This window comes from Rhinolophus sinicus, linkage group LG11, assembly GCF_036562045.2.
Source record: "Rhinolophus sinicus isolate RSC01 linkage group LG11, ASM3656204v1, whole genome shotgun sequence".
In the NCBI taxonomy this organism is placed as follows: Eukaryota; Metazoa; Chordata; class Mammalia; order Chiroptera; family Rhinolophidae; genus Rhinolophus; species Rhinolophus sinicus.
In genome coordinates, this window is record NC_133760.1 from 2,187,148 (window position 1) to 2,246,976 (window position 59,829).

The 59,829-nt window shown below is 47.9% G+C and overlaps 1 protein-coding gene across 11 annotated transcripts; it reads left to right on the forward strand.

Annotated features, from left to right (window-relative positions):
* Positions 1-1,594: 1,594 nt before the first annotated feature.
* Positions 1,595-16,321, forward strand: ZNF444 (zinc finger protein 444). 11 transcript variants are annotated; one of them, XM_074315417.1, is made up of 6 exons: positions 1,595-2,064; positions 3,682-3,820; positions 5,479-5,663; positions 5,880-6,224; positions 10,015-10,099; positions 15,184-16,321. In XM_074315417.1, the coding sequence occupies exons 4-6, from the start codon at positions 5,913-5,915 to the stop codon at positions 15,768-15,770; spliced, it is 984 nt and encodes a 327-aa protein (XP_074171518.1). In that variant the 5' UTR covers positions 1,595-2,064; positions 3,682-3,820; positions 5,479-5,663; positions 5,880-5,912; the 3' UTR covers positions 15,771-16,321. The 11 variants fall into 11 exon arrangements, with proteins under 11 accessions (XP_074171518.1, XP_074171512.1, XP_074171513.1 ...); XM_074315415.1 differs by lacking the exon at positions 1,595-2,064 and adding an exon at positions 2,077-2,214; XM_074315414.1 differs by lacking the exon at positions 1,595-2,064 and adding an exon at positions 2,102-2,253.
* The last annotated feature ends 43,508 nt before the right edge of the window (positions 16,322-59,829 follow it).

Below are 59,829 nucleotides of genomic sequence, written 5' to 3' on the forward strand. Positions count from 1 at the left end.
AGCCCTCTGATGAATGGATACACAAAATGGGGTCCATCCATACAATGGAACATTATTCAGTCTTTTATTATTCTGACACCTGCTACAGTATGGATGAACCGGGAGGACGTGATGAGAAGTGAAATAAGCCAGTCACTAAAAGACAAATACTGTGTGATTCCACCTATAGGAAGTCCCTAGAGTTGTCAAATTCATGGACAGAAAGTAGAATGGTGGTTGCCAGGGCCTAGGGGAGCGAGTAGGAAGTCAGTGTTTAATGTACAGAGTTTCGGTTTTGGAAGATGAGAAAGTTCTGGAGAGGATGGTGGTGATGGCGGCACAACAATGTGAACGTGCTCAACGCCACTGACCTGGACACTTAAAAATGGACAAAATACTAAATTTTATGTATATTTTACCACAATTAGGGAAAAAAAGGTCCCTCTGGCTGCTGTGTGGAGGATGGACCAGGGTGCAGGAGGGGAAGGAGGCCAGCAGGACACTCTCTAGGGGGCCTGTGCACTTGTTCAGGTGAGAGTCATGGGAACCAGGTGACAGGGCGGAGAGCAATGGTCAAAATAAACAAACAAACACAAAGAAACAAACTCATACTGAGAACATTTTGATAGTGGTAGGATGGGAGGGGGGTAGGGAGACTGGGTGACAAAGGTACAAATTGGTAGTTACAAAACAGTCACGGGGATGTAAAGTACAGCACAGTGAATATAGTCTATAGTATTGTAAGAACTATGTGTGGTGTCAGATGTGTATTAGACTTATGGAGGATCACTTCCTAAGATATATAAACTTCCTAAGGTATATAAATGTCGAACCACAAGCTGTATACCTGAAACTAATACAATATTGTATGTCAACTGTTAAAAAATAAAGTCCAAGTGGAGCCGTCAAGTGGGCAATTGGATGTGAGTGGGAAAAAGATCAGCAGGTTCTTGGAAGAGGAAAGTTCCGTGACTGGAACACATTAGGCAAAAGGGCAGATGGGCCAGAGAGGTGGCCGGGATAGGAGAGGCCACAGCAAAGCGGTTGGCTTTCTGGAGCAGGAAGTTGACTGAGCCACTAACCGCTTGTGAAACCTGTGGGAAAAGTTACTGTCCATTAGAAGAGTCCTTGTTACGTGCCAGCCATTGTCACACTTTGTCTTAACACCAGTCGGGCCGTGGAGGTGCGGGCGGGGTGTCTCATTCTCAACCTCACAATTTATAGCTAGATTTTAATGCAGGTCGTTGCAACAGATGAGGAAACGCTGTGTATACGGGGATGACTTCTTCAGGTCCACGCGGCCTGGGTGAGCCGTCCTCAGGCCTGGAGCTACAGGATCTGGAGCTGTAACTCATCTCTCGGCTTCTTTCCCGCTCTAACAACCAAATATTCTTCCCGTTTCTGAGATGGGGAATCGGTGGCAGTCTCCATGTCCAACGAGGGTACGTGGAGGACGTGTGGTAGGTGGTACGCTCGCCCGATTAACAGAGGGTAAACTGAGGCCAGAGACTTGTGTGTCAGGTTCATACAGACAGAGCCGAACCAGAGCGCCTGGGTCACGTCCAGACCGCCAACGGACCTGGGACCTTGTTAGTTCGGCAAGGTGGGGGAGGGGTGAAAGGCGACCCATTGTCAAGGAGACGCACCCTACAGGCTCCGATTGGCGCAGAACTCTCGTCCTGGCCCCTCCTCTTCGCCTGCCGATTCCTCGGGGCCAGGGGCCCCATTTCCCGAGTGCCCGGCAGCACCCGGCCTCTTCCGATCTCCACGACAACGCCGCTGTGGCTCCTCCTTCCCCCTTACGCCCTCCACGGCTCCCTGTCGGCACATCTGTGCCTGCCCGGTGCCGCGCGCGGGCCAATGGGAAGCCTGCATGCGCTCTGGGAAACGTAGTCCAAAGCCTGGACAGCTGGGGAGAGGACGTTCGCGATGGCCAATAGGCCGCTCGCAGGCTTTGGTGCATCTCAGGCAGTGTAGTTCTGGCGCGGGCGGAGACTTTCGAAGACAGGAGCGCGCGGGTCGCCACGGCGAAAGCCAATGGGAAGCCGTCGTTGCCGCGAGCCTTCCTGGGAAATGTAGTTCTGGGTGAGACCGGCAAAGTTGAGGGGTGGTTTGTTGGGCGGAACGGACGACTAGATCTCTGCGAGTGTTGTGGGGGGAGAGGGACGGAGGAGTTTGGCGCAAAGCCTGCCGGGGCATGGAGCCCCAATGGGCCTTGTGCGCATGTGCGAAGAGGTGAGGGGGGGTTTGGGGGGCCTCGCCTGGGAGAGTGAGGTGAGTGAGGGGAAAAGAGGGAGAGATGGGGGGCGCCGTTGGACGATCTTTGGGGGGGGGCCTGGAGGCCGGAGGAGGGAGGGATGGGAGAGTTAGGGGGAGGGGATAAAAAGGGGTCTGGGCGAAGGGAGAGGTACGGGAGGAGGATGGGCTGGGGGGAGCGGGAGGGTTGGGAAGTGGGGGGGGGCTGTGGATTCCCGAGGTGGATATTGCAGGTGAGAGTTGGAAATGGAGGGAGGGGAATTGGGGAGGGCTTAGGAAGTGGGAGGGAGAGAAGGAAGGGAGGGAGGGAGGGAGGGAGGGAGGGGGAGGGGATTCCGGCAGGGGGTGGGGCTGGGCCCTACCGAGGAGTTTGGGGACCGAACCCGTTGGAAAGGTTGGGGGGAATACGATTTAGGGGAAGATCATCGACATAGACGGCATGCAGGTGGTCCGTTTTGTGCGCTGTTTTCACAAGCGCAGCCTCACTTTTGTAAATTGTAGGATTCCTGAGGATGAGATTAATTGGCCTGGTTTTATTTCTTTCTTGAAGAGTACTCACCTCATTAGCTTGTTGCAAGGGATTAAATTCATTGATGGGGGTGGGCAGTGCTTCGAGGCTGTGTTTGCTGTTATCATCTGAGGCTTCCCCCCGCAACCCTCACCTCTACTCCAGTCAGCCTCCACTCTATCCCTCTTTTATTTCATATTTTAACATCTATTCCAATTTATAGCTAGATTTTAATGTAGGTGGTTGTAACAGCGGCATCCCCAGCACCTCAGGAAGTAACAGTAATTTGAGTAACTAACTTTGGGTGAGGGCTTGCTTAGCCCAGGTGCTGTTCTCAGCACCTGTTTCCTTATATGTTGAATTCTTACTGCGACTCTTGGGTTAGTATGATTTTACTGCTATGGAATGGAGTTTTGGTGTACCTTGTCCAAGGACAAATAATTGGGAGGTGGCAGAGCTGGGATTTGCTCCAGAGCCCTTGTGCTCTGAGTAAATATTTATCCCATGGACCAGTGGCTCTCCACCAGGGACGACTTTGCCCCCCAAGGAACACCTGGCAATATGTGGAGACATTTTTGGTTGTCACAACTGGGGAGATACTACTGGCATCTGGTGGAAAGAGGCCAGGGCAGCTGCTCCACATTTTCATGGCATAGGATGGCTGCCACACACAGAATTAATTATCCAGCCAAAGCTAGGAAACCTGGAGTAGGCAGGTCTTCAATGAGTGCTTACTCAGTGCCGGCCCATTTCTAAAACCCCTTATGGGGAAGGAGCCATTATTAGTCCTGTATTACTGGTAGACAAATTATGTGAGGCAAGTCATGTGTCCAGGGTCACACAGCAGACCAATGGCAGAGCTGAAAGTTGGAGCCCAGTGTCAGAGCCCATCTTTTAACCATTTAATTAATCAGCATGCATCATTTTTTTAAAAACAGGCTGCAGGCCAGATTTCGCCCACATTCCTGACCTCCTCCCCAGGTTGGGGGCTCTCAATTTGGACTCAGGACTCCTTCATATTTTTAAAAATTATTGAAGGCCCCAAAGCAGAGTTGTTTACAGGAGTTACAGCTTTTGGTATGTATCTTATAAGAAAAGAAGACTGAGAAAATTTCAAAGTATTCATGCATTTAGAAATAGCAGTAGTCAATTCTTCATGTGTTAATATAAATAACATTTTAAAAATACGAAACAACCGTGTTTTCCGAAAGGAAGAGTTGGAAACGTTTCTTTGTGAATCTCTCAAATGTCTGTCTTAAAAGAAGACTGCTGGGTCATCTGCTTCTGCATTCAGCTTGTGGCCATCGGCCTCTGAAGACCCCACTGTACTCTCAGGAGAAAATGAGAGGCAAAGAGGCAAATAATGTCTTAGTGTCAGGATGACGACTGTTCTGACCTTGCAGTGTCCCCCAGGAGGGGCTTGGCACCCCCAGGGGTCCCCAGATCATTGAGGACCACTCTTACAAGCTGGGGTTTCTTAGCCGTGGGGGCGTCCTGTGCACTGTAGGATCCATAGTAGCATCCCTGCCCGCCCCCCCCAGGCAACAGCACCGCTACGCTTACCCCTTTTCCAACATTCAAAAGTGTCTTCAGACATTTCCAGCCGGAAAGTGGCAGGGGGGTCACATTGCCCCTGGTTGAGAACCATTGCTCTAGGCTCTGTGTCATCCTCATAACTGATGCCACTACCACATCTGTGTTCCCTCCTTTGGGAAGGGGGAAGAGGAAGTGGAGGGCACAGAGCTTCTTCTGGGATAGAGTGGGGTGATTACACAAAGGAAAAATGGGAGATTAGATAGAGGGGAACTCTCGCAGTCTGCCACATTTCCCAATACCCAAACGTGACTGGGGTCCACTAATGTCATAGTATGCTCGGGATGCCATCACAAAATACCATAGAGTGAGGGGCGGTTTCAACAGCAGACATTTACTTCTCAGAGTTCTGGACACCAGAAGTCCAAGATCAAATGCAGGCCGATTCAGCGTCTGGTGAGAGCCCTCCTCCTGGCTTATCGATGGGGCTTCCATGCTGTGTCCCCACTTGGCAGAGAGATCATAGGGACATATCTCTTCCTCATCTTAGAAGGCCATCAGTCCTATTAGATTAGGACCCCACCCTTAGAACTTCATTTAATCCTCCCCCGTTTTATTGACATATAATTGACACATAACATTGTCTTCATTTAGGTTGTACAGCATAATGATTTGATACGTATGTATGTAGTAAAATGAGCACCACAATACTCGTAAGTCTAGTTAACATCCATCTGCTCATATAGTTACAGTTTTTTTCTTGTAGTGAGAACTTTTAAGATTTACTGCCTTAGCAACTTCTAAGTATACAACACAGTATTGTTAGCTATTGTCACCGTGCTGTTCATTAGGTCTCCATTACATACTCATCTTGTAACTGGGAGTTTGTGCCTTTTGACCAATTTCCCCACTCATTTAATTATCTCCTGAAAAACCTCATCTCCAGATGCAGTCACATGGGGGTTACAGCTTGAACCTAATGGATTTGGGAATCACAGTTTAGCACAGCAGTTAGTAAGGAAGAGACAGAGGGTGGCTTTTGAGCAGCCATCCTGCAGTGGGGGACACGGGTTGGTACATGATCAGGCAAAGCGATCGTAGTACCAATGGTGCCTATGGTCGCTCACATTTCTGAGTACCTGCTGTGTGCCAGGCCTTCTGTAAGTCCTGTGTGTGTTTTCTTGTTTAACCCTCACAACGAGGCCGTGGAGGAGATTGAGGTACAGTGGTGCCCCGGTCACCCCCAGGAGGGGCTGAGCCAGGATTTGTACCTGTCCTGTCCCAGGAGGGGTTCATAGCCCCCCTTCCTCCAGCACCTGTCGTCTGTGAGACACTTGAGAGCAGCACCCCTCAGCAACCTTCTCAGGCAGCCGTCTGCAGCCACCAGGTGGGTGAGCACTTCATCTTAGGGGGGAAACTGAGGCACAGAGAGGCAATGCCACTTGTTCTAGTTGACTTCGCTCCTAATTGGGGTGCTGGGGTGTGCATCTCCGTGGTGTGGTTCCAGACCCCGCACCCCTGCTGTCCTTCCCCCACAGCAGGAAGTGGAGGGTTCCAGAACGTCTGGCTGGGCTCTCACCATGCTGAACTTCCTTCCCCACAGGTGGTGCTGTTTCCCCAGTGCTCGCCGGCTCCCATGGAGGTCCCATGCCCCCAGCCTGTGAAGCAGGAGGGCCAGGCCACTGAGGGCCTGGCCCTCGACTCGCCGTGGCACCGCTTCCGCCACTTCCACCTGGGGGACGCGCCGGGCCCCCGCGAGGCGCTGGGCCGGCTGCGTGCCCTGTGCCGGGACTGGCTGCAGCCCGAGGTGCACACCAAGGAACAGATGCTGGAGCTGCTGGTTCTGGAGCAGTTCCTGAGCGCCTTCCCGGCCGACATCCAGGCCTGGGTGTGTAGCCGGCGGCCCCAGAGCGGGGAGGAGGCCGTGGCCCTGCTGGAGGAGCTCTGGGTGAGCTGCGGGCGGCTGGTGGGAGGGCCCATGCACCCACGTCCCTCAGCGGCCACCTCCCGGTGGTCGGAGACTTGCCTGCCCCTCGTGGCCTTACTGTCTGCTCTGCAGACGGCCACCCGGCTTCAGCTTGGAGTGACACTCTGCTCGTGTGCAAACAAAACAGGCTCCATGAACCCTGGCATCAAGGGTGTGATGGAGAGTAGGGGTGCTGTAGTGCAGGTATGAGGTCAGACTGGTGGTATAGTGTAGATGGAACAGTTCTGAAGACCACCCTCCCTCCTGGCACCCATTTGGGTGTTCCCAAGACAACCCTCACTTTGACAGCCCAGTAGAAGAAGGACTCAGAACTCAGGGAAGGCCGGCGTGCTCACGGTTATGGTTTATTACAGCAGAAGGACGCAGGTTAAATCAGCCCAGGGAGGAGGTGCAGGGCCAGGGACCGGGGACTTTCACACGTGGAGCTTCCGGTCTCCTCTCCCAGGGATGGAGCGGAGGCACCGGGGGCTCCCCGAACCTGGTGTCCATGGCTTTTGTTAGGGGTTGGGCACATACACACAGTTGACTGCCCCTTGGCTGGCATCAGTCTCCAGTCCCCTCTGGGGGTTGGGCTGGCACAGCATGGCTAAAAGCCCCCAATAAATCCCACTGACCATGTGGTCGTGAGGGGTCGGCACTGGGTCCTGCTGTCCTCTGTCTCACAGATGATGATAGGAGGCTCAGATGTGTTAAGCAACTTGGCCAAGGTCGCACAGCTAGTTAGGGGGTGTGGGAGGCAGAGAATTAACATGCTGTGGCCCCAGATTCCTGCTGATGGTCCCTGAGCACCCATGGCCCCTCTGCTTGTGGGCAGTGCTGGGCCTCTGCGTGGCAGTGTCCCGTGTCTGTGACCCCAGGCCGAGCCCTACGACGTCTGTGGGGTCCTGCAGAGCACTGAAGGTTCTTAGGCTTGGGTGTGCCCTAGCATCCCCGGCAGTGCGGCTGCCTGGCCCCCACTCCCAGGTGTGCTGACCAAGGAGCTGGGGGCTCTCCACGCTGTGCGCTCGGCCTCCACCTCTCTGAATGGGGGCTCGGGGTGAAGACCATGTGCTGCCCAGCCCCTTCTGGACTGACAGGGTGGCGGGTAACTCGCTCAGCGCCTGCAAGCAGGTCTGTGGATGGAGGTATCCAGGGACCTGGTTGGCCTCATGCCGGGCCCCAGCCCTACCTGCGCACACCCGCGTCTTCACCGTGAAGGCAGACGGTTTGACCTTTATCCATCCATCCGTTCACTCTCTCAGTGCCAGGAACTGCAGCCCTCTTCCATGCTGCCGGGAGTGTAAAGTGGGGCAGCCACAGTGGGAAAGTGTCCAGCAGTTCCTCCAAAAGGTTAAACGTAGAACGCAGATGAGACGCCATGGGAACTTAACTCTTGTGTACATCAGCCAGTGGTGAAGTGGGTTTTGCTTGAAGTTCAGGACCCGCCGCCAAGGTTAAGCGAGGACGTGCTGCGTGTTGTGATCCCGTAGTTCCACTCCTGGGTGTGCACCCAGAAGAAATGAAAACACTGATCTGTACCCTGTGTGGGATAAGGGACAGCCAGGCGGCATCATTCGTGATAGTCCCAGAGTAGAAACTGTGTGTGCACCGGCTGGGGCATGGGAAAGCAAATGCAGTGGTCACAGCATGGACTGTGCCTCAGCCGTGAGAAGGCATGAAGCCCCGACACAACATGGATGAACCCTGAGGACCTATGTGTGAGGCCAGTCAAAAACACTGTGTCTGCGTGATTCTGTTTCTATGTACTGCCCAGACGCGTCAAATCCGCAGACACAGGAAGTACATGCGTGGTTCCCAGTGACTGGGGGGCGGGGAAGGGTAGTGACTGCTGATGGGTTTAAGGTTTCTTTTGGGGAGGATGGAAATACTCTCAAATTGACTGTGGTGACGCTTGCACAACTCTGGATCTACTAAAAACCACTGAGTTGTGTTGTAAGTGGGTGAATTCTGTGGTACAGAATCGTATCTAAATAAAGTTCTTATAAAAATATTGGCACCAGGAACACCACAGAAGCAAGACAGGGCAGTTCCTGGGCCCTGGGAACCTGCCATCTGTTGGAGGAGACGGGCGAGCACGGACGTGAACAATTGGTGTGATGGGCCAGGTGGCTGCATCGGCGAAGTCTGGCATCCCAGGGGAAATGACACCCACTCCACAGAGACTGTCCTCAAAAATAGAAGAAGAGGGGCTGCTTCCAGCTTTTTGTATGGGGCCAACCTTCCCCTGATGTCAAAATCAAAGACGTTACAAGAAAACTATAGGCCAATATCCTAAGCTCAGAATAATTACGTTGAGTGAGAGAAACCGGACCCAAACAAACAAAGGAACAGACCACCTGTTCACTGTGTGGTTCTATTTGGGTAAAGTTCTAGAAGACGAGAACGCCTCTGTAGTTAGAGGAAGTACATCAGTGGTTGCATTTGGGTAGGGGAACCCCACCTGTGTGCAAGGACTGTTGCGTGGTAGCTGTATACTCAATTGCCATGGTGGCTTGAACATGTACATAAGTCAAAACTCATCGCGTAATGTGCTTTACATGCATTTATTGTACGTCCTCTAAACCTCAATAAAGCTATTAAAAAGTGCAGTGTTATTAAAAGGGATGTTCCTTGTACACCTGTTTGTGGCTGAGATGGGGGCTCAGCCAACTCCCAAGGTCGACGGGATGGGACAGGGTGTTTCAGGCAGGAGTGGAGGTGTGTGAGAGCCTGGCATGCACAGAACACATAAGCTGTTTACTGTGGCATGGACTAGAGTTCCAGGCGGGGACTTGGCCAGAGATGGGGCTGCTGGGGGTAGCAGGGGCCAGCGCATGTGGGAAGCTGCAGAAGCAAGCAACAGGACAGCACCTACAGCCCCATCACACCCTGTGTAGCCCAGATGGCCAGGAGTCTTCACAGCCACAACTCACCCATCCTGCCACAGCCCAGACAGTGGGCATACATCCCAAACAACGTGCTTTTACGAAAGGCTCCAGAAGCTTCCTGCTGAGTCTTCTCCCCAGCTGATAGAATGTTGCCATCGCTGATTTTCACCCTGACCAATGCTTTAGTCCAAAAGCGTTTGAAACAAGTTAAATGTGAGGAAGTGGGTTGGATACAGACAGCTCATGAGGCAACTTTCCATGGGCACCAGGAGAAGTCTAGTCTTCAATGGGGGGCAGGGGCTGGAGGAGTAATGATGACTGTCCAAGAACCGGAAATTGCCACTCTGAGCTTTTTCTTTAACCTTCCTGGCTGGCACCATTCCCTCGGGGCTGTCGCCACTCAAGCCAGGAACAGTCCCCTTCTGAGCTTGCTTAATTTTTCCCGAGTTAAAAGTAGCTTCCATGTTTTTCTTCTGCATTTTGTCAAGGAGTTTGCAAAGGGCAGTAAGAAGCTAAAGCAAGATTCAAACCAGGTGTATCAGTCATCTGTTGTGTAACGTCACCCCAAACTTAGTGGCTTAAAAAGATAAGCATTTGTCATCTCACGCAGGATCTGTGGGTCAGGAAGTTGCAGCGTGTCTGGCTCAGGGTCTCTGAGAGATTGCTGTTGTCACCTGAAGGCTGGCCTGGGGCTGGAGGGTCTGATCTGCAGTGGCTTTCTCAGGGGCCCCGCCATGGGAGAGCTGGGCATCCAGGACAGCCGGCTTCCCCATAGCAGGGAGTAGGACTCACTGACTGGTTAAAGGTGGAGGGGAGAGAGAAGGAGAAAAATTGAGGCCCTCACTCAGGTTTCTCACTTGCGAATGTGATCTCTCTCATTTCAGGGACAAGCGATGAGGGCCCCTCAGGATGTGACAGAAGGCTCTGGGGTCGGCCTCGGAAAAGAAGAAGGGGGTATGATCCCATTAGGTGAGCCGCTGACCCGTGGCTCCCACACCACTGGCTTTCCCAGCCCTGGGGTTGGGGGTGGGAGGCTTGCCCTCCTGCCCATCATTCATTTGTTCAGGCCTGGAGCTGGAGATGAATCAGACACCGCCCTTCCCTGCCCCCCTGCACTGGAGGGCAGCATTGCCTGCCATCTAGAGCCACAGAGGCTGGTGTAGAGAAATGAAACAGATCACCCGAGAGCAGGTGCTGGCAAAACCAGGATTGCACGCCGAGACGTGCCCATGGTCTCAGCAAGGTGCTGCCTCCTGCAGCTGCACAGAGGCATAGGACCACAGCTCGCTGGCTCCCATTCAACCATGCTCTTCCCTCTCTGGGCACCGTGATCAGGGGTCAGCATCCTGTGCCAATCACCCAGGCCTGGCACACACACCCACCCTTGGAGCTGGGGCTGGAGCCAGCTCCATCCAGACCACACTTTAGGGTGAGGAAGGGAGGTCAAAGAAGGGACCGGACAGTGGACGGCAGAAACCTGACATGTCTACCGGAGGGAGACTGATGATATTCGGAGTCAGCATGGAGCCAGTGCTGGGGGTAAAGGTGTGGAGGACAGAGCAGCTTGACGGCCATCTCAAGGTCGCATGTGGAAGCAGGAGGATGGAGGCCATGTAGAGGGAGGGACCTGGGGAGGATGGAGGACGCAGGGAGGACAGGGACAGGGGAGGATGGGGACGGGAGGATGGAGGACACGGAGGATGGAGTCTGGGGAGGATGGAGGACGGGGTCTGGGGAGGATGAGGACTAGGGAGGACGGAGTCTGGGCAGGATGGAGGACGCAGGGAGGATGGGGTCTGGGGAGGATGGGGACTGGGGAGGATGGAGGACAGGGTCTGGGGAGGATGCAGGACGCAGGGAGGACAGGGACTAGGGAGGATGGAGGACGAAGGGAGGACAGGGACGGGAGGACGGGGACTGGGGAGGATGGAGGACGCAGGGAGGATGGAGTCGGGAGGATGGAGGGCAGGGAGGACAGGGACGGAAGGATGGAGAACGCAGGGAGGACGGAGTCGGGAGGATGGAGGACGGGGTCTGGGGAGGATGAGGACTAGGGAGGACGGCGTCTGGGCAGGATGGAGGATGCAGGGAGGATGGGGTCTGGGGAGGATGGGGACGGGAGGATGGAGGACGGTCTGGGGAGGATGCAGGACGCAGGGAGGACAGGGACTAGGGAGGATGGAGGACGCAGGGAGGATGGGGTCTGGGGAGGATGGAGGACGCAGGGAGGATGGGGTCTGGGGAGGATGGAGGACGCAGGGAGGATGGGGACGGGAGGATGGAGGATGCAGGGAGGACGGGGACGGGAGGATGGAGGGCGCAGGGAGGACGGAGACTGGGGAGGATGGAGGACGCAGGGAGGACAGGGACAGGGGAGGATGGGGACTGGGGAAAATGGAGGACGCAGGGAGGACGGGGTCTGGGGAGGATGGAGGACGCAGGGAGGACGGGGTCTGGGGAGGATAGAGGACACAGGGAGGACGAGGACTGGGGAGGATGGAGGACGCAGGGAGGACGGGGTCTGGGGAGGATGGAGGACACAGGAAGGACGGGGTCTGGGGAGGATGGAGGACACAGGGAGGATGGCGTCTGGGCAGGATGGAGGATGCAGGGAGGACGGCGTCTGGGCAGGATGGAGGACGCAGGGAGGATGGAGGACAGGGTCTGGGGAGGATGCAGGACGCAGGGAGGACAGGGACTAGGGAGGATGGAGGACGCAGGGAGGACGGGGTCTGGGGAGGATGGAGGACGCAGGGAGGATGGGGTCTGGGGAGGATGGAGGACGCAGGGAGGACGGGGACGGGAGGATGGAGGACGCAGGGAGGACGGGGACGGGAGGATGGAGGGCGCAGGGAGGACGGAGACGGGAGGATGGAGGACGCAGGGAGGACAGGGACAGGGGAGGATGGGGACTGGGGAAGATGGAGGACGCAGGGAGGATGGGGTCTGGGGAGGATGGAGGACACAGGAAGGACGGGGTCTGGGGAGGATGGAGGACACAGGGAGGACGGGGTCTGGGGAGGATGGAGGACACAGGGAGGACGGGGACTGGGGAGGATGGAGGACGCAGGGAGGACGGAGACGGGAGGATGGAGGACGCAGGGAGGACAGGGACAGGGGAGGATGGGGACTGGGGAAGATGGAGGACGCAGGGAGGATGGGGTCTGGGGAGGATGGAGGACACAGGAAGGACGGGGTCTGGGGAGGATGGAGGACACAGGGAGGACGGGGTCTGGGGAGGATGGAGGACACAGGGAGGACGGGGACTGGGGAGGATGGAGGACACAGGAAGGACGGGGTCTGGGGAGGATGGAGGACACAGGGAGGACGGGGTCTGGGGAGGATGGAGGACACAGGGAGGACGGGGTCTGGGGAGGATGGAGGACACGGAGGACAGGGACAGGGGAGGATGGGGACTGGGGAAGATGGAGGACGCAGGGAGGATGGGGTCTGGGGAGGATGGAGGACACAGGAAGGACGGGGTCTGGGGAGGATGGAGGACACAGGGAGGACGGGGTCTGGGGAGGATGGAGGACACAGGGAGGACAGGGACAGGGGAGGATGGGGACTGGGGAAGATGGAGGACGCAGGGAGGATGGGGTCTGGGGAGGATGGAGGACACAGGAAGGACGGGGTCTGGGGAGGATGGAGGACACAGGGAGGACGGGGTCTGGGGAAGATGGAGGACGCAGGGAGGATGGAGGACACAGGGAGGACGGGGACTGGGGAGGATGGAGGACGCAGGGAGGACAGGGACAGGGGAGGATGGGGACTGGGGAAGATGGAGGACGCAGGGAGGATGGGGTCTGGGGAGGATGGAGGACACAGGAAGGACGGGGTCTGGGGAGGATGGAGGACACAGGGAGGACGGGGTCTGGGGAGGATGGAGGACACAGGGAGGACGGGGACTGGGGAGGATGGAGGACGCAGGGAGGACGGCGTCTGGGCAGGATGGAGGACGCAGGGAGGATGGAGGACAGGGTCTGGGGAGGATGCAGGACTCAGGGAGGACAGGGACTAGGGAGGATGGAGGACGCAGGGAGGATGGGGTCTGGGGAAGATGGAGGACGCAGGGAGGATGGGGTCTGGGGAGGATGGAGGACGCAGGGAGGACGGGGTCTGGGGAGGATGGAGGATGCAGGGAGGATGGGGACTGGGGAGGATGGAGGACGCAGGGAGGACGGGGGCAGGGGAGGATGGAGGACGCAGGGAGGACGGGACTGGGGAGGATGGAGGACGCAGGGAGGACGGGGACTGGGGAGGATGGAGGACGCAGGGAGGACAGGGACAGGGGAGGATGGGGACTGGGGAGGATGGAGGACGCAGGGAGGACGGGGGCAGGGGAGGATGGAGGACGCAGGGAGGATGGGGGCAGGGGAGGATGGAGGACGCAGGGAGGATGGGGGCAGGGGAGGATGGAGGACGCAGGGAGGATGGAGTCGGGAGGATGGAGGGCAGGGAGGACAGGGACGGAAGGATGGAGAACGCAGGGAGGACGGAGTCGGGAGGATGGAGGACGGGGTCTGGGGAGGATGAGGACTAGGGAGGACGGGGTCTGGGCAGGATGGAGGATGCAGGGGGGATGGGGTCTGGGGAGGATGGGGACGGGAGGATGGAGGACGGTCTGGGGAGGATGCAGGACGCAGGGAGGACAGGGACTAGGGAGGATGGAGGACGCAGGGAGGATGGGGTCTGGGGAGGATGCAGGACGCAGGGAGGACAGGGACTAGGGAGGATGGAGGACGCAGGGAGGACGGGGTCTGGGGAGGATGGAGGACGCAGGGAGGACAGGGACGGGAGGATGGGGACTGGGGAAGATGGAGGACGCAGGGAGGACGGGGTCTGGGGAGGATGGAGGACGCAGGGAGGACGGGGACGGGAGGATGGAGGATGCAGGGAGGACAGGGACAGGGGAGGATGGGGACTGGGGAGGATGGAGGACGCAGGGAGGACGGGGGCAGGGGAGGATGAAGGACAGAGGCAGGACAGGGACAGAAGAGGTTGGATGCAGGGGGGACAGGGACCAAGGTTATATTTGGGAGCTGGTAGTTTTTCAGGTCCTGCCTGAAGAACACCAGAAAAGCAAAGCTGGAAGGACTTGTAAAGTACAAGTGTATCCGTGTGCCTGGGAAGGAGGGTCAGATTTCCCTGGTATTTCCTGCAGGAGGGCAGGTAGGGGAGCCAGCTGGGTTGGGCAGGTCACTTAGACCAGCCTCTGAGCTCAGTGCCCTCCTCCTTCTGTATCCGGGACAAGATAGACCTGCCCTGACTGTGGTGTGTGAGGTTGAACCGAAGTGTATAGTTACACTGCTCAGCCCCAGTCCAGGCACTTGGGGCAGATGGCAGGTGTTAGTATTGCTGTTTTTATCATGCCTGTCCTAGTGTTAAACACATGTTGCTTATCTCCCTGCATTTCCATAGAACAGTTTGAAAACGTGGAGAAAGGAAATACATGGTTCATTTATTCTTGTTACCCATCCACCCATTTGTCACTGAATTCCCACGCAGATGCTCCCTCGTACACTGTACAGTCACCCACCCACCTACCCTTCACCCCTCAGTCTGCCTTCCTCCTCATCCCTTCATCTTCCTCCCCATTACTGCTTCTCCACCATCCATCTATTCACCTGCTCACCTACCAATCCATCTGTCCGTCCATCCATCCATCCATTCATCCATCCATCCATCCGTCAGTCACCCATTTACTCACTTGCCTACCCATTTCTTCCTCCACCCATCCATGCACCTGCTGACCTGCCATTCACCCATCAGCCCACCCTACACTATCTCTTTACCTGTGTGCTGTACCACTTTCCCCACCTGTTCACCCACCCCCTCCCACCCACCCATCCATCTGCAGGTCTGTTTAGTGGGCACTTACTGTGCTGTGGGGGTCACAGGAATGAATGAGAACCCACCCCAGTGTCCCCTGGTGTTGAGCTTCCTCCCTGCCCCACCTCTGCCCTTCCTACCGATGACTCGTCATCACCCTGCGGGACTGCCCTCTCCGCCCTGCCCGGAGCCACCGCCCTGACTGTGCCTTTGCTTGGCAGGAGACGCGGCCTCGGGGGCTGAGGAGCCGGCGACGGGGGACACCCAGGCCCCGCGCCCCTATAAGCAGGAGCCAGGCAGCCCCCCGCTGGCCCCGCCAGCCCCGCCCGCGCCGGGCCTGCTTCCCTTCCTGGCCGTCCCGGGCACCGCGTCCTGCCCGGAATGCGGCAAGGCCGCGCTGAAGCCGACGCACTTGCTGCGCCACCGACAGAGCCACTCGGGCGAGAAGCCGCACGCCTGTCCCGAGTGCGGCAAGGCCTTCCGGCGCAAGGAGCACCTGCGGCGCCACCGCGGCACGCACCCCGGCGGCCCCGGGCCGGCCCTGCGCCCGCTGCCGGCCCGCGAGAAGCCACACGCCTGCTGCGAGTGCGGCAAGACCTTCTACTGGCGCGAGCACCTTGTGCGCCACCGCAAGACGCACTCGGGCGCGCGGCCATTCGCCTGCTGGGAGTGCGGCAAGGGTTTCGGGCGCCGCGAGCACGTGCTGCGCCACCAGCGCATCCACGGCCGGGCGGCGGGTGGCGCCGGCGGGCCAGGCACTCCAGGTCCCGAGGGCGGGGGGCCGTTCCCACCCTGGCCCCTGGGGTAGCCGCTCCGCCCGCCGTCGTCCTGCCCCGCAGCCCACCTCCAGCACCCGCTTCTCTCCGCCCTCCCCCACCCCCGTGTTTGAACTGTCCAATGCCCTGACATCCTGTATTCCTTCCTAGCTCTGTCCCAAATCTCACTTTCCTGTTCGGATCTCACCTCCTGACCCCCCAGCCTCTCCCATCCTCTGAAAAGGTGCCTCCACATTGCACCCCCCCCCCCCGTCTCCCCCTCCTTCCCTCTCCACCTATCCCCTACCCAGGGGGGTGAAGGAGGAACAAGGCGGGCCAGGAGCACAGGAGAGCACGGGGCAAGACCAGCAGGCAGGTTCCTTGATGGAGAGAAGGCTAAAGGAAAGGGACTGGGTCTTGCTCCTAGGAGACCCCCCCAGGACAGATTGGGGGACAGGGAAGGGGCCTGGCAGTGGACTCTTTGGTCTCGGTTTTCTCTGCACCCAGGAAGGCATGAGACGGACAGAGATGCCTGCTCTGGGAAGCGCGTTGGAGACAATTCACCAGCATCTGCAGAGTAATAAAGTCAATGATGAGGTGTGCAGACCAGAGTCCCAGGTTCTGTCCTAGGCGCCACCCTCCAGGAGCAGAGTGCCTGGGGGAGGGGCTCTCTGGGACCCACACAATGCGGGAGAGGCCCGGGGAGTCTGGGTTTAACCCTAGGGCAGCAGTTCCTGTACTTGAGCCAAAGACAAAGGATTGTGAGAGGTGACAGGTCACCCATGTCTGGCAGCATGGGAGACGCTCACACACGTTGCTTATCAACCGCAGCCCACTCAGCCCAGGAAAGATCATCCCACTTCCATCTCACGGCAGGCGGAAGGACTCAGCTCGGTGCAAAGCTGGCCTGGGTTTGGTCTACCCAACTGCTTCCTGGCTGCAATAATCTTAGGTCACACCCGTCAGTTTCCACATCTGTGAGTAATGGTACCCACATCTCTTGCTAACAGTATTACTTGGAGTAGTTGACCCCATTTCATAGGGGACCCCCAAATATTATTGTCAGTAGGACTCAGGTGACCCATTTTGCCAAGAGAGGGATCTCCTCTCCTGGAGGCCATCACTCTGAGGCCCTCTGGAGGTGGGGTGAGAGGGTGCTATCTCACCGCTGGTCCTCAGTTTAGCACAGTGTCCTGGGTCCAGGCCCTGGTTCCTTCTCTCCAGGGTGATGCACCAACGTCTGGCCAGTAAACCCCAGGCCATGGGCCATGTCCTAGCTGCAAGGGAGTCTGGGAAAGCAACTAGCTAGACTGTCCAGCGTCTACAGCCAGAGGCTGGCCCCACCTTCTGTTACCGTGGACTTGAAAGGGTCCACTCACCTGTGCACATCCAAGCCAAAATAAGATACAAACAGAAGTGTGCAGCAAAGTAAAAGTTTATTTAAGGAGTTGGCACCTAGTCCAGAGACACAGGTGAGCTAGTGCTCTCAAAAACCTGGCTCCCCATGGCCTCTAGTGGCCAGGCCAGGTAAGGGAAGAATCATTATTCATGGTTGTTATGAGAGTTGGGGTCATGGACCCTAGTGACTTGTTGGGGTTAAGGCAGGGAGCAGTTGATCATTGCTCCGGATCCTGTTGTCATGGCGTTGTTTGGTCCAGTTTTCAAGGCATGCAGTACATGGGGCCATTCCACCTTCTTGAGTCTGGAGCTGGAATATAACAGGCCAAGTTGTTACCTTTGACTAAAACCTTATTCTAGTTTGAGGTTTGGTTATTGTGTCCTAGTCATGGTTGATAGACCTGAAGCTTTATTCTTTTTTTTTTAACTTTTAATCTGCAATTTTTTAATAAAGCATTTTTTAAAAATTGGGGAATATTGGGGAACAGTGTGTTTTTCCAGGGCCCATCAGCTCCAAGTCGTTGCCCTTCAATCTAGTTGTGGAGGGTGCAACTCACCTCCAAGTCCAGTTGCCATTTTCAATCTTTAGTTGCACGGGACACAGCCCACCATCCCACGCGAGAATTGAACCAGCAACCCTGTTCAGAGCTAGCGCTCCAACCAACTGAGCCATCTGGCTGCCCCTGAAGTGAGTCTGAGCTGACCAGAACCCAGTGTCCTAAGGGCTTCATGATTAAAAGGAGCGTACATACAGCATACGTACAGGTAGGAGGGTCTGGGGAAAGAATGCAGGTGAGTTATAATTCTAGCAGGATAAACAAAGCTAGCTTGGATTAAAACAAAATGTGTGCTAAAGAAATGAAATTCACACGCAGTTGCACTTACAAGACTCATGAGGTAGGAACGTGCCCAGGCAGCTGAGGGAGGTTTGGGTGCCAGGCAGTCTCAAGGAGTGACAGGCGACCACCGGGGTTCCCGGGCAAGGCCCGGCCTGAGTGCCACCTGCTGAGACAGTGGATGAGGCTCCTGCTGGAAATAAAGGGAAGGAACGAATGCAAATGCTTGGTGCTGCCCAGCCCAGTGTGAGCACCCCCAGGAGCCTTTCCTCGCAGTGTCCCCTCGCACTGGGAGGTCCATGTCACCATGCCCACTGTCTGGCAGAGAAAACTGGCTTGAAGAAGCCCCATCATCAGCTGCAGGATCGTAAGAGGGGACTGGGAGGGACATGAAGTGGCAGTGGTGGGGGGTGATGAGGCCAAGCTGGGGTCTGAGGACCAGGTTCTGATAATCACAGCAAAAAAATGGGGCCTACTGTGGGCCAGACCCTCTATCAAGTGCTTAAACCCACCCACTCATTTCCTCGTCATAGCAAAAGAGGCAAGCAGTGTCGTTATCCCCATTACACAGATCAGGGAAACTGAGGCACTGGACGAGTAAGTGGCTGGGCCACCATCAGGGAAAACCTGGGTTGTGGTTTTGTAGCCTTTCCTGCTGCTTCTGCAGTGACGAGGAGCCAGGTGGGGGAGAATCCAGATGGGTGCCCATGGAAGTCCTTGTAGGAACCGGCAGGTGGCCAGCGGCTCTGGATCAGGACACGGTGGTTTCCTTCCCGCTCCATGTCCTGTGTCCTGGTGCAGGGGGCTCTGTCAGGACCCAGCAGAGGTCAGCTGAGTTTTCCTCGGTCTCCCCTCTGGCTGCTGCACCCACCTCCTCTCACCTGTCCGACTGTCCCAGTTACAGGAGGTTAACATACCAGGTCCCAACCCTGCTCCCTTCAGTGTGTGAGGAGGTGAATGACAGGAGTAGCCAGGTCACATGGGTGATTGCTCACTGGTCCCCAGAATCCATTCTGATGCCACTTCTGAAATGTACCCCAAAGCCGTGCCCGTCTCTCAATCTTTACCACCCCCCCTCTGGGTTAAGCCGTGTGTGTTCGTTCCCCTTCCCTCCTTCTTAAAACTTACCTCAGGGCTCAATTGCTCCTGTGAGCGATGACATTGGGGCATGAGGCACAGATGAGGGAGATGGGAGTGAGTGACCACTAAGCAAAACTCAGCCTTGTCTAGCAGACTCTGCTGGACTTTTGTACCTGGCAGTGGCAGGGTTCCAAAAGCGTGACAGAGCAGAGCTGTGCAAGGCCTCTTGAGGCCAGCACAACCACTGCCACCTTATTTTACCAGCTTGTATTCAAGGGTGAGGGAAAAGGCCTTGCCCCTCGATGTGGGGGTTGCAAAGGGCTTGGATTGGGAGGGGGTGGAGAACTGTGGCCATCAGTGCCATCACTTCTAAAAGCTTCCTTTATTCAACAATTTAATGAGCATCTGTGCCTGCCTGGTGTCGGGGGCCTGTGGAAATAGCAGTGAACCAAGAAGAAGTCCTTGTCCAGTGGAGCTTACATGCTAGTGGTCGGGGAGAGAGGAGGAAGATAAGACAAACAGTAAACAGATGACTAAAGGGGTTGCAGCAGTGGTAAACTTGGTTCAAATAAGGGTGATGTGATGAAGAGGGCATTTTGGGGATGGGCAGTGGAGACTAAGTAGTCATGGGAGGTCTCTGAGGAGGGACTTGGGTGGAGGCCTGGATTACGCCAGTCCAGCCATGCAAACATCAAGGCACAGCGATGCAGGGAGAGGGGCCAGCCAGGACAAGCCACAGGAAGAGCAAGCCAGCGTGGCTGGACCAAGGAGGGGTAGGAGGAGGTGAGTCATGAACGTTTGGGGGCTAAAGTTAGCGTGCAATTTTATTTTTGGCATTCTGGGAAGACACTGGAAGGTTGTGGGCAGGAGTTGCATCATCCAATTTGTATTGTAAAAGCAATATTTTGGCTGCCTTGTGGAAAACAGAGGAGGGGGGAAGAGGATAAAAGCAGGAGACTGAGGCATTGCTAAGGTGCAAATGAGCGTGAATCAGTATAGGGAAAAGAACCATTCAGGCACAAAATGTCCTCCACTTCTTTCCTCACACGTGACCTTGGAGCCAACCATGGCTCCCGTCTCTAATCATGACTATGACTGGGAGGCATGATTGCATGATGATTAAGCAAACAGGCTCCGAAGTCCAAATGTCTGGGTTTGAATCTGGTTGTTTGCTAGCTGTGCAATCTTGGGAAAGTAACTTAACCTCTCTGAGCCTCCGTCTTTGTCATTCATTCGAGGAGTGTAATCCCTATGTCATAGAGTTGGTGGGAGGATTCAGTGAGGTCAGGTACACAAGTCCTGAGCACATTACTGGGAATGCAGTACGTGCTGACAATTACTATTAATAGGATGATCTTTGATGAAGACCCCTCTCCACAGTGAGTCCCTCTCCTGCCTGCTTTATATTCAGGGTCCTCAATCCTTAATTGTCCTCACAACAACTCTGTGAGGATATTACTTTTTAAATTATGATTCCTCATTATTATTAGAAGAAATTCTTTAAAATTGTTATTCCTATTTTAAAGATGACGAAATTGACACTCAGGTAGCTACTTAAGCAGAGCTGGGACTCAAACCCAGACACATCCGGTCCCAAAGTTCATTCTCTTCCCGTGTCCCTTTCTTCCTCCAAAGAAACAGGCAGAGAGTGAAGCAGACAGGATGTAAGACAGAAGCAGAAAAAGACACAGCAACCCAGTGACTGAGAGATGCCAGGACATTGAGACACAAAACAGTGCTGAGTTTCAGGGCAGGGAGACAGCTGAAATCCGCTGCACACACCCCCTTCTCATCACAAAACCCAAGGGAAAGCTTCATAGTCATCTTGTCATCTTAGGGTTAGAGGGATTCTAGGGTAGGGATTCAAAGTGAGAGACATATTAGAGCCTCGCGGTAACAAGCGGGACTCGTGAGCTCTGTGGTGAACTGGAAAGAACAAGCCTTGTCCAATGCTACTACCCCACCCTCGCTGGTGGCTGTCAGTTGGGGACTTGGGTTCAGTGTTTACAGACCCCCTACAACAGTGAGAGAAGCCAGAAATGCAGATCTTTATATGAAATGTCTGAACTCTACATGCTGGTGACTCAATTTACAACTGAGTGGGTGATGGGCAGGAAAGGGAGAGGGGTCTTCATTCTAACCCAAGTTCCCAACCCCCAAAATAGCTTGCCTGTGTCCTCTAGAGGATGAGTTGTAACCCCTTCATTTTAGTCTAAAATAAGGAAGAACTGGTTGAGGGAGATTATTGAATATTCAGCACAATGGACAGAGCAGGTTGCTCAAAGCCGAGTTAAAGGAAAGAAAAATTTTTACTTTCCCCGGCCCCCGCCCCCGCCCCCAGCCTGGGAAATCCATTTTTACCTCCTTTCTCAGATGGGAAAGAGAAATAAAGCTTTCATGCAAATTGTTTATAAACTGTACAAGGATCCCCCCCACCCCAGTTTTATTGTGTGTATGGTAGGGGAATTCTTTGGTAGATTGCAAAGACAAACATGAGTCTACATTTTTTAAATCTTAGGAGATTTTTCTGAATGCCACATTGCTGGACCACTCAGAAAGTGGGCATGGATTTTTAGAAGCTGCCTAGCTCAAAAGGGGGTAATACTCGAAGACATGCATGACTATTTAGAAAGAAACCCCCTTTCCTATCATCACATTTGACAATCCCTCAATGTTGCAGCCCTCCTTCAACCACCATGTGAGCCAGGAAGACACAGCTTGCCATCGTCATGTCAAAGTCTTGGCTAATCACAGACGGTGACGCTGCAGTCACACTGGTGACCCAGTTGGATGATGTGGTGTGGGAGTGCTGATTCGTGGGCTAGAGTCATCAAAGGTGGGAGCTGTCCTGGAGTTTGTCAGACGACAGCAAGCAATGATGGGGACAGGAGCATGTCTTAGCCTTCAAAAGGCAAGTAGACATCTAGTTATGAAAAAATAATGCAGAAGATAGAGCAACTTGTCTTGATGTTGAATCAAAGTTGAGCCTAATGAATTAATGATGTCGACAGATGAAAATTAAGAGAAGTTAGAACAAAAAAGGAAAGAGGGAGGGAGGAAAGTGAAGGCTATTGGATCTGCGATGAATTAACCAGGTCTTCCTCCCCAGGTCTTCACTCCCGGCCTAGAGAACCTGGTTTGGGAACTGGTGCTGAGCAGACCCACTTGAAATTCATCCCTTCCTCTCCCACAGGTCAGGGCGTGCTCAGCAAGAATGTCCCCAGTGTGGGAGAGGTCCTGCCTTCAGAGACGTCTCTGCTCCTCATCCTTCTCTTCAGCTCCCCCTGAAACCCCATCTCAGTTCCCTCTACTGAGATGAAGATCCTGAAATTAAAGCCCAAATCTCGTGAAGAAAACTGGGAGCATTTGATGAATTTTTCTCAGGTTTTACTGGTTTACCTTCAGAACTGTATGAGGTTCTGTTAGCAAAGAATCATTCTAGAACTGTTTGGGGGGTCCTGGGGGCAATCAGGACACATACCTGCAGTGCATTTAAAGTAATCGCGTTCTTTGGGAATCGTCCCAATCGCAGCACGAGCTGTTGAATAACACGATATTAATGTCACTTTTAACTGGGAGATTCTGATGTCTTGCCTTGAAAAGATTTTCCCAAGCATCAGGCTTGCCTTTCCTGTTCTTCCACCCCACATACGCCTCCTGCAGGCAGAGGTGAGGATAGGTCATCTGGAGCAAAACGGAGAGGATAAAATATTTCTTTTCAAATAATCAACGTCCTCTTTTGTTAATTAGTATGGGACTTTTTTTGGGGTAGAAAAATCAAAGTTGATAGGGTCAGCCATGGCAATGGGGGAAATAAAACCCTTAGGAGGCAACAATAGGTCTTGGATGATCTAATGAGAAGACCTGAAATGAATTCCAGTTTCTGGCCATTGTGCTTACCTGGATATTTGACCTGCTGTCTGTTTATTAGTTCATTAGTTTAAAAACATGTATATATCGTCTTGTTATGCCGTTGGTGAGATGCCATAGGTACTTAGCTCTTGTTTCTATCAACTTGCCTGTGGTAAAATGGGTTTCATTATACATCATTTCACTTAAAGTTGCAGAACCTATGGATGACGTTATGTGAGGTCTTCCTCTAATGCCTCTCCAGGTAGCTACTGCTGAATAACACACGACCCCCAAACTCAGTGGCCTAAAACAGCAAGTCTTTTATTATATATCATGATTTTATAGGTCAGGAATCCAGGTAGGGCTTGGCTGCATGTTCTCCGATTCCATGTGGCTTTGACAGAGGCCACCGGTGGTGTTAGCTGGTGCGTAGACTGAACTGGAGGGTCCAAGGTGGCTTCCCTCACATGTCTGGTGCCTTGATAGCTCTAGCTAGAAGGCTGGGCTCCGCTGGGACAGTTGACTCAACTGTGTACACACAACGCAGCTTCTCCAACATGATGGTTGCAGGGTAGTTGAATTCATTAAGACAAAGCTACTGTCACAGAGTCCCCAAAATACAGTAGTGCAACCAAGGGAAAAATTCATTCCTCTCTCACCTACCAGTCTGGACTGATAGGCTGACTCACATCTTCCTCTGTAAAGTTTCATCTGTGGGTCCATGAGGAATGCGCTATCTGCCACAATCGAGACAGGAGCCAGTGGGGGGTGCACTCAGTCCTTTTAAAGACAAACCCTTGAAAGGCCACAGCTCACAGGTCACTCACACACCTTTATGCACGGCTAGTCTTAGTCACAAGGGAGGATGGGAATACTTACCCAGTTAAAAGCATACAGTAATAGAAGAATTGGCGGTAGATATTCAGCCACAGGCTCTGATTTGCCACCGGCCTTTGAACTTGTGTCTTTCTTAGCAACATTGCCTGGCTAATCCAGCGTTGCTAATCCAGGATTCTGGTATTCTTGTGTCCCCAGCTTGATATCTAACATCATCAAACATCTCATGCTAAGCCCTTAACAACATTAACGGGAAGAGAGAACAGTGTCAGGCTTCAGGGAACAGCCCTGCCTTCAGAGATCTCACAGAGAGAAAGCAGATCAGTGAGCGGACAGATGCCATGTTGGGGACAAGGGGACGAGGAGCATCTGCCAACTCTGGGGTCAGGCTGAGAAACTGGCCCCCAGGAGGATTAGCGTGTGTGGACTCTGATTTGCAGGAAGTATAGGCGCTTCCATGAGGCCCAAACAGAGGCACAGTGTGCCGACCAGCGGATGCTCAGGGCGACTAGCGCATAACACTGAGAGGCCAGGGGGAGGGCGGTGAGGGTGGACAGGACACAGTACCACCCAGACCTCTGATTTCAGCCTTGGGAGGATGAACTTTCTTAGGAAGGCAGTTAGGAACTGCTGAAGGTACAACACTGAGGAGTGACAAGGCTGTGGGCTGCAAGGCGGGGGTTGCAAAGTGTAGCCCAGGGGCCAGGTGCAGCCCAGCTGCTTGTCTACGTACAGCCCTTGAGCTAAGAATGGTTTTTGCACTGTTAAATGGTTGGGAAAGAACAAAAAAGAATGTGGGCCGAAAGTATGTATTCTCTCGCCCTTTACACGGACAGCCTGCCAACCTTTGAAGCAGTGACTCAAACACAATAAAAGCTTTTCCTCCTTCACCTAGCAGTCCAGGGAGGCTGCTCCAAGTCAGCTGGGGGCTCTCCTCTAACGATTCCTTCCACCTAGTGGTTCGCCCATCACTTAGTTGTCTTCAACCCATGGGAGGGGGGGGAGAACACGGGGTGGCCCAGAAGTGGCCTGTATTACTTTTGCTCATCATCGTCTGGCCACACTTGGCTGCAATGAACAGAGGGAGATGGGGAGGTCTTCAAAGGAGAGAAGATCTTCATTCTAGATACAGATCACCCTCTGAATGTCCTGATGACTCACGACAAGTCCCAATGAGTAGGCACAGCAGCTGCGACAGACATTTCCTGTGCTCAGAGGAGTCTGGTGAGGGACACACACAAGGAAGCAGAAGCTGTGGTGGACACATGTCTGGCCATGGTCCCTCCTTAATCAAATTCCCAACTAGTCTCTTAAAAAGACTTAATTAAAAAATTTTAATTGTGGTAAAATACATGTAACATGAACTTTACCATCGTAATCATGTCTAAGTGCACAGTTCAGAGATAGTAAATATATTCACATTGCTGTACAACCATCACCACCGTCCATCTCCACAGCTTTTTGCTCTATCCCCATTAAACCATTTCCCATCCCCCACCCCCAGCCTCTGGCACCCACCATTCTGCTTTCTGTCTTGAATCAGAGTATTTGTCCTTCTGTGATTAGTTTATTTCAGTTAGCATAATGTCCTCAAGTTTCATCCTGTGTTACAGTGTGTGACAGGATTTTCTTTCTTTTAAGGCTGAGTAATATTATCACCTGGGTCAGCTTTAAAAATACCCTTGTCTAAGCCTCACTCTGAACCCAGTAAGTCAGACTCTCCAGGCATGGGGCAAAGGCATGGGTGAGTTTTTGTTTGTCCTCTATGTTCCTGGTGGTTCTATTACGGCTGATGATCTGAGGCTTCGGGAGTGCATCCTTTGAAGTGCTGGTTTCCATGAGGGGCTAAATGTGAGGCTTTAGTGGTAAGATTATGCTAAAGGGAGGGTTAAGTGTGGATTAATCTCCTCTTGCTGAGGGCATTTGAGCTAGAACAGATTAGTCTGTGGTTTAAGACACTCTGCCAAGTTTATCAGGTACAGACAATGCCCCCATTGCAGGGTTTCTCAACCTTGGACTATTGACATATCAAATGCGATCACCCTTTGCTGTGGGGCATCCTGTGTGATGCAGGATGTCGAGCAGAGTCCTTGGCCACAAAATGGCAGGGGCATCTTCTCCCCGCTGTGAGGACCCAAAGTGTCTCTAGACATTAGGAATGTCCGCTTGACATTCCACAAATGTGCACTCAGTCCACAAAATTACCCTGGACTGAAAATTCGTAAAGGATATGAACTTGCAGGCCAAATAAGGAGAAAACTAATTTAAAAAACAAAGAATATAAAAATCGGATTGCAGATACTTTCAGAAAGAGTGTGTTAGAACTGTCATCCAAGAAATGTAAATAAGCATAAGAAACATAAGAAATTAGTCGCCAAATTTGCCAGATGAAATAACAATAAAAATTGAAAAACATAAACACAGTTTGATATTAGTATATATATATATATATAGATAGATAGATAGATAGATAGATAGATAGATAGATATTAGCTCACATATATATTAGCTGAAATAAAGAGCACATCAAGTGGGACATATGGTAGAAAAACAAATTAGAGAGGTGAAGAAGGTATAAAGAATCTAGAGAAAGAATAGGATTCATGAGGTAATAGGATTCCCAAAAAAAGGGGAAAATAAAAATGGAGAGGAGGAAATATTCTAAGAAATAATGAAGATGAGACTGTTCTCATATGTCCTTCACCCAGCTTCCCCTAGTGATTACCTTACATAACCCTTATAAAATGGTCAACACCAGTCAGATGACAATGGCACTATTACCTAAATAACAGAGTTTATTTGGATGACCAGATCAAAGAGACAAGGGGTCCTGGGTGAGAAAGAAAATCAAACAAGTGAGTATTTCCAGGGATACATTTGCTATGGAGGCATTTAACCAAGGCATTTTGTCTGGGCAAGGAGGAATCTAGTCCTATAATTAAAATAATTCCTAGGTCGAACTACTGATGTCTTCCACATCTAATCATTAAGCCAAGAGTTCATGAATGGTTATGTTGAAACAAAATGGGAATTCGCAGTTTCTCAGGCCTACCAAAATTAGACACTTTTATCTCAGTTGAGAATTTACAGCAGATCTAAGATCAAAATAATGAAGGCCACGGAACCTTAAACTGTGCTAAAAACTAAAGTTAAAAAAAAAAACATTGAAGGTTACAAACAAGCCCGAGATGAATTTCTGGAAAGAAGGATTTGGACAAGTTGAGTAGGTAGATGGCAGTTGCAGGCAGATCCCAGTTAACTCTGGGTGTCACAATTATTCACGTTAACCTCTTGATGGAACCTCAGTTGGTAAGAGGGAAAAAGAAAACATCAGAAAATAATCACAATTTTGGGTGGCAAAAACAATTTTGGGGGGCAAGCTTGTATCAGGCACTTTCCTGATAGTCTTCTACTTTTCAAAAGCCCCCTGTTCTACTCACAGGGAGTTTGAGGTTCATAGGGTTAAAAGATGCATTTAAGATTCCCCAGGGATTTAAACCAAAATCAGTCTACAGCTGACCACCCTTCAATTCCTCTGATATGTTAAGCAAAAAAGTCTACTTTGAACCTGAAACAAGTAAGTCACAATTTGTCACTATTTGAATGGATTTGTTATGATTTGATTGACACGGGGAACTTCCAAAACAGTAATCTAATCGCCCCCAGCCATTGATTAAAATACAACATTGACTCAATGATTCACAAAATAATGTTCAGACTCACCATTATAGCTTTTCAGGATTTCTAGGATCTAATTTAGGGGACAAGGACTAAGGTCCATGTAGAGCCTCAGTCTATCTAGAAACCACCTTCTCTACCCCGGGGGTGGGGGTGGGGTGAGGAATGAATACTTGGGGGGTGTCTATGTGCTTTTTTTTCTGGTTTCTGTTGTTTTTATAAAAGGGCAAGTTGACTAACGTCAAACCAGTAATTTAATCCAGCTTGTGCAAAGCTTTAACATATTAATTTCAAGATATTAAAAAATAGTAAAAAATGTTTTTAAAATTACTGATATTTCTTATATATCAATAATTACTTTTCATTTGTTCAATATCTTGGCTTGCTAAATTGATATGGTGTCATTGTTTTCCTCTCCTGGTGTACAACTTCTGGTTTTCTAACTGCTCAGAAATAGGTTCTCCTCACACTTTGCATTCTCATCTTATTTGAAATAAAATCACTTAAGAATCATTTACATTTCAAAAAAAGAGCAGGTAACCCAAATTGGTTAAAACTTTTGGCTCTATACTCCCTGATTCTTTCAAACACTTCAGACATATGATATCTAACTCAGTAGACTAGGACAACCAACACTAGGTCCAACGTAGGGTTAGTTTTTGTTTTAGTGGGATTTCAATGAGAAATTTAATCAATGCGGGTCATCAAAAAGGATTAATTCCATGGTCTTAATGCAATCACTGGGCTAATAGGTAGCAGGAAGTGCTGCCTGGAGCCTCTATATAAACAGAGACGGTTCAGCTCAAGGCACAGGTTGAGAGCCAGTTCCAGACTCAAGGAGGCTGAGAGTCAGAGGACGAGAGGGAGGTAAGTGATGGGGGGCGGGGGGGGTACATCTAAGGGTGCTTGGAAATTAGGTTGGACGGAGGTGGGTTTCAGAAAAATTTGGGCTTATATTCGTTGTGCATTAGCTCTGAGATCTTGTGAAAGCAATAGGTCTCCTTTATACCCTGTTAACTTTGATTCCTTGTGTAACTTGTGGTTAACATACACATGGTGTGGTTTACATTTTCAACCACGGTTTCTCAACCTCAGCACTAAGGACATTTTGCGCCATATAATTTTTATTTTTTTGGGGGCTGTCTTATGCATTGTAGAATGTTTAGCAGCACCTCCCCCTCCTCCATCTGTGGATTGTGACAACCCAAAATGTCTGCAAACATTGCCAAATGTCCCTGGGGCTGGGGGGACCCCTGGTTGAGAACCACTGCTTAAAGTATTAATGACTAGAAACAATAACACCATGCCAGGCATAGTGTTACCATCTCTTATTTTATCCTCAAACAATTTAAGGGGTTGATTTTATCATCCCAGTTTATGAGGATTATCATTCTGGTAGAGTTAAATGATTTGCTCGAGACACCACAGCTAATTAAAGCTAAAAGGTGGAATTAAAACAAGCCTGATCTGAGCAAGCTTCCCCAAATGATCTGAGGTATGGAAAAAATTCACCATTAGGGATTTTAGGCAAATGTGTTTGTTACCTTTGAATTTTTCTATACAGAATATGGATTTCCTAAAGAGATTTCCAGTCACACTCATGCTTTAAAAGCATTAGATTTCACCAGGATAAAATCAAAACTTTAATGAAGGGTCTGATACCAACCTCTGTCTGGTCAGGATCAGAGTCTGTTTTCTCTAACTGGGTGCCCAGTGGCTCTCACTGGTGTGTACGTTCCCACAGAACTGAACAGTAACATGTGTACTGATTTTATTTTAGTTTAGTTTTTTTCAGTTGGAGGCTGTATATTTATTTTATTTATTTTTCAAAGACAGTTGACATACAATATTAGTTTCAAATGTACAATGTAGTGGTTAGACATTTACATAATTTATAAAGTGATCGCCCTGATAAAGCTAGTTCCCACCCGTCACCATACATCGTTATTACAATATTATTGATTATATTCCCATGCTGTACTTTACATCCCCATGACTGTTTTGCAACTAGCAATTTGTATTTCTTAATCCCTTCACCTTTCTCACCCATCCCTCATCCCCTTCCCTCTGGCAGCCATCAGTTTGTTCCCTGTATCTATGAGTCTATTTCTGTATTGTTTATCCATTTATTTCATTCTTTAGATTCCACGTATAAGTGAGATCATATGGTATTTGTCTTTGACTTATTTCACTGAGTGTAATACCTTCTAGGTCCATCCATGTTGTCACAAATGGCAAGATTTCATTCTTTTTTATGGCTGAGTAATATTCCATTGCATATATGTACCACCTCTTCTTTTCTTTTTTTTAAAAGATTTTTTTATTGGGGAAGGGGAATAGGACTTTATTGGGGAACAGTGTGTACTTCCAGGCCTTTTTTTTTTCCCCCAAGTCAAGTTGTTGTCCTTTCAATCTTAGTTGTGCAGGGTGACGTTCAGCTTCAAGTTGTTGTCCTTTCAGTCTTAGTTGTTGAGGGCGCAGCTCAGCTCCAAGTCCAGTTGCCGTTTTCTAGTTGCAGGGGGCACAGCCCACCATTCTTTGCGGGAGTCTAACCGGCAACCTTGTGGTTGAGAGGACGCATTCCAACCAACTGAGCCATCCGGGAGGCATCTCAGCTCAAGGTGCCGTGTTCAATTTTAGTTGCAGGGGGCGCTGCCCACCATCCCTTGCGGGAGTTGAGGAATCAACCTGGCAACCTTGTGGTTGAGAGCCCACTGGCCCATGTGGGAATTGAACCGGCAGCCTTCGGAGTTAGGAGCATGGAGCTCTAACCGCCTGAGCCACCTGGCCGGCCCTGTGCCACCTCTTCTTTATCCAGTTGTCTATTGGTGGACACTTAGGTGGCTTCCATATCTTGGCTGTGATTTTGCCTTCGGAAGTTCTGTGGCTTGCTTTAAAGTGAAAGGAACCCAAAGCGATTACAAATTACCAGTCGAATTCCTTCTTCCAGATTTCCAGTAGCATGAAACCTCTTTTAAGTCCCAGGATTTCAAGCTGTCTTTTCTCATATCTCCATGCTTTTGCACATTGTTTTTCCACCTTATGGACACAGGAAACTCTGGAAACCCCCCTTAACCCCCCCCCACCCCTCTCCTCGGGTCTCTTCCTCCTGACTCTCTGTGACCTTGCTCAAGACCTTCCCTCCCAATTCTTTCTCCTCTCCAGACCTTCAGGTGGACCCCAACCTATGTAGAAGGAATGCTGGGCTGTTTTTTCATCGCTGTTGTTCGGAATAAAATGGGTCTCTGGAGAGTCACAGAGGGTGGCCCTTGCCTTTGGAAGCTAGGTTTAGGACCTGCGAAAAACTCCTCTTCTAAAATCTTGCTTCCTGAAAATTTCAAAGAGCATTGGGTTTTAATCCATTTTCTGGGATGAGATTATGTATACGTGATACATTAATCCAAGCAGATTAGTGGATTGTCACGGGCAGAGGGGTCGGGGGTGTGCAGAGAGCAAGAAGGACTGCTTAATGGGCGCAGGGTTTTCTTTTGGGGCGATGAAAACTAGATTCTGGAACTAGACAGTGGTGAGGGTCATGCAGCATCACAAAGCCGCTTAGTGGCACAAAACTGTACACTTTATAAAAGAGCTAAAATAGTGAATTTTATGTAGTGCATTTGATCACTGTTAACAAAGTATCTGTAGGAACTTGTAGGAAATGTGTTGGGGGTAATCTTAGAATAATATTTCCAGTGTCACCACACCACATGGAATTTCCAGGTTGTAAATATTTTTCTGTAATTTCCTACAGAATCAGTGAAAAACGCAGTGATTAAATATTAGCAGTCAAGTCCATGTACCTTGTGTTGATGGGAAGCTCAAAAACTGGCATTACTATGCAAATAGGTTTTAGAAGCTTCACACATCATGGCCATGTTTAATGTACAGTAAAAAGAACAACACTGTCCCAATTTACAGGTGAGAAGACTAACCCCATCTCTGTACATTTAGGAATCAGAGCCCATTCAGACATGGCAACTGGCACATATAGTAAAAAGCAGATGTCAGAATAACAGTATGGATGAACTTCCACGGTGTGAAGTATAAGACCAGTGCAGGAGTGCTGTCCAGTGGGAGATGGGATTCAGAACAGAGGGAAGGGTGGAGTAAGACGTTAAACTAATCTGAGGCAGTCTCCACCCTCAGCCCGGAGTTCTGGATCTCTTACAGAGTAAATCCCTTCACATAGGTCTTCATTAGGCACTGGCTGCAGGAAGCGTTTGTTCAGAGTCACATTCCTGGTAAATATGGCTGCAGACCAGACATCTTCATGGGGCTGTGGGACATCCCAAGACAGCCCTGGATGGGAACTGCTGGAGTCCGTACCACCCCAAGGTTTCAATGTGTCCGACAAGCAGGACTGTACCTCAGAGACTTGGCACATTACCTTCAGAACGTTTACCAGCTCAGAGGAGACGGACCCTGTGGAGGGTCTGCAGAGACTCCGTGAGCTCTGCCACCTGTGGCTGAGGCCAGATATCCACACCAAGGAGCAGATCCTGGACAAGCTGGTGATGGAGCAGTTTATGATCTCCATGCCCCTGGAGCTCCAGGTCTTAGTCAAGGAGAGTGGTGTGGACAGTTCTCAAGACCTGGAGGACATGCTAAGAAACAAAGACAAGCCCAAGAAATGGGTGAGCAGGAACTTCGTGATCAGTCTGGGGAAGGGAGACTGGGTATGGGGGCTGCAAGGTGAACTTGGATGAGAAAGGGCAGAAGGGGTCTGTTCTAGGCCCGTTGTTCTCAGATGGGAGAGATTTTGACCCCCTCCCCCCGAGTGACCCTTGGCAATGTCTAGAGATTTTTTTGGTTGTTACAGCAGGGAGGAGAGGGGGATACTACTGGTGAAGAAACGGGTACAGACAGGATATAGCCAAACAGTGACCCCAGTCTCTGTCATTGGACAGTGGTCTCAACCTGGGTAATGGGTCTCATGAGTCTACACACTTTACCATCACCTGCCCTACCTCTCATGGAGACGGTTGTGTAAGGGACATTTCAGAGGTTCAAGGAAAAGAGAACCTGACACCAGTCCATTGGTAACTAGAGTCTTGAGACAATACTGAGGAGGAACAAAGAGCTGGGTGGGAGAGTAGGCATTTGACTAGATCATGGTTTCTCAAGTTGACTGATATTTGGGGATGGACCTCTGTACTCTGGAGGTGTCCTGTGCATTGTAGGGTGCTTAGAAGCATCCCTAGTCTCTATCCACTAGATACCAATCACAACCTCCCTAGTTATGGGGGGGGAAAAAATCTCTGCTCATTGCCAAATGTCCCATAGGGTCAACAGCTCTCCAGTGAGAGCCACTGGACTAGGGAAGACTTCCATGGGGACATTTTTCATCATGGCGGTTTGAGTACCCGCATGCTTTGAAGAAAGAGTTAAGGAAGAAAAGGGGGTGGAGGAAGCAAGGGTCAGAGGATCCAGGAAAGGAGGAGACCTGGTGGAACACATGATGCACATTTGCTCCCATCTTGGGGATATAAGTTCGTCTAGAGGTGATTTTTGTACATGGACAGGATGGAACTAAGATAGTCCAGCAGGGCAATCTTCCTTACACACCTTTAGGTGTGAGCTGAGAATGAGAATTAAAAGCTTTGCCCACATGGTGGAAAAATTGCAGTGGGGAACTGTAAAATGTCAATCTGGAATAATCGTAAAGGAGTTACAACCCAGCTGAGTGACATGCAAACCCCAAACATTTGAAGCATCTCTTTAGCAAGGTGTCAGATTTTCACCACGCCACATCTTAGCTTCCTAGGTCAGGGGCAGACAAAGCATGTATTAGGATGACACCATTTGAGCTGATTTTTAGCTGAGGGGGCGGGAAAAAATGGGGAGGCAATCAGGTTGATTAGATGTTGTGACCAGACTCAAATCACAGATGTCATTGTGACAATTCAGAGGTGACACAACATAATCTTGATCCAATGCCAGGGGGTAGGGTGACTCCACCTCACCACCCCAATGAGCACTGGGCTATGTTGGGAGACACCTTCGGTTGCCACATGTGGGAGGTTGTGACTATAAACACGTAATTCCAGTAAAGTGTGTGTCGAGTAGGATGCAGTATGAGGGCTGTATCCCGGTTCTCGTTTTACTTTCTCCCCACAGACCGTAATCAGTTTACAAGGACAGAAATTTCTTGTGCGAAACTCAGACGTTCAGATGGCTCAAACTGAGGTCAGTGACACGGATGGCATCAGAGATGTGTCCAGGGAGCCTTGGTCCTCTGGGAGTGACATGGAGATACATCCTCGTAACAGCCGGGAGGTCTGCCGAGAGCTGCAGAGTCTGCCAAGAATCAATGAAATGTCAAGGGGGCAGGTGAGTGTGGTGCCCTGATGTGTGGGGAAAGGTGGCAGGAGGTATAAAGGACGTGGTGTGTGTAGTAGCTGCTAGAGGAATTTGGGCATTCGACCCAGGAGTGAAGTGGACCCATTTTCTCCAGCAATTCCCATGGAGGAATTCAATTCCTGGACACTTCCAAGCCAATGTGGATGATAAAGACTCGTCAACCTTTGTCCCTCTGCCATTCAAGCTTTCAGTATTAGGGGTGGGAAGAAAGAAAGAGTTTCTATAAAATGGTGCCAGGTCAACTTGCCACAGGTCAATGACCTGAAAGCTCATTTTCCTCAAAGGCATTCCATAAAAATCACAATTCACCAAAGGACCAGTTTTCAGAATATTGTCAATTCCTTAAATTAAAGGAATGGTTCCACACTGGTTATTTTGCCTCCCAGAAGACGTTTGCAAATGCTTGGAGACGTTTCTGGTTGTCAAAGTGGGGGTGGGGATTGCTATGGACATTGAGTGAATAGAGACCAGGGGTGCTGTTTGTCATCCTAAATGCACAGGACGGGCCCCAAAACAAAGAATGACCCAGCCAAAATATCAGTAGTGCTGAGTCAGGAGACCTGGGTTTACAGTCATTCTGCTTCCACAGTCAAGGGCAGGGAGACTTTAGGATGACAGGGAGCGGTATTACATCATCAGAGAATTAAGAGTAAAAACTGAAACACATGGACTTGATTTAAAGGTGTGATGGGTACAGATTAACGACAGATGTCGGGGTCGGGTGATTATCGGGGGGTGATGGGCGTGGCCCCAAGGATGTGTGGGCATATCCACAGAACTGTGTTACTAGGAAAGTTGGTGTGTCAGATCAGGGAGATCAGGGGAGAAGAGAGCTTTCCACATCCCTATGTAGACAGTTTGTAATTACACCTGGTTGTCTGTTGTCAGGGGCAGAAAATCCTCCTGCCAGACAGCATTCCTAGAAAAGGTGAACTGGAGGGTCTGAAACCCATGCAGAACCTGGAGAAGAACCTGACGAACGATGGGGAAGCAACAATGGGACTTACCTGTCAAGAGCCCCAGACTCCAAAGGGTCCTGGTGAGTATGGAAACTGGGACATTAGAGGAGTCAGTGACTCTGTTCCCAAGCTGGGTACCGGGCTGGGTATTTATCACCATCTCTTGGGGACAATCATCTCTCAGATGCCAAGCCTCCATTAACTGACTTTCCAGTGTCTTGCAATCCAGTCTCTCAGGTTTGTTGGTCGACGGGAAATTTCTCAGCCAATATCAGTGTTGGTTCAAGTGAGTTTGGTATTGTCAAAAACACTCTTAAGTAAATGTTCTGTGTTGAATTCCTTTCAGAAGATTCTGTGAGGGCAGAAAGCAGGAAGAATCCCCAAGAAGCAACTTGTATTAAAAATGTGAATGCTGACCTACCTTCTACCCGTGTTTTGGAGACAGACATTTTGACTCAGACTTGGAAAAGAAGAGACTCTCAGAGTCCAAGCGGTCCCCAAAGAAGAAAACGGGCCAACACCTCCATTCCCCAAGAGGTAACTCAAGAAAGGGACACATCGTTGATCACAGAAAAATTCTCCAGACAGCTCAGGTCGAATTCAGGGCGTTCACCAAGCACCGGGGGACCAACTGGTCATCCTGTTGGAAGAGAAGCCAGGAGGCAGGCACCGTTCGAATGTGGCACATGCAAGAAAAGATTTAATTACAAGTCTCAGTTAAGTATTCACCAGCGGAAACACACAGGAGAGAAACCCTTTACGTGCATGCTCTGCCTCAAGGGTTTCGTGCAGCCTTCAGACCTCCGCACTCACCAGCGGATCCACACCGGGGAGAAGCCATACAGCTGCAGATTCTGTCTCAAGCGGTTCACCCATGACTCCACCCTGCGCGGTCACGAGAGGGTCCACACCAACAAGAAGCCTTACCAGTGCGAAGTCTGTGACAAACACTTCAATCACAAAGGGAACCTCAACGTTCACCTGCGTACCCACTCTGGGGTGAAGCCCTACCCGTGCCACCAATGTGGCCAGGCCTTCCGGCAGCTGGGAACTTTTAAACGCCACCAAAAAACACATTTAAAGGTGACTTCCCCAAATTCTGCCGTCAAGCCTGAGTCCCTTCTGCCCAAGAAGGAAATTAATGGTGATTTCTCACCTATGTTAACCGATGCATGACATGTTAAGCAGTTGCAAGTTTTCTGCGACACCATGGGGGTGTCTAGAATTAGGGTCTCTGAATACTTGCTTATCTTCCCCATTGGTTTCCTCAGGTTTTTGGATTGTTTTGTTTGGTTTGGTTTGTGGTGTTAACTGAGTGCAATAAACACAAGGCTTGTTAGTTGTTTCAATAAATATTTCATAATTAAACCGAGGCTGCTGACGGTCCTCCTGTTATCCATTCTTTTTTTTTTTAAATTTTTATTTTATTAAATTTATTGGGGTGACAATTGTTAGTAAAATTACATAGATTTCAGGTGTACAATTCTGTATTACATCATCTATAAATCCCATTGTGTGTTCATCACCCAGAGTCAGTTCTCCTTCCATCACCATATATTCGATCCCCCTTACCCTCTGGCAACCACTAAACTATTGTCTGTGTCTATGAGTTTCTGTTTCTCATTTGTTTGTCTTGTTCTTTTGTTGTTTTTGGTTTATATACCACATATCAGTGAAATCACATGGTTCTCCGCTTTTTCTGTCTGACTTGTTTCGCTCAGCATTACTCTCTCAAGATCCATCCATGTTGTCACAAATGTTCCTATATCATCTTTTCTTACTGCCGAATAGTATTCCATTGTGTATATATACCACAACTGTTATCCATTCTTTCATTGTAAAATAGGTTGATCCCAGTAGGGTGGGGAGAATCCCAGTGAAATTTGAATTTCAAATAAACAACTTGTTGGCGGCGGCGGCCGGAGGGCGATTGCGCTAGTCAGAGCCCACCAGCTTCTGGAGGTAATGGGCTACCTGCTTGACACATTGTGATGGAACCCATACCAAAGCTGAGGTGCCCTTGATCATGAACTTCATAAAATCCTTTCCGGCCACGGTCAGTGTGGAAGCCTGGACGTGCATCTCATGGTCAGCTTCAGTGACGAAAGGCAGGTGTCACAAAAACTTACTCATCAGCTTAGTGAATTTGATGGAAAAGATGACATTAACTTAGTGACATTATGTGTGACAGAACTAAATGACCGGAAAGAAAATGAAAGTCACTTTCCAATAATTTATGGCATTGCTGTCAACATTAAAACTGCGGAGGTTTACAGAGCCTCCTTCCAAGACCGAGGTCCAGAGGAGGAGCTGGCGCTGCACCGGCTTTAACATGATCAGCATTTATGAGGCAGACAACTCCCAAGGACCACATTCCTGGATGCCATCTCCACATGGAGATTACTGGTCGCAGCAAGATAACAAGGAAGTACTAGAGAACCTTTCCACTTCACCTCTGGCAAGCCCCCCCCCCCAACTTTGTTGAACATATTAAATCTACCATCTCCAACAAACACACTGTTTCCTGGAAATAATGCTCTACTCTAAAAAGAAAAAAAAATGAAGATGGCTTATGGGAAAAGAGCTCTTCTCCAGGAAGCTAAAAATAGGAATCACCAAAGAAAGCAACTTTTTGGCAAGATAGAGACCATGGGTGGGGGATGGACATAATATGAATAAGACTGTACATCCGTTGCATCTTAGGTCTCCTTTCTTATTCATTGTCTTTCAAATGACTTTCAAAATAGTCTTATTTTGGCAAACGCAAAAAACAAACACACGACTTGTTTTTTCAGTATTCTGAAATTATTCATTTATCTGAAATTAAAATTTCACTGATCATCTTGTGTTTTTTAAAAACAAACTTTTTAGAGCAGTTTTAGGTTCACAGCCAAATTGAGAGGAGGGTACCGAAAATTTCCCATCTACACGCTGTGTCCCCCCCACTTGCACAGCCCCCATTATCCACATCCCCAGTAATAGTACATTTGTTACCATTGATGAACCTACACTGATACATTGTAATCACCCAAAGTCCCTGGTTTACATCAAGGTTCACTTTAGGCAATGTACATTCTACAGGTTTTGCACTCCAAAGTCACCCTTTTGCAAATCAAATTCACCTTTTTGCAAATCAAAGTCATCCTTTCGCAGATCATATTTTTCCACAAAAAAATGTTTTCTTAATCTTTGTAATAAAAATAAAACCAATGTTAAGTTATTGTTAAAATTAAACATTTTATTGCATGTATTTAATAATAAACATAAAATACTTATTTAACATCAGAAATACTTATTTGCTTATCGCTTCATTTATAACAGTTCTCCTGCCGCTGCTCGTGGTAATTTCATATGTATATTCATAAAATAATTATGATAATCTGTAGGTGTAATTGTTGCAACAGAATGATTAATAACATCTACTAAATGTTCATGGTTTGATGGGTCAGTCAGCCAAAATATTTCTGGCACAGAACTTAATTTTTGAAAAATGAAGGTGTGATCGAAAGTTATTACACCAGTTTGTGTGACTGTGCCAACGGTTAGAGGACAAAATGTTTCTCTAATTGCAGCAATAAACATTCAGGGAATGATGTGCATGAAGTTATTGCACATTCTATGGTTACTTCAAATATTTTTTGCGAATTTCCTCAGAGATTATTGCAGGAATTGGATGAAGATAATCTGGTTTGTTTTGGACAATGTAAGCCTCCACAAATGCGAGGAGGTATGTGATCTTGTTGGTCAGACAAAACACACTATTATTTCTACCACCATACTCTCCAATGATGAACCCCACCGAAGAAGTTTTTTCAAAAATTAAATTCTGTGCAAGAAATATAAATGAAGCTGTAAGTAAATAAGTATTTCTGATGTTAAATAAGTATTTTATGTTTATTATTAAATACATGCAATAAAATGTTTAATTTTAACAATAACTTAACATTGGATTCATTTTTATTACAAAGATTAAGAAAACCTTTTTTTGGAAAAATTTGATCTGCAAAGATGAATTTGACTTGCACAAAGGTGAATTTGATTTGCAAAAGGGTGAATTTGATTTGCAAAAGGGAGAATTTGCAGTGCAAAGCCTGTATGGGTTTGCACAAATGTATAATGACATGTATGCACCATTGTAGTAATACACAGAGTAGTTTCACTGCCCTAAACATCCCTTGTTCTCTGTTTCCCCCCTGCATCATCTATTCTTATTTGCTAAATTTGGCAACCCATGCATTCCTACTTTGACTAGGGGACGACATGTTGTTATGTCAGAACCCCTTGAGAGGTTTGTCAACCACAGATGAGGGGCCCCACACTCTGTTTCTGACTTGGTGGCTCTGAGGCAGGACCTGGGGATCTGAATTTTAAGACAAACTGAATTTTGGGATAGTTTTCTAAAGTCCACAGGATTTCCATAAGTCCCACACACTTTCCCCCATCATTCACATCACACATTAGAACAGTACATTTGTCACAACTGATAACTAACTTGACACATTGAAACGTACTAAGAGCAATACTTTATTGACATTTCCTTGGCTTGGTGTTCACATCAAGCCCACTGTCCCAGCCCCCCTCCAGGACACCACATTGCATTTAGTTGTCACGTCTCCTCAGGCTCCTCTTGGTGACACTTTCTCAGATGTCCCTTATTTTTGATGACCCGAGAATGCATTTTTAAAACAAGTTCCCAGGCGATGCCAATACTTTTGGTCTGTGGGGACATTTTGAGCACATTTGAGTGGGTTTAGCTCATCAGCAGGGTCCAGTAATCTTCAAAGGTCTGGGTATGTCACTTCCCCCAGGGGTGGCCCATTTACAAAAGTCCTCAGGTCCCTTTAGGAGAAGGCTTTAGAGGACTTCCCTGAGGCAGGCTCACCGTCTATAATCAGCGTGTTGGACTCCGATTTTATCCCCAAACTGGGCTGTAAGCTGTCTTGGAACTGAGTAGGACCTGCATGTCCACCTCCGCGATTCAGTCCAACTTCCTTCGTGGGACCAAGAGAATATTTTGATGAGACAAGGTACTCACTGATTCTAACCCTAGGGACTCTGTGATCAGTTAACCACACACAGTTTTGTTTTGTTTTTAATAGCCCCATTTTCCAATTTGGAATGTGTTGGAATCACATGGAGAGCTAAAAAAAAAAAAAGTCCACAAGGGCTTGGCGGCCACACAGAGAGATAAGGATTTGATTGGCCTGGGCTGTGGCCTCGGTCTTGGGAGTTTTAAAAGCTCTTCCGGTGATCCTCGTGTGTGGCTGATTCTGCCAGGTCAGAGTTTTCTCATCACCCACTGTAACCATAGTGATGCTACCTAACTTGTCACTCCAGGGCCCCATCCGCTCATTAAAATCAGTGAGTCCATTTAGCGGTTTGAACACCCACCTCTATGCCTAGGATGGACACTGCTGCATGTCCACAAAGGTCTGCTCCCCTCACACTGTGTTCCCCGTGCCTCAAGACCCTCTTGGAGGATATAGCTGGGTTTAGGAGGACGATGAGTGGGGTCATGCATGATAAACCATTCCATCACTCCTGCCTCAAGCTGTGACCGCCAGCCCCTTGCATCTACACAGCTGGGCTACCTGTTGGAAATTAAAACCACCAGGCCCTAATCCAAACCTATTGAATCAGAAACTTTGGGAGTGGGGTCCAGCACGCTGCCTAACGAGACCTGCAGATGATTCTAATGCTAAGATTCACGAATCAGTGCTCTTCGTCCTTGGTTCTTAGACCTGGAATCACCTGGGTAGGGGTTTGCTTTGTTTTAGTTTTATTTTGAAATAATTATAGCATCACAGGAAGTTGCAACAATAGCCCAGGGAGGTCTCATGTACCCTTCCTCCAGTCTATTAAAAATATGCCTGCAAGCAGCACAAGGTAAGGGTGTTCAAAAATCTAAAGGGGACAGGGCACGGAGAGCACAGTGGATGGACTTGCTTGTATTTCTTCCCATCCTGTTCTCTTCTTAGCCCTCCACTTGAACTAGCAAAGCGAGATCTCACGGTGAGAAATTATCTTGTGTTATTGGCATTAAAGGAAAAAAAAATTCTGACAGATAGGGGTTCAAGGTCTGAGGAATGAATGGGAATTGGAAATGTCAGGGCTGTGGTGTTTCTTCGTTGGTTCAGGTTTTTCACAGAATAAGGTGACTATGTCTAACCTGGGGCCACTACCAGCATACACATCTTGGTTATTTTCAACATTTTAAATTGTAAAATTGGAACTTGATTTCAGAGCTCATTTGTATAGTTATTATGATAAATGTCCACTAGATGACAGCATGGTCTTCGAATAGGTGCTACTAGCGGGTTCTGCAGCCAACATTTTAAATAACCAGTCCTGAAGGTGAAGGGATTGAGAAGTACAAATTGGTGGTTACAAAGTAGTCATGAGATATAAAGTACAGCATAGGAAATACAGTCTGTAATATCGTAATAACTATGTATGGCGTCGGGTGGGTACTAGACTTATCCAGGGGGTCACTTTGTAAATTATATAAATGTCTAACCACTATGCTCTACACTTGAAACTAATATAATATTGTATGTCAACTGTAATGGAAAAATAAACAATAATACAATTTAAAAATAAATAAAATAACCAATGCTACAAACTGAGAAATGTTTCTCTAACTGAATACCAATGAATGAGTATCTTTTTAAAAAACAAGTCTTTCTGTGTTTAGTGTGGGGCTACATTTGACCCTTCATGTGGTCGTTCACATGGTCCGCCACTTTTACTAGAATGGCATATTCAAATTTTGTCATGAAATATATTACTGTTATACAAATCATTATAATTAACCTCAAAATATTGCACACAGATAAAATGGTGATTACTACATAATAACCTAATTAACCAATTTCATTTATCATGCGATTTTAGGAGACCAAAATTATCAGTGTACATGTCATGCAGGGTGTCACGCGGGGTCTCAGGTCCTGCTCCCCACATAAGAACGCAGGATATGGTGAGGCCAAAAAGGAACACCCACGGAGCCATAGATGGGGGAGTCATATCACTATATATTCTCGCTGGCGGCCGGGCAAGACACACGAAGTAGGATCCACATGATTGGCAATCCGCCATCCACTTTTCTGTTTGCCAACAAACCAACCAACCAACCAACCAACCAACCAACCAACCAACCAACCAACCAATGCAGTCACGGCAGTTACATCAGCAGCCAATTGACCAACAGGCTACAGCACCGGCCAATCACCACCTGAGCCAGCACCCCACCCCTTGCCCCCATGCGAGCAGAGAGCCTGGAAACTGCTCTCTGGCACTGTGTCCCCATAGTACATATTTTTATTTAAAAAAATTTAAAACTTTTTTCAATTACAATTGACAGATGATATTATGTTAGCTTTAGGTGTATATATTTTTAATTGTAACAAATTCTAGGATAAACTGCTAAGTTATTATGTAACCTCTCTGCTTGTCAGAAAAAATTTTTTTCTAAAATCAATACATGACTTTTATTGCATCTTCAAAATATCACAAATGAGTCTGAGGAATCACTCGACATCTTGGTGTTTCTGTAGCTGGACAACTTAGGTCTTACTCATCAGCCTTTTTCAGAAACATAGATCCCATCCCCAAATTTTCTGATATTCTTTTTTTTTTTTTTTAACTGTTGTGGCTTGTGGAATCAAAGCAGCTGAATTTGATACAAGTTCAATATCATTTCCTTCAATGATTCACTCATCTTTCTGGGCTTGAGATACTGAACAAGCAACACCTGACCTCATCTGAACCCTGCGGATGTATTTTTCACCCAGGAAATTTTGGATTTCAACAAGAGAAACATTCTCCCGAATAATGACATTGGTGGTGAACTGAGCACACACAGGCCTCATCTGGTGACGGGAGCCCGTGTAACACCCTTGATCGTGTTCTGTACATGACTCCAGATAATGCGGGCAGGAGCCAGTTCCTTTCTATTCCCCCACCGTTTGTCAACTCAGAGTCTCTTTTTCTTTCCAAGGAAACTGAGCTCTACACTGATGTGATTGAAGTCCCTCTGCAGGGTGCCTCTGGGCCCCTCACAATACCTGTAGTCCATTCAGAGTGATGTCACACTATCTGGAATGTCCACCATCTGATTGCTCAGAGTGATCTGTATCCTCACAGTAGATGTGGCAAAGAGAACCAGAAAGAATTTTTTAAAGGCCCAGAAAGAGTAAACAGAAAGACAGTGAAGATAAAAATGAAAAAAAAAAAACACAAAAAAACTTAACTGGATCATTGAATAAAGGCTTCAAGAAAATGGGTGGAGTGCCAAGGAGGGAAAGATTTTATAGCTCCTAATTTCAGCCAAATACAGGATACAGCATAACGGGACAGCAATGTTCTCACGTAGGGTTCTCCCCCCACGTTAATTGTTACTGATGAAGCCCACAAAAAACTATAACATAAAAATACAACAAAGAATCAATTCAAATGAACATACTCCCCCCCATTTTTTTATTGTGGTAAAACACATATAGCATAAAATAGACCATCTCAAACATTTTTAAGTGTCTAATTCAGTAGTAAGCATATTCCCATTGCTGTGTCACCAACCCCCAGAACTCTTTTCAGTCCCCTCTCCCCACCTCCTGGTCACCACCATCCTACTTTCTGTCTCTATGAATTTGGCTACTTTAGAAGCCTCATATAAATAGAATCATACAGTATTTGTCTTTTTGTGTCTAGCTTCTTTCACTCAGCAGAGTATCCTCAAGGTCCATCCATCTTGTGGCACTTGTCAGAATGTCCTTCCCTTTCTAGGGGTGAATAATATTCCATTGTATGGATGGACAACATTTTGTTCATGCATTCATGATTGATGGACGCTTGGGTTGCTTCTGCCTCTTGGCTGTCGTGAGTAATGCTGCTGTGAAAGTGTTTGAGTCCCTCCCTCCAACTCTTTGGGTGTCTACCCAGGAGTGGGGTTGCTGGTAATTCTGTCCCCATACTGTTTTCCTTGTGCTTCCACAATGCACAACGGCTCCGATTTCTCCACATCTTCACCAACACTTGTTATTTTCTGTTTTTGTTTTCGTTTTGGGTAGTGAGGGTGTGACGGGTACCTCACTGTGGTTTGATTTGCGTTTCTGTAATGACTGGTGATGCTGAGCATCTTCTCATGTGCTTTTGGGCCACGTGTGTGTCTTCTTCAGAGAAATGTCTATTCAAACCCTTTGTCCAGTTTTTAGCTGGGTTGTTAGTTTTTCCTGTTGTTGAGTTGTTGGAGTTCCTTATATATTCTGCATATTAACCCCTTATCAGATATATGATTAGCAAATATTTTCTCCCATTCCATAGTCTGCCTTTTTATGCTGTGGGTTATTTCCCTTTGATGCAAAAAGGGTAGCTTTTTAAAAAATATTTTAAACAATTTTTTAGGTATAATAAAGATACAGTCAAGTGCACATATTATTAGTTTCTGACTTAATGTGTTTCAATGTCTTTGTAGACCTGTGAAGCCATGATCACAGTCCCGACAATTTCCATCGTCTTCAAGAGTTTCCCGTGAGTCTGTGCAGGGCACCCTCCCTCTAGCCCAGGTGACCACCTCTCTGCTTTGCATCATTCTAGGTTAGTTTGCACTTTTTAGAGTTTTAAGTAAATGGATTCACACAGTAAGCATGTACACTTTGGGTGTGGTCCTTCCACTAAGAATTTTGATTTTTTGATTCAGCCCTATTATCCCGTTTCAAGAATTCATGCATTTTATTCTTGGGTATTATTCTGATGTGTAGACATAACATTCTTTCTTTATTTAACTGTTAATGGACACACAAGTTGTAAAATGTGACTTTTTCATTATGCATAAAATTCTCCTGCTTACGTGGCCATGTCCTCACACCCTCTTTGCATCTATTGATCTGCTTATTTAGGCAGCCGTGCTCTGATAACACTGTTTGAATCACCGTAGTTTCATGGGCATCTTTTTCGTTATTGTTTTCTTTTTGTTTTATTTTGGGTGTATGCGAGCTCCTTCTCTTCCTTGTGGCGTTAGAACCTACTTAATACATCCACTAAAAATCCCATTGGAATACGTCTTTTGTTGCCATCCCCAGGTGGTGACACAGTACTGTGGGGACACAGTACTGGCTGAGTCCAGGAGGTCTGGCTGTGCCCAGAGAGAGTGGCAGTGCCCTGAGAGCCCTGGCTGTGCCCGGGGAGACAGGTGGTACCCTAAGAAGCCCAGGAAGTCTGGCTATGCCCAAAAGAATTGGTAGTGCCCTGAGAAACACTGGCTGTGCCCAGAGAGCCTGGCTGTGTCCAGGATATTGCATTCACCTCCAGGCTCCTCGCACAGGGCCCCTCGCGGAAGACGCTTGTCACGTAGATTGTGAGACGAGAGCCTGTAGGGGTGGAGTGTGGGGACAGAGCCCCAGAAAGCAGTTTCCAGGCTCTTGGCCTCACATAGACAGGTGCTGGCTCAGGTAGTAAATGGCCATCAACTGTGACTGGATGGCCATCAGCTGTGGCTAGTTGGCTGTCAGCTGTAACCAGTGAGCCATTGGCCACTAATATAACTGCTGTGGCTACGCTAGCAGGAAAATGGGGGCTAGCAAGAAGATGGTGGCTGAGCTAACAAGAGCGGATTGCAGAGAGATAGATGCCGCCAGAGAGAATATAGTGATATGACTCCCCTACTTATGGCTCCGTGGGTGTTCCTTTTTGTCCTCACCATATCCTGTGTTCTTGTGTGGGGAGTGGGAGCAGAGACCCCACAGGCTGCCCCGCACGACAAGTACCCAGAATATGCCATTAGCCCCATGAATGTTGGCGGAAGGAGTGAATGGATGACACTAGGGTATGTCATAGAATGAAGGTATGTCGTCATTGGGAAATAAGATAGACTTTTGTCTACTGCTCTGGAAAAATAGATAACTGAAAAGAAGCAGGTTACCTAACCAGACCTGCTGTGGTTTATTTGCGTACTTGGTACAGGTGTGTGCAGGTATGTGCATCTGTGCATGTGTGTGAAAGAGCTACACCACACTGGGAAGAGGGTCACCATGAGGGGATAATAAAGGGACAGGAACAGGCAGGACACTGCAGTTTTCTCTGCGTTTTCATAGCTGCCATCATTGGAAACAGTACAGATACTTCCGTTTTAGTCACAAAGCCTATCAGTGACCAGCAGGTGAAAAAAATACACAAAGTTGTATCTAGTCTAGGTTGCAAGAATGGAAACATTGAACCTGTGTGGGAGTCCCAGCAGCAGCACCTGTCATCAGCCACGCAGAATAAAACAAAACAGCCTCAGCCGTTACAGGTGAGTCTGTCCAACTTCAGCCCCATGTGACTCTCCTCCTGCTATTTCAAAGTTTTAATTCCCTCTAGTGGGTTCAAATTAATTTATTCCCAAGCTCTGTTGCCTGTGGCCACGGTGTTTTTCCTCTTGAATCTGTTTTTCCTACCAGCTCCCAAATGGGTTGAATAATCATCCTAATTACACAGCCTGGTGGGAGGAAGAACACAGTGGCCCCGTCAGGTGCCTGCGAGGGTTGTTAAGGCAGTTTTTAGTGAGGCCCAGAGTGCCCCACTCAGCTTCTGCCAGTTGAAGTGCTAAATTGGCATCAGAAAGTTCACTTTGTTGATACGGAAAACTTTATTTGTCAACTGCCAGCCCCCAGGGGGACCTGCTTTGTTTCAATGCTTACTTTAAATACAGTGAACATGGTCTGTTTCTGTGGGGACAGAACCCCAAAAAGCAGTTTCCAGGCTCTCGGCCTCACATAGACAGGTGCTGGTTCAGGTAGTAAATAGCCATCAACTGTGATTGCACGGCCATCAGCTGTGGCTAGTTGGCCATCAGCTGTAACCAGTGAGCCATTGGTCACTAATATAACTGCTGTGGCTACGCTAGCAGAAAGAAGAGAAAAATGGGGTCTAGCAAGAAGATGTTGGCTGGGCTGGTAAGCGTGGATGGCAGTTTGCGGACAGTGTGGATCCAGCCTCCAGTGAGAGTATAGTGCCGCCAGAGAGAATATAGTGGTATGACTCCCCTACCTATGGCTCCGTGGGTGTTCCTTTTTGGCCTCACCATATCCTGCGTTCTTATGGGGGGAGCAGGACCAGAGACCCCGCCGGGTCTCCTGCATGACAAATGGTGCAGCGAGCAGGGTCTCCCGCATGACAAATGGCGCAGCGAGCAGGGTCGCCCTGCACGACAGTTTCTGATCAGAAAGTGAATAGCCATACATTAATTGGGTACATTTGGAAAATAAAAAAAGTGATAATGGAGAATATATAAATTGCCCATAATCTTATCATGTAGACAAGAATTTTAATGTTTCATGTGTGTCCTTGTGATATTTTTCCTGTATATGTGTGTATATATACATTTATAGATACATAGATACATATCTAGATACATTATACATAAATGTATCTGTGTACACAACTACATGTACATGTATATACATTATGTAAATATGCATATATACATTATATGTGTGTATATATTATGCACATACATATGTTTAAAATGAACAATTGGGGGGCTACTGAAGAGACTCAAACACAGCAGTGACATGATCAGAATTTCCTTATACAAATCAGTGGGGCAGTCACTGTGGGGACAGCTGTTGTGGGGACAGAGCCCCAGAGAGCAGTTTCTAGGCTCTCGGCCTCACGTGGAAAGGTGCTGGCTCAGGTAGTAGATGGCCGTCAGCTGTAATCAAATGGCCATCCGCTGTGGCTGGGTGGCCATCAGCTGTTACCAGTTAGCCATTAGCCACTAATATGGCTGCCATGGCTATGCTTGGGGGTTGGTTGGTTGGCAGAGAAGCGGAGGGTGGATTGCGGCTAGCAAGTGCGGTTAGCAAGCAGATTACATTGCGGACCATGTTGATCCTACTTTCTGTGTCTCGCCCGGCCGCCAGCAAGACTGGGGTGCAGGAAGACCCCTCGTTGGGATACTGGCAGATGTTTGCTTTTGTGTCTCGACCAGCCACCATCGAGAATACAGTGGTATGAACCCCCTATCTATGGCTCCGTTGTTGTTCCTTTTTGGCCTCACCATATCCTGCGTTCTCGTGTGGGGAGCAGGAGCTGAGACCCTGCATGACAGCTGTCCATGGTGGCATGCACCAGAGGGAGGCCACTGCAGTGACCAAGGTATCCTGATGTATGATGACTGCGCCTGAGTCAGACAGTGGATGGAGAAAGACAAAAATCTGAGAAACACTCAAAAGTGGAAAGAGCAGGTATGTGAGCTCATGTGCTGCAGATGTGCTACAGATGTGCTAAAGAAAAGCAAATGGGTGGCTTTTGGGGGCCCCAAAAGGAAGCCCAAGAGGAGGAGCAGGTCTGAAGGGGGAATTAAGTGGGAAGGTCTGTGGATGTCCAGAGACACATTTGGAGTCCGTGGGATGCTCGGGTTTAGGACTCTGGATGGTAACAGCTGATGGCCACCCAGCCACAGCGTATGGTTGTCTGATTACAGCTGATGGCCATCTAATCATCCCACAGCCATCATCCCAGAAGGGTATCAGGGTAAAGGACCAGAGGAAGGACCAAGGGAAAAATAAATGGGACTTGGGTAACCATGGGGGTGGCAGAGTCCGGACAGGGAGAGCCAAGGAGAGATGTGAGGGGCAGTGAGATGTTAGAATTCCTGGAAGCAGGTGACTCCTCAGGGACAGGGGGCAGCTGGAAGTTCACCTAAGGCTGATCTCCATGTTCCCAAGAGAAGTTATGGGGAGGACATGGGACACTTGTTCCTGGGACATGGGCTGTGGCGTCCCTTCAGTACCAGACGGATCACTGATGTGCAGAAACTAGATGCCCACCGTCCTCACCTGGCTGAAGAGCTAGCTGCCCCCACACTTGTCTCTTCCCCACCACCACTGCCGGTCCAGGGGACTCTGAAAGCCTCTAGCACATTTCCAGAGCTTTGCCTTCACTGCCTCTTGGTGTCATCCCTTGGGAGTTACAGAGGTACAGTGTCAGGCCATCAACCCCTCTTTCTCTGTGAGCCTCCTTTGGGCCACCTATAAGGCCTTCAATAAATACCGGGCACCTACCATTTCTAGGCCTGTGTGGATGCTGGGAAGACAGAGAAATCTTAGAGGTCCAGCCCTCTATCATCTCACAATCAACACACAAACACATCTGCTGTGGTTTTCAAAGTTGGTCACGGCACTCTCTCCAGTCTCATGTTCTAGACTTGCCAGTTCCTCATGGAGTCTGACTTCTTTTAGCTTGTGTCTTCCTTTAGGCTGGGAGGTGACTTATTTTTATCCAACAGTGATCGACAGGACGAAACAATCTCTTCCTTACTTGTACTGAAGGCCTGAGTTGCCTTCAGTTGACTCATTGCTCTGAGGCTGCCATGTTGTGAGGAAATGCAACCAGCCCATTCCTCATGAAGAGTCCGTGGGACAACATGAAGAGAGAGAGAGGGTGGCCAGCCCCAGTTGCATCAGTCCCTTCAGTCCCTTGTAGTTCTCCCTCTAGTCATCATATGAGAGACACTCAACCAGGACCATCCATCCAGCAGAGTCCTTCCCCAGATTCCTGATCCACAGAAACCGTGAGTGATACTAAAATGATTGCTGTTGGTTTAAGTCACTAAGTTTTGGGGTGATGTGTCATTTAGTTACCAAGAACTGGAACAGCATCATATCTTCCCACCCTGCACTTCATTTATTTTTTTTCAATTATAGTGGACATTCAATATTATTTTATATTAGTTTCAGGTGTACATCACAGTGGTTAGACATTTATGTAATTTAGGAAGCAATCTCCCATCTGGCACCATACCCCACCTTGCAGTTCTGATCTCACTTCCTCCTGACCGTGTCCCTCATAAGATTCACCTGCTGTCTCAATCTGTAGGATCAGTTTATCTCACGCCTCTCCTCAAATTTACTCTTCTGTTGGTCAGAAGAATTTGTGAAATCTTTGAAAGCATGCACACTCAAAATTTTAGTGGATGAAAATTCGATGGGGCAGCCTGGTGGCTCAGGTGGTTGGAGTGCTGTGCTCCTGCTGCCATGAGCTGCTGTGAGCAGGTGACCAATGACTGGCGACCAACGGCCTCAGCTGGGTGGAGCGCAAGACACATAATACCAGCATGGGCCAGGGAGCTGCGCCCTACAACTAGACTGAGAAACAACGGCTTAAAAATCGGGGGTGGGAGGGTGGGGGCAAAAAAAATTTGAGTGTTTGAGTAGCTAAAGACAGCTCTTCAAGGATTTTCACATTCAGGATTTGTGAGTGTGCCAAGCTGTTGATATGAAAGTAAAGTACGGATTCAAATCTTGCCTTCCCTCCTTATTGGCTTTGTGACTTTGGGTCACAAAATATCATAAGTAGGTTTAAATCAATATCACAAAAATGGTATGTTAGGCCTTTTTACAGGTTTTTAAAGAATTCTGTGTTGTCCTGCCTGCTGGGGAGGCACACATGTCTGTTTGGCACTGTCATTGTTGGCTGTTCCAGGAACGTGTTCTGGGAGCCTCATTCAGTAAATGGGTTCATTTGATTGAAATGACTGGCTGGATGATAGTTTTCACATTACAGCTTTAAAAAGGCATAGTTTGTTTTGTTTTGTTTTGTAAGTTTAAGTCATTTCCATTAGTAGTTAAGTAAAGAAATACAAATAAACAAAAATGAATGTTTAATAAGTTTTGCTCAAGGTTTTGTTCTTGGTTTAGTTCATTCGTGGTTTCCAGAACAGATACTATAGGAATTTTGCATTTCCTGATTTGCTGTGTGGAGATTCTTCTAGGATGCATCATGTGGCTATAGCATCCTGCACAAAAGACACTGGGGCTGATGGAAAATCATAGGCTTCCATGTCTTATCTGTCCTTCAAATTCTTACCCCACTTTTCTATCTCAGGGGCTTTGTACAAGCTGTGCCTGAGCTACTCTTGCCCCGGATTGTCACCAGTTCAGATCTAAACTCCAGTGGCATGCCCTTGGTGAGATCTTTCTGAACAGCTCTCACCAAGACAGCAGCACAACCCCACCACTCACTGGCATAGGACCCTATTTTATAAACTTTCTTTGCAACAATCAGCAGAAACTGAAGTAACATTATCTCTTGCTAGGATTATTGTTTGTTCTTCTTACTTTAGAATCTAAACTCCTGAGTGCTACAGAAAGTGCCTCCCAACATCTGGACTATTTGGTGCAAACACAATGCTTTGCTTCTATAGCTCTTCCTGAAGTCTCACAGCCACCCTACGAGGGAGACGGCAGCTGGGCTGAGAGGCAGCCTAATGTGATGGGGGGAGCAGGGCGTCCAATGTGGCAGCCACCAGCACCTAGAGCTATTTACATTTAAAGGAATGAAAATGAAGTAAAATTGATGCTACATCTTCTCAATTGCATTAATCTCATTTCAAGTGCTCAGTAGCCCCCCCATGCGGCTGCCATATTGGCACCAAATAGAGGACATGCCCATCACTGCCAAAAAGTTTACTGGACAGGGTTGGTTTCGAGTGTGCACTGGATATTTGGCTTCAAATCCAAGCTATGTGACTTTGTGTTGACCTTACACGTTCTGGGTCGTCCTGAAATTTACAATTTGTCTAGGACGGGGTGAATAGCCTTTTTCAGTAAAGGACCAGACGGTAAATGTTCTAGGCCTGTGGGTCAGACAGTCTCTGTCACAACTGCTTGACTCTGCCTTTGCAGCATGAGAAGCAGCCACAGACAATCTGAATGGCAGCACTCCAATAAAACGTTAATTATGGACCCAGGAATTTGCATTCCATATCATTTCCATATGTCATGAAATAATATTCTTCTTTTGTCTTTTTCCCCCAACCATTGAAAAATGTTGAAAAACAAAAAACACTCTTAGCTCATTGGTTCTGCAAAAACAGGAGACAGGCAGGATTTTGCCCGTGGGTCGTAGATGGCAAGTCTCATGCTCAGCCTAAAATTGTTCTAAAATGTTGCTTTAGGATCAATGAGCAGCTGCTGGCAGGAAGAAGCAGTTCCGCGTCAGAAGCTGGCAATGTGGACACAGGTCTGGGTCCTTGCTGGCCTCCAGGTCAGCTGGTGGGCATGTGCGGGAGGCTGGCTTTTTACTTGCAATTTGGGCAAGCAGGGGTAAGCAGTCCTGTTTGTCCTGGAAGGAGAACATCTGCCCCCATCCCAGCCTGCCATGTGCACATCGGAGCCATTTCTGAAGATGACCCTGCTGATTCTGCTTTTGCTGGGACTGACAGAAGCCTGCATTTGCCGGGAAGGTAATGCCTGCACCACTTCTGGTCTCCCTTCCATTTCTTCTGACCGTGGTCTGGCTTCAGGTAGGGCCTCATGAAGTCTAATCAGACTTTTTCTTGCTTCAGGTTTAGACATTCTCCTCTGCCTTTCCCTTGGTGGAGATGGAGGGGTTGGTAAGTTTTGGATTCCACAGCCCCTGCCCTTGGGTACAGACAGACTTGTGTCTGCACCCTGGTTTTACTACAGACTCTGTTGCTGGCGGGGACACATTGTCTCGACAAGCCTCACTGTCCTCATTGGACCAGTGGGCATCATAAGACTCTCCAGTCTGCAGGGTGGCCGAGTGTCATCCATGAGCTTATATTTGTGTAGGGAGCTAACATCACTATGGGTACAGAGTTTTAGTGAGACCCCAGACCTTTACAATATACAGACACCATATGTTGGGAGGGGCACTTTCATGTGCTCCAGCTACAAATGCAGTGGGTGAAGAAGACAGATTAGTCCCATCTTCATGGAATTCTCACATTACATCAATAAATACATCCTACTGTGGCAATTCAGGGAAGGCCTCTCTGGATAAGTGACATTTGAGGCAAGACGTCTACTATGAGAAGGAGCTAGCCGGCTAAAGAGTTAGGGGAGATGGTTCTGGATGGAGGGAATTGCACAGGCAAAGTTCCTGGGGCAGGAAGGCGCTGGGTCCCTTCAGGGATCTGGGAGAAGGCAGGGTGTCTGGAGCATGGTGGGTGGGATGAGGGGCGTGTTACAAGAGGAATGGAGAGGAAGCAGGAACCAGAACACACATGGTAAGGTGGGTCATATTAAGGACGTGGCTAGCATAGGTGCTAAAGGAAGCTGATAAACAGTTGTCAGCAAGGAGTGTGATATTCAGGTGTGTGTGCGTATGAGTGTGTGTGTGTGTGTGCGTGTGTGTGTGTGTGTGTGTGTGTGTGTATGTGTTTAAAGAATTAGTCTTACTCCTGGTTGAAGAACAGCTTAGGCAGGAACCAAAGTAGAAGCAAGGAGACTGTTGCAATCACCAGGGTGGAGGTGGGCATGTGTGGAAGGTATGAGGCATTTAGGAGAAGAGTTTATGGGATTGAGAGGCTGGAGGTTAGTGATGATGAGATGTGGAGGTTGGGGAAGGATAGGCTGGATGAAGAAAGACTTCCATCATTTTTTTTTTTAAAACTGTACTTATTGAGGTTTCCCTTAACTGAGATGGGAAAGTTCTGTAGAGCAACTGATGTTTTAAACTTTGTTTCAAAGTAATTTCAGACTTACAGAGAAGTCACAAAAATAGTCAGAGTTCTTGAATACCATTCACCCAGCTTGCCTTAATGTTACCATCTCGCTTAACCGTACCACAGTGCTCAAAACCAAGAGCTTACCACCAGTACAAGACTACTAACTCAGTTACAGACCGTATTCAAATTTCACTAGTTTTTTCATGAACATTTTTTTCCTATTTGAGAGTCCAGACCAGGATCCCACATTGAGCTGTTATCACATTTCCTTACTCTAGTGATTTTTGTCTTGGAACTTGTGACTGAATTTTGTCCATCTTTAATGACCTTGACACTTTTGAAAAGCCCTGGTCAGATATTCTGCAGAATGTCTCTCAATTTGAGCTTGTATGAAATATTCTCATGCTTACTCTGAGGTTATCCATTTTTGGCAGGAACAACACAGAAGTGGTGCTATGCCCTTTTCTGTGCATTTTGTCAAAGATTATGTTGTGTGTCTTATTACCCGTGATGGTAACTTTGATCATTGGTTAAGGTGGTGTCTGCAAGGGTTCTCCACTGGTCAGTTACTGTTTTCCCCTTTGTTATTAATAAATATCCTGGGGGACATAGTTGGAAACTGCAAATATCCTGTTTCTCCTCAAACATTTTCCCTAATCTTAGCATCCATTTGTGTATCTTGCCTGCACAAATGCTTACTGTAATATTTGCACAATGGTATTTTCTATTCAGCTTGTTCCTTCTACATGTATTAATTGGAACACTTCTGTAAGGAAGAGATGAGTCTTCTCCTCCATTTGTTCATTCAAGTATTTATTTATATCAATGTGAACTCATGGATACTTATTTTATTAATAAAAAAAACCCCACATTGCTTTTTGATGGGAGGGTGATGACCACAAGTTATCTTTTGGACACACTAAGTTTGAAAGCCTATAAAATGTTCAAGACATCCATAGGTCACAGCTTCCATGAGAGAAGAGCTTGAGATGTCTTGTTTACTCGTGTATCAGCATCTCTCTCTCCCCAACCAGTCTTGCAAATGTCTACAGAGTGGGGGCTCAGTCTAATTCATTTGTATCTGCAGCACCGAGCATACACTGGTGTCCAGAGTATGAGCCAAATGAATGTTGGTTAGGTGGGTGATGGATGCATGGATGGACCCAAGGAGCTTTGTTTATACAAGAAGTAAGAGGGTTATCTGGTCTCCAGTGACACTTCCAGCTCTGGTCTCCTTGGTCATTGCAGTGATCTGAGTCTAATGTTGAATTCTCTCTCTGTTTTCTTCTTCTTGCTCCTGTTGGGGGTCTGGATGGTTAATGCCTTTGCTTTCAGTTGCAATTGAAGAAAAAAGTAAGAACTGTGGAAACCCCAAGTTTGTATTCCCATAGCTATCTCATTTCTGATTCTTTTGGATCTTAAGTTCCCTCAGGGAGTTCTGGGGAAAGGTGGGACCTGGGTGTGGTCTTGGGGACCACAGGATTTGTCTTCGGGGCAGGGCATAACTAGTAGTTCTATGTGGTGATAACTACATGCAAATAACCTCTCATGAAATCCCTCCCCTTATAACAATAGGCAGGTAACTGAAGGAATAAAGAAATGCATGTGGAAATTAACTGAGGTAGATAATGTTAGTATTAATCGTACTTTCTGCCTTGTTTTTATTTTCCATGTTCATTCATTGACTCCTGGTTCTGTTGTCCCTTCCAGTCAAATGTAAGTCCTAGCTCCTTCTACCTACACGAGTAGGGAGCCTTTCAATCCAGAGGAGGTAGGGGCAAAGGGACAGGTGAGACTGTTGACCATCATGTTCAATCTGAGCAGATTCAGAGGTGCCCTCAATCAAACACGGGCTCCAAACCCAGAACATGCAGATCCCTGGGAGGCAACTGGATGGACTTTGGGGAAGTCAACAAACCCCTGAATCATGTGAGAAATTGGGAGTGAGAGAGAGAACCTGCGAGGTTTTCTGGGAATAGGGACTTCATAGCTTTGATCAGATTATCGGTAGGATCAGCGACGTGCTGTGAAGCAAACAACTGGATGGGATTGTGTGTATTCATTGGTGGGTTTTAGACGAGAAAAACACAGAGGGTGCCCAAAAAATGTATACACATTTTAAGACAGGAAAACTGTATTAAAATTGCAATACTCAATATATACCGATTACAAAAGATGAATACAAGTCACGTTTGTCTTCTGCAATTATAAGAGGTGCTCAAAGTGGTTACCATCAGTGTCCAGACACTTCTGATTGTGATGAACTACTGCTTGAGCAACGTTGACCAAAGTGTCCACTTGTATATATTTTTTGGTACCCCTGGTATGTTTCAGAGTGGATAAGCCTCCCCCTTTTCTAACTATTAACCATCCCAGTGTCTAGCTGAGAAGTGGAAATGATTATTGGTTGTTATGGAGACAGACCCTCCTCTGCCAACCTCCCAAAAATCAGGGGAAGGTTTGAGTGCCCCAGGCAGCTGGTGGGGCACCTGGGATTTCGTGACTTCTGAGATAAATGTGTCTCCAAAGGGGTCCAGGGCTCCTAGAATGGGTCACAGCTTCTCAGCCTGGTTCCCTATCCTATCTTGGGGACTGTGGGATGCAGTGAGGTACAAAGGATGACTTAATTCATGTTCTCTCCGAAACTTTTCCTGGGAAAATTATTCCCACCGGCCACCATCGGTCCTCTGCTTCCTGCTGCTTGCATGTCAGCAGTGCTGAAAGGTAAGACGTGTTCCATCTGTCTGTCTTTCGATTCTGATTGCCCTTGCCTGACAGGAAATTTCTGTTAACCTTCATTGGGTCATTTTACCCCCGGAACCAGTCCAGTGAAATGAGACCCCAGCTTTATTATTGAGTCTGCAAGCTGGGGAGGCAGGAGGCTAAGTCAAGAAGTAAGATGATAACTGGAAGGAAGGGCACAGGCTCAGCAATCACACGCCTCTGTACTTAGAGCCCAAGATTGCACCTTCTTAGCTGGACAACCTTGGAGAAGTCACTTCACTTCTCTGTGCCCACATCATGTGGTTACATGCAGTCACAGATGTAAAATACTTTCCAACTGAATTTAAGAAAACCAGGGTAGAATAGTTCTTTCTGCTTCTATCCCCACCCCTACTACACACAGCACCAGCTCAAGGTCATCCAGTTAGTAAAATCTATAGCTTGGATAGCAACCATTTAGTCCCACATCTATATTCCCAAATGTCAGGCATTTACTACCTGATGGCTTTAAGTGATATGGAAGATGGTTTTGTGAGCTACATAAATACAAAAGTTCCTACTAACAAACTTAGTAGAATTCCTCAGTATATATGGATCCTAACTCCAACTCCATAATGGGTATTAATATTCTCATTTTGTGGATGGGGAAGTGGAAGGTTTATAGAGGAAGCTGGAGAGATCTGAGTTTGAATTCTTACACTTTGCAAATTACATACTTTCAGCGTTTCAGCGGTCCTCATCAGCAACAGGGGGAGAGTTGTCTGACCTGAGAGGGCTGGAGTGAAGTCAGTAGAAGTAAAGAGCGTGGCACCTCTTTCTATAGTCACTGAAGGATCCTTCCTTCCTCTCTTCCTAGCATGACTGAAGAATGGTTCACCACTCTTTCCCAGCTCACTTAAGCTGTCCCCAAAACAAAATGCAAAGAGACTCCCCCAAATCTCACAGGGCTCTGGGTCTTAGTCCTTAACCACTTACCACAACCTGTTGTGAAATCTACCTCCCATCCTGCTCCTCTCATCTTGTTTTTGGTTTTCTACTTATGTCGTCATCTCTGTGATCCCCTGGTACCACCATTCTGTACCACGTCTGTAACCTAGACCTCCATGCTGACTCTTCTTCTGGATGGGCTGCTATCAGGAATCCTAGGTAAATACCTCGCCACATTTATGGTGACCTTGGACTATGAACCTTAGTGGGAAAGTTTGAGCAAGAATTTCTGAGCATCTAATATATGCCTGGACTCATGCTTGGGAAATAAGGACCCATGTTTTCATAATGGAAAACCAAAGATGGATCAGATATGCTCACTTTTGAGGAACTCAGAGACTGGTGGAGAACAGAGACAAATAAACAAATTAAATTAGATAAAGACAAGTGATGACTGCTAGTGGTGATGGGGCTAGGAAAAGGGACAGTGGGATTATTGAGGGAACCCTAAAACATGTCCTTTTCCCAAAGAAGAGAGTTTGTTAAATCTGTTGAACTGGGGAAATCTATTAATTAGAAATATTTCTCTCTGCTGTGTTTGCACATCATTTGGCTTTTCTCCTTCCTCAGGTATGACAAGAAGGCTATCAGTGGATGGTAAGTGTGAGTACTATTTTTTCTGGTATGTCTTCTCTCTTTTCTACAACGGAATGCAGCCTTATGGAGTAAGATATGCTTTTTACTTATAAACTTAAAATCAATATTTTGTTTATTTAATTTAGGTTTTATTGGTTTATTTTGGAAGATTCATTCAGATAGTATCCAATCACATTTTGCTTTCTGAGTTTTGAGAGGACAGCAATCTTTATTACTGTATAATGTTAGAGCTGGAAATTATTTTTTTTAAGATTTTGTTGGGGAAGGGGAGCAGGACTTTATTGGGGAACAGTGTGTATTTCCAGGACTTTTTATTGGGAAACAGTAGTGTGTTTTTCCCAGGACTCATCAGCTCCATCCAAGTCAAGTTGTTGTCCTTTCAATCTTAGTTGTGGAGGGTGCAGCTCAGCTATAGGTCCAGTTGCCGCTGTTAGTTGTAGGGGGTGCAACCCACCATCCGTTGTGGGAGTCGAGGAGTTGAACCTGTAATCTTGTAGTTGAGAGCCCACGCTCCAACCAACTGAGCCATCTGGCCACCAGAGAGCTCAGTGGCAGCTCATCCACTTTATTCTAGTTGTGGAGGGCACAGCTCACTGGCCCATGTGGGAATCGAACAGGCAGCCCCATTGCCCAGAGCTCGCGCTCTGACCAACTGAGACACCCATCCTCCCAGAGCCAGAAATTTTACCTAATAATTATTATGTTGTAGATTTTTTTAAAGTTATATAAATAGTATATGAGAAAAGCTGAGGAAACATAAGATTAAAATCAATATGTTCATCCCTTTTCCAGTTCTGCTTTCTAGAAACCACCACTATTACTGTCTCTAGTGTATTCTTACAAGAAATATTTGCACATATATATGTATATCCTCAACTTTTTTAGTTAAAAAATATGCATTTCAGCAATAGAAATTTTACCTCTTTTCTTCAAATACCTGAATAATATTTTGTTCATACTCGTTCAAGTTAATGAGTTTCCTATTCATGGGTGTTTTGTGTTTTTTCTCTAATTTATTTTGATTTTGGTACATTTTATGCCATTGCAAACAATGCTACAATGAACATCCTAGTACAACCATTGCTTTTCTTACTTTTGCATGTACGTATCTGTAAGATAAATTCCTAGAAGGGAAATGGCTGGGTCAAAGGGCACAGGCATTTTAAATTTGGATAGAGGTTTAACAAATGTACACTCCCGTCAACAGCCTACAATAATGCGCATTTCCCCACACCTTTGGCAACATAGGGTATTATCTAACTTTTTTATTTTTGATAATGGGATGGCTGAATAAATGGGTCCTCATTTTTCACAGGTAGACTGAACCCAAATAGGCGTTCCTTCCACATCCATTTACTACCAATACTATCAGTATATTTTTCTTTAAATGGACTTAGTTTTTTACTTAAATAGATAAGCGTGAAAAGGAAACTCTATACCACTTGAGTAAGTGGAAAATCAGCATCAGTTGTTATAAAGAGAAGACAACTGTAAAAATAAATACAATGTAAATAAAATGCTAATAAATTAAAACGTGATGCTGTTTTCTGCTGAGGCTCTTCATCTGGAAGCTGTTTTGTCTCTTTGGTAGAAACGATGATTGAGAGACTTAGATAGGTGGTGTCAAAAACTCCCTCCCTCCCTCCCTCCCTCCCTTCCTCCCTCCCTACCTCCCTCCCTCCCTCCTTCCTTCCCCCCTTTTCTCCTCCTCCATCTTTAGAAGAAAGAAATGGCTGCAACAAAGAAGGTGAGTGCATGGAATCTGGAGGACAGTGTGTTCCTTCAGTCTGGGTTATAATAAAGCCTTAAGAAGAGAGTATCTCAGGTAACCAAGGTCATGGCTTGAGTACCTGAGAGGATGTCCTTTTGAAGGGCATCCAAAGACTTCAGACCCCCCTTTCCCCTTCATACTGCTCACTGGTATCAAGCAGACCCAACCTACTGAGGTATGATTGGGAAACATTTTTGTTTTTCCCAGTCACTTCTTCTGTTGACCATTGAATCCTCTCTTCCTCCTGGAAATTACCAGATGGGTCCTGAGTGACAGGACTGTATGGCTGAAAACCAAGAGAAAGGACACTAGAGAACATAAGCAAGCCTCCAGGTGACCCAGATATTAGAGATAAGCACTTTAAAATAACTGGGATCATTAAGTTCACAAAAATAGATGAATAATTTCACCAGAGAATTACAATTTGTTAAAAATAATCAAATGGAAATTCTAGAATTGAAAACACAACTGATACTCAGAATTCAATAGTTGGGCTTAACATCAGAAAGGATGATTATTGAGCTAGAAAACAGGAGAGATCATTCGAAGTGAAACACAATAGCTAGAAGCATAGAAAAGAGC

Excerpts from the sequence above, each read along its gene's own strand:
- ZNF444 (XM_074315409.1), top strand. The coding sequence starts at position 2,188 with ATGGGCCTTGTGCGCATGTGCGAAGAGGTGAGGGGGGGTTTGGGGGGC. Across the intron at positions 2,254-5,561 it reads GCCTCGCCTGGGAGAGTGAG|GAGGGGTTCATAGCCCCCCT; the intron begins GTGAGTGAGGGG and ends GTCCTGTCCCAG. Across the intron at positions 6,225-10,014 it reads CCCTGCTGGAGGAGCTCTGG|GGACAAGCGATGAGGGCCCC; the intron begins GTGAGCTGCGGG and ends CTCTCATTTCAG.